The 72,089-nt window shown below is 49.7% G+C and overlaps 1 pseudogene; it reads right to left on the bottom strand.

Annotated features, from left to right (window-relative positions):
• Window positions 1-43,376: 43,376 nt before the first annotated feature.
• LOC140428960 (U1 spliceosomal RNA) lies at window positions 43,377-43,529 on the bottom strand (annotated as a pseudogene).
• Window positions 43,530-72,089: the final 28,560 nt, after the last annotated feature.

The raw sequence follows: 72,089 nt of genomic DNA, 5'->3' as shown, positions 1-72,089 counted from the left end.
TGGTAAAAAGAGCCATTACTAGACTCAGCCATCTTTTAGACACCACACTTGCCTCTTGTCAATCTTGGCCAATAACGCATAGTTATCAACACGCTTAGGATAAATAATTCCCGGGACCCAGATAATTAACAGAACGTTTTTTATGATGGTCTTGCAATTAGGGAGTGTGGGGGCCCAGGACAGGAGAGAGTAGAAAGAATATTGATGTATTGTTACTTTAATGTTTTTTTAAAGAAGAAAACTCCACTCTGCCTATTTGAAATTGTGTTTTCGCAAAGCTTCTTACCTTTTCCCTTTGGTGCTGACAGATCTCATAGGCTTTTGAAAGACAGGGTTTTTTTATCACTACAGGAGGTAGTGTAAAAGCATGTCATATAAAAAGTAATGTATTACTTTGGGAAAAACATCAAAGGTTAAGTGAGTGGGCAGGTAAGGAGGCAGATGGAGTATAATGTGGGGTTACTCACTTTCGTAATAAGGAGAGAAAAACAACATTTTTTAAAATTCCACTTAATGTTGATGTTCTGAGAGACTGAGGTACACTTGTACATGGAACATAGCAGGTTAGCATCCAAGTATAGCAAGCAATTAGAAGGTAAATGGCACATTCGCCTTTATCGCAAGGGGATCGGAGGACAAGAACAAGGGAATTGTACTATAACTGCATAGGGCTTTGGTGAGACCACATCTGAAGTAGTGTGCGGGGTTTTGGTCTCCATATCCAACGATGGACATGTTTACATTGAAGACAGTACAGTGAAGGTTCACTAGATCGGTTCCCATGTCACACAGACGTGAATTACAACTGATTTAGGACTGGGTTTAGGAGGAACTTCTTCACCCCAAGGTTTGTGAATCTATGGAATTCCTTGCCCAGTGAAGCAGTTGAGACTCCTTCATTAAATGTTTTTAAGATAAAGATAGGTAGTTTTTTGAAGAATAAAGGGATTAAGGGTTATGGTGTTCAGGCCGGAAAGTGGAGCTGAGTCCACAAAAGATCAGCCATGGTCTCATTGAATGATGGAGCAGGCTCGAGGGTGTAGCCACGTAAAATGGCTGCTTCCCGATTAATTTGGCCAAAACCCGATCTAAAATGGCTAACCGGAAAGGCTGCTGGGAAAAGCAGGTAACAAGACACAAACGGACAGCTGCAGACAGAATAGCATATTCGGCTCTGGGGAAGTTGGCCCAGATCGATATTCAGGGCTATTAACAGCCCATCAACCCAGACATTTGCAGTACATTCAGGACTCTTAACAGCCCATCCACCCAGACATCTGCAGTTTAATCGGCTATCCCCGGGAACAATTGCAACATATTAGCAATTGAATACCGGGCCAGACCTGTCGCCGCCTGCAGTGGCCGAAACAAAGGCAGGTGAACGACCACCCCCTGATCGGGGAATCGCCTCGCAATTGGACACATCGAACCCAGTGATTGGGAACAAGTCCAATCACTTGGGACTCAGGGTCAAGGGCCGCCCCGGGAGGCGGGAAGCCCCTGGGCCCTATAAAGTGAGGGGCCAAGTTCAGATCGCTCTCTCTCCCTTCTTCGCCTGCTCAAGACCTTCGCAAGAACAGCAACCGGCAACTGTAAGTTTGAATCCAGCGATCGCTATCCGGTAAAGACTCCTAGCCATCGACCTGTAGCAGCCTTTTGAATCCCGCGGGCCAGATCCGATTGGATAAGCCATTCGTTTCCCTGACCTGGTGGGCTCTTCCTAAAGTTAAGTATTGGCCAGTAGTGATAGGTTTATTATATAGATAGTAGGATCATTGTGTAAACATTACTTGTTGTATATAATAAATGACCGTTGATTTCAATCTTACTAAGCGGTGTGCTGACTTATTAATCATAACTTGAACTTGAACCACGTGGCGGTATCAGAAAGATACCTGGCGACTCGTGAGCAAAGGTGACGTAATCAGAGCTAATAAACTAAGGCTAAAAAGAGCAACAAGGGGCCAGAGCCTACTCCTGCTCCTAGTTCTTATGATTTCCCATGGCTGGTGGTCAGAATGGTGGTGGGAGTGGATGAAGGGGGGTGCGGTCAGGCCCACGAGGTATCCTGCCAGTTCCCCCCGGCCAGTGTTGAAGTGTTGGGTACTCTGCTACACAGACGAACCAACACGGTTGCGAATGGTACAACGCAGTTTTATTTCAAATATCTATTTACACTGGTAAACTGTTTACCGAGGTTCGATCATGACCCTTGATTCTGTGAACCTATTCCTAATTCTATCGTGTAGTGGCACTCAGCACATGGTGGATGTCTGAGTGGCTTGTAATGAGCTCTGTGCCCTGAGCCGTCTCCTGCTGGAGTGCCCAGGAAGTGTCGTGTTCCCTGATTTGTACTGTGTATGCTCTTGCCTGTGATTTGCTGTCGTGTTGTGTGTGTTGATTGGTCCGTGATCTGTCCATCAGTATGTATGTGTTATGATGTTTACCTGAATATCATGACAAGTGTGACATTCTGAGACCTGTCCCTTGGATTTTTGTATAAGCTGCCAGCAATATGTTGGAGAACACCGTCATTGGAGCAACACTACTTCGAAAAGGGGAAATTTAGCTCTTGAATATATACTTGGGGTGTCATCAATTACAGGATTATGAATCAAGAGCTGGGAAGTGGATTACACTGATTGGCTTGTTTTTAACGAGGACAGATGAAATGAAAAATGAAATGAAAAGAAAATTGCTTATTGTCACAAGTAGACTTCAGATCAAATTACTGTGAAAAGCCCCTAGTTGCCACATTCTGGCGCCTGTTCAGGGAGGCTGGTACGGGAATTGAACCGTGCTGCTGGCCTGCCTTGGTCTGCTTTCAAAGCCAGCGATTTAGCCCTGTGCTAAACCAGCCCCTGAAACCAGATACAAATGAGTTGAATTGTCTCCTGCATTGCCTGTTTCTACCCTGTTTTTAAAGTTTTTTTGGCAATCAGCCCAAACAACAGGGTGGTTGTAAAACATTAGTGTTGAATCCAACAGTTAAAGGAACATTAAAAAAAGACATAAAAGAGGTGACATGTTTTTACTTACTGAGATATTTTCCTGCCTTCAAAGCCCTGTGACTTCAATAGGCTTGGGGAATACACTTACGGTTCTTCAGTAATTAAAAAAAATATTTGGTCATGGGGCATGGGCATCGCAAGCTGTGCCAGCATTTATTGCCCATCCCTAATTGCCGCTGAGGGGGCATTTGGGAGTCAACCAGTTTTTAAAAATTCGTTCTTGGGATGTGGGTGTCAATTATTTGGGTCCCAGGGATTAATTTTTCTCGGTCCTAGCATTTCCTGTTAACTTTGAATGATGGGCTGACCATGGGCAAACTGGTATATCCAGAGGTTGGTGGATTTTGTTTGTAGGAGTGGACCAATGGTACTCGGTGGCCCCAATTAGGGAGCTTTGTTAGCAGAACGGAAGAAACTACAGGGAGAGTTAAATCTAATGAGGACAGGGAAGGCGGTGGGTGAGCTTCGTTGCTCAAGGGGAGTGTTTTATGAGTGTGGGGAGAAGGCCAGGCAACAGTGACAGGCAGCCACACGGGAGATTGCGCAGGTGAGGGATAGGGCAGGAGGATTGGTGATGACGCTGGAGAAAATTAATGAGACATTTAAGGCCTTCTACCGGGGGCTACACCGGTGTGAGCCCCGAGGAGGGGGGGAGGCAGAAATGAGGCATTTCTTAGAAGGGTTGGTATTTCCAGAGGTGGAGAAAGGGAAGAGACAGGAATTGGGGCACCATTGGGATTGCAGGAGATAATGGAGTGCATTGGGTTGATGGAGTCGGGGAAGGCACCGGGTCCGGATGGGCTTTCCGGAAGAATTTTATAAACGGTTTTCGGCAGAGTTGCCGCCCCATCTCTTTGGGATGTATAATGAATCGTTGGCAGAGGGGGAGTTGCCGGCCACACTGGCGCAGGCATTGATCTCTTTGACCCCGATTAAGGATAAGGACCCAATGGAGTGTGGGTCTTATAAGCCTATCTCCCTGTTAAATACCGATGTGATGCTGCTGGCTAGGGAGCTGGTGAGGCAGCTGGAGGGGTGAGTGCCCGAGGTGGTCTCTGAGGACCAAACAGGTTTTGTTAAGGGATGGTAGTTGTCGAACAATATCAGGAGACTGCTGAATGTATGTAAATGACTCCATCGAGTGTTAAAGTTCCGAAAGTTATTATATCAATGGACACAGAGAAGGATTTTGACCTGGTAGAATGGAGGTACCTGTTTGAAGTCCTGGGGTGGTTTGAGTTTGGGCCAACGTTCATTTTGTGGGTGCATATGCCGCCCCCACGGCAGACATGAGTACAAAACAATGAGTTTGGGATATTTTAGGCTACATAGGGGCACGAGAGAGGGATGCCCGCTATTGTTTGCGTTGGCTATTGAGTCTTTGGCTATTGCGCTCTGGGCATCAAGAGGGTGGAAGGGGAGTGAGGAGAGGTAGGGAGCACAGGGGGTCATTGTACGCAGATGACCTGTTGTTATATGTTTCGAATCTGCTGGAGTGGATGGGGAAAATAATGGACCTACTAGGGAAGTTTGGCGCCGTTTCTGGGTATAAACTGAATGTTGCAAAGAGTATTCCTGGTGAATGCCCAGGGGAAAATTGGTAATTTGGTAGCCTTTCCATTTAAGCTGGCCAAAATAAAGGGCGAGATTCGCCGAGCCCCCGCCGGGTCGGAGAATCGCCGGGGGCTGGCGTGAATCCCGCCCCCGCCGGTTGCCAAATTCTCCGGCACCGGGTATTCGGCGGGGGTGGGAATCGCGCCGCGCCGGTTGACGGGCCCCCCCCGCGATTCCCCGGCCCGGATGGGCCGAAGTCCCGCCGCTAAAATGCCTGTCCCGCCGGCGTAGATTAAACCACCTACCTTACCGGCGGGACAAGGCGACGCGGACGGGCTCCGGGGTCCTGGGGCGGGGCGGGGCGATCTGGCCCCGGGGGATGCCCACACGGTGGCCTGGCTCGCGATCGGGGCTGACTGATCCACAGGCGAGCCTGTGCCGTGGGGGCACTCTTTTCCTTCTGCCTTCGCCACGGTCTCCACCATGGCGGAGGCGGAAGAGACTCCCTCCACTGCGCATGCGCGATAATGCCGTCAGCGGCCGCTAACGCTCCCGCGCATGCGCCGCCCGGAGATGTCATTTCCGCGCCAGCTGGCAGGGCAGAAATTCATCCGGCGCGGGCCTAGCCCCTTAAGGTTGGGGCTCGGCCCCCCAAGATGTGGAGCATTCCGCATCTTTAGGGTGGCGCGATGCCCGACTGATTTGCGCCGTTTTGGGTGCCAGTTGGCGGACATCGCGCCGATACCGGAGAATTTCGCCCAAGGTTTTGGTATCTGTAAATTCATGACAGGGACATAAATGGAACTTGGCCAGTTTGGTAGAGAGGGTAAAAGGGGATTTCGCTCTTAGAGTGATGCCCTGCCATTGTCCTTGGCACGCAGGGTACAGACCATAAAGATGAACATTCTCCCAAGGATTTTATTTGTTCTCCAGTACCTTCCGAAATTCCTTAAAAAGGCGTTCTTTCGAAGGGTAGATGAGCTAATCTCAGAATTTGTATGAGCTGGTAAGATACCCAGGTTTATACCAGCAATGATAGATGCGACATACAGGAGCTGGCATAGGGAAGGGGCCAAGCGGGTAAGGGATCTGTTCATAGGAAGGAGGTTCGCAAGGCTGGAGGAGCTGCAGGAGAAATTCCAGCTGCCAAGGATAAGTGAATTTAGGTACGTACAGACACGCGATTTTGTAAGGAGCTCCCCTCATTTACTCAGCTGCCAAAGTATACTCTACTGGTTGCTAACTCAGGATGAGCTGGGTGAAGGGAAAAATGTGGATATTAATGGATGGTTGTTGGAAACGTAGAGGGCACCAGTGGAGGAGATAATATGGAAATGGGAGGAGGGGCTGGAATTGAGGTTGGGGAGAGGCCTGGAGTGAAATTATGCACAGGGTGATTTCAACATCATCCTGTGCCAGGGTGAGCCGAATACAGTTTCAGATTGTGCACAGCACCTAAATGACTTGGGCTCAAATGAGTGAGTTCTACTCTGAGGTTGAAGACAAAATGTAAGAGGTGCGCAAGGGGGCCTGCGAATGGTGTTCATATGTATTGGTCTTGCGCGAAGTTGGAGGGATTCTGGGCATCACCGTTCGAGATACTATCAGAGATTTTGGGGGTGAGCATGGCACCCTGCCCATTGGTGGTGACGGCTGGTGTTTTGGAGTTGCCAGAGCTACTGGAGGGGAAGGGGGCCAATATTGGCATTCGCCACTCTGGTTTCCCAGCGACAAACCCTACTGGGATGGAGATAGGTGGCGCTGCCGAAGGTGATGGCGTGGTTGGGGGATATGGCGCAGTTCTTACAACTGGGGAAAATTAAATTGGCCCTTAGAGGATCAGAAGAATAATTTTATTTAAGATGGAGGCTCATTCTATCTCTATTCAAGGATTCTGTTTGTCTCCAGCAGGTGTGGGGTGGGGGGGAGGGGGAGGGGGGGGGGTGGGGGAGGGAGGTTGTTGAGGGGGGTATGTTGTATCAGTTAAGGAGAGAAAAAAGGGAAAAATTAGAAACTGTTTGGAATTTGGCTGTATATTTTTGTCAAATATTTGATTTATTGACTGTGTTTGGAATACAATATATTCTGAACAATTTGTTTAACTTGTTAAGTGGATGTGAGCATCAGTGTCTGGAGCCAGAATGTATTGTCAATCCCTAATTGCCCTGGCCCTGAGTGGTTTCCTGGGCCATTTAACAGTCAACCGCATTGCTGTGGAGTCATATGTAGGCCAGAGACGTAAGGATCTGATAAAGGACACTAGTGAAGCAGAAGGGTATTTACAACCATCAACAGTAGCTTCACGATCATCCTTAGGCTTTTAACTCCAGATTTTCATTGAACTCAAACTTCAACATCCACCTTGGTGAGATTTGAACCTGGGGCCCCCAGAGCTTTACCCTGGGTCTTTGGGTTAGCAGTCCAGTGACAATACCACTCTGCCACCACCTCCTCCATGGTCAAGTAAATGGAATATTCAGCTATTCTATTGAAACACCTTTTTTTATATTCAGTCTTGTCCTTGAAAATCTTCCTGAAATTATTAGAAGTATTGTAAGATATTCTTTGAAGAATTGTGCTGATCAAATGCTTCACGGTGAATGCACCGTTTTGCAAATATTCCAGCAATATTGTTTGGTGTAAAGGCTTATTTAATTCTAAATTTATCTGGAAACATAATAAGGCATCATTTTTAAACAACTTCAATAGAATTTCCAGTTCTCAATTTACCGTACATTTAGGTTGTTCTCTGTTAATATAACATCAGCTCGTCTTCTTTGATGCTCATGTTGATGCATAATAAATGAAAATGTTACCTTTGATTTCCAGTGGTATTATTTCATGTGATGTTGAACTCTCTACCCTGAATTTTCCACTTCTTTCAGATAGCAACCCACTAGGGAGGGTTGAAAAATAGAGTGAGAAAATAGGGTGGATTCATGACTTTAACCAGGTTAAGAGTGAATGCACTTGCTGTACTTTAAACCTGCCCCTTTTTCACTGATAGATATTCTCTTTTTTATGATTTGTCTCACCCACTCAATTTTCCCCAGCAGCCAGACTTCACTTTCTGTGCCTTTCTCATTTCCCAATTTATCCACCCACCACTGCCACTCACCCCTGTCTTATCGTGACCATCGTCAAATGCACTGGGCCTGTCGGGCGAATACCCAGATCCTCGTTCACTCATAGCTCTGTTTTTTGGCTCCTTGTGTGAGAAGAGAGCACAAAACATGAAGGAGAGGGAGGGGACTGGAGGTGAACCACCAGAAAAAGTTCAGCTAACAGACGTAGAGGAGGAGGCACTGAAGCTAAAATAGCAGATCTGCGTCCCGATGGGTCCGGGATGGGAAGAAAGACAGGGAACTCAGATGGTTGGTGACAGAATTACAAATATCTGACACATATGCTGACTATATTTTAGCAATGACTGAACAATGAGAGGGCTGAGTATGGCGATTTTAAAATGTGTTACTTCATGATATTTAACTGATAACCGTTTATTTTGCTTTTACGGGCATTATGTTCATTTTCTTTTCTTCAGTACTACCATTTAAAATGTATTGATTAGAAACATTCCCAAATCTAGCCCTTTATTGCATCATAAATGCCAACTTGGTCTTCCACCTGTTTCATGGGTTGGAATTGTACACTTACCACATGCCAATCCTTGGCCTCCCAACCCTAACACCAGCAGTCAGTGAATAGTGGATGCAACGATCACTGCTGAGGCCTCAGCTGTTTACAATCTATGTTAATCACTTTGATGAAGAGACAGACTGCGGGATACTCCGTCAGCGGGATCCTCCCCCTCGCCGGCAGCGCACCCACGCCCACAGGTTTCCCATCGGCGTGGGGTGGCCACAATGGGGAACCCCATTGGCTGGCTGCGGGAACGGAGAATCCCGCTGCTGGCGGGGGCGTGCCCACCTCTGGAAAACGGGGCTGATGATATGGAGAATCCAACCCAGAGAGTAATTGAATTAAGTTTGCTGATGATACAAAACTAGGTGGGCAGGTAATCTGTAGAGAGGCCATGGAAAGGCTCAAAGAGATATAGACAGGTTAAGTGAGTGGGCAAGAAGATGGCAGATGGCGTGTAATATAGGGAAATGTGAATATTCACTTTGGTCATAAGATTAGAAAAGCAGAGTAGTTTTAGAAGGTGAGAAACTTGTAAACAATTCTCTCAAAGAGAATTAAGTGTGCTGGTACCAAGGAATGCAGAAAGTTAGCATGCAAGTACAGCAACCAATTAAGAAGGCAAATGGGATGTTGCTCTTTATTGCAGTTGACTTGGAGTACAGGAATAAAGTGCTGCTACAGTTACACAGTTGTTTGGTGAGACCAGAGATGAAGTACTATGTACAGTTGGTCTCCATATCTAAGAAAGGATGTACTTGCATTGAAGGTGGTACACAACATTGACTAAATTGGTCGCTGGGATGAGAGGTTTGGCTTATGAAGTGAGGATAAGTCAATTGTCCCATATTCACTGGAGTTTAGAAGAATGAGAATGGTTTCATTGAAACATCCAAGTTCTGAAGAGGTTTTCTAGGGTAGACGATGAGAGATTGGGCCGAATTCTCCGAAGTCCCCAGTTGCGTGCTCGATGGTGGGTGTAAGGGGAGAATATGGTGGGAGGACCAGGAATTAGTTTCATGCTGGTGTGAATTTACAGTGGGACCTTCTGCTGGTGCCCGCCATGGCGGGCGAAAACCTGCTAGAGGCTAGCGGGAACCGAGCATCCAATAATGGAATGCAGATGAGCCGAGGGAAATGTGGGGTGAAATTCTCCCCCAACGGCGCGATGTCCGCCGACTGGCGCCAAAAACGGCGCCAATCAGACGGGCATCGCGCCGGCCCAAAGGTGCGGAATGCTCCGCATCTTGGGGGCCGAGCCCCAACATTGAAGGGCCAGGCCGAGGCCGGAGGGATTTCCGCCCCGCCAGCTGGCGGAAATGGCATTTGTTGCCCCGCCAGCTGGCGCGGAAATGCGGCGCATGCGCGGGAGCGTCAGCGGCTGCTGACAGTTTCCCGGCGCATGCGGGGGAGCGTCAGCAGTCGCCGACAGTTTCCCGCGCATGCGCAGTGGGGAGAGTCACTTCCTCCTCCGCCATGGTGGAGGCCGTGGCGGAGGCGGAAGGGAAAGAGTGCCCCCACGGCACAGGCCCGCCCGCGGATGGGTGGGCCCCGATCGCGGGCCAGGCCACCGTGGGGGCACCCCCCGGGGTCAGATCGCCCCGCGCCCCCCCCCGGACCCCGGAGCCCGCCCACGCCGCCTGGTCCCGCCGGTAAATACCAGGTTTAATTTACGCCGGCGGGACAGGCAATTTCTGGGCGGGACTTCGGCCCACCCGGGCCGGAGAATTGAGCGGGTGGTCCCGCCAACCGGCACGGCCCGATTCCCGCCCCCGCCCAATCTCCGGTACCGGAGACTTCGGCGGGGGCGGGGGCGGGATTCACGGCGGCCAACGGCCATTCTCTGACCCGGCGGGGGGTCGGAGAATGACGCCCATGCTCACTCAAAGGGTTGTGAATCTTTGGAATTCTCTACCTCAGAGGGTTGTGGTTGCTCCATCATTTAATGCAGTTAAAAAACAGAAGAACATCAGAACTAGGAGCAGGAGAAGGCCATCTGGCCCTTCGAGCCTGCTCCGCCATTAAACGAGATCATGGCTGATCTTTTGTGGACTCAGCTCCATTTTCCCACCCGAATACCATAACCTTTTATTCCTTTATTCTTCAAAAAACTACCTATCTTTGTCTTGAAAACATTTAATTTTTTTGTTTAAATTTAGATTAACCAATTATTTTTTCCAATTAAGGGGCAATTTACCGTGGCCAATCCACCTACTCTGCACATTTTTGGATTGTGAGAGCGAAACCCACTCAGACACTGGGAGAATGTGCAAACTCCACACGGACAGTGACCCAGAGACGAGATCGAACCTGGGACCTCAGCGCCGTGAGGCAGCTGTGCTAACCACTAGGCCACCGTGCTGCCCCTTGAAAACATTTAATGAAGGAGTCTCAACTGCTTCACTGGGCAGGGAATTCATAGATTCACAACCCTTTGGGTGAAGAAGTTCCTCCTAAGCTCAGTCCTAAATCTATTTCCCCTTATTTTGAGGCTATGCCCCCTCATTCTGCTTTCACCCGCCAGTGGAAACAACCTCTCCGCATCTATTCTATCTATTCCCTTCATAATTTTATATCTTTCTATAAGATTCCCCAATGATGGCAGAGAGATCATTAATGAAGGTGATGTAGGCAATCCCCATTCGTAATGGCAATTTAAGGGCCTCAATTAGGTCAAGGGTGGGAAGTTTGCCCAACACATATCTTTTCCTTTCGTAAAATAGCAAGTGAGGACATCCATAGCAGGGTGTCCTCACTTGGGGGGAGGGAGGGAGGGTATGCCATGTCTATGGTGGGGGAGGGGGGGGTGACATTGTCAATAGGTGAGGATGTGGCGGTAAACATTTCTCATTGTGGGCTACACGGAGAGAAATCACCTCCCTTCACTCTTGGGTGATTTTGAAATGCTCAGCTGGAAATTGACAGCACTTAACTCTCTTTGAAGTGGTTGATGTCCAATAATACAGTCGCATCATTCTCTCCAGCCCACCAGACTTCACCAGACCAGCAGGATATCAGAAACATGGTGGGAAAAGGCCAGCAGTCTCAAGACTGTTCCTCGACTCAACAACCCTCCGCCCAAGTCCATCACCTTCGAGGAGCTCACTCCCCACTTGGACACCTATCAGTCACATGGAGTCTGCAAACATCCTCATCCAATAAACAAAGTGTTATCCCTTTGACCCCCTTGTTTGTGAACTTTTCATTCAGATTTGTCAGGGTCCAGCTTCCCTCCCTTCAGTCTTCCCTCTGCTTCCATTGTTCATCTTCTTCTTATACCTCCTTGTCCCTCTGCCTGCCATGATGAGTCCTTGCCAGTCCATAAGACCATAAGACCATAAGATATAGGAGCAGAATTAGGCCACTCGGCCCATCGAGTCTGCTCCGCCATTCAATCATGGCTGATATTTTCTCATCCCCATTCTCCTGCCTTCTCCCCATAACCCCTGATCCTCATATTAATCAAGAACCTATCTAACTCTGTCTTAAAGATACTCATTGATTTGGCCTCCACAGCCTTTTGCGGTAAAGAGTTCCACAGATACCCCCTTCCCCACCCTTCTTGTTCATCTCTCCTTTCACAATTAAAAAAGATTCAGCCCATGTATGTAGGTACACACACATAGTTCACCCCAACTTCAACAGGTCACACCCCCTCACCCCCAGATCTCACCTCGCACTTCACCCCCGTCGAACTTCGAACCTTTGTGCTGTGGCTGCATGAGTCCAGAAGCGCAGTCCTGTCCCGATAAACACTGAGCCGACTTGGAGACACAGGAAGGTCCATGGGTCCTTGCTGCCAGCTCGGTTTAGAGATGGAGGCAGGAACTGGTCTGCCCCGGCACAGCGGTGAGCAGCGCATCAGGAGCAGTGCAGCACTATGGCAGAAAGCTATTGCACTCACCACGAAGCCTCTGGCGAACTGAGGACCGCCTTGTGCACACCACCTAATTAGCAATCACATAGGCTGCATCCACCCATGCCAGCTGCATTGGGCGGGTGCCCCAAGCTCCTATGCCATCATATACCCAGCTGCATGCATCGGACCGCCAAACACTGATGATTGTTCCTCCACCCCCAGTATTAGAGCGCCCACAACCAAGTAAATTGCTGCTGGCATGACACAAGTTTGAAAAGCCTGATGGAGTGCCAACAGGTAGCTGCTTCAATGAGCATTTATGTGATGCAAATAGTGGGCGGGATTCTCCGTTATAGCGGCAGAGTGTTGACGCCGTCGTAAACGCTGGAGCGTTTTACGGCGGCGTCAGCGGGCCGCTAGGAGCAGTGATCGTGCGGCGCACAAGGGGCCAACACGGGTGCCGTGAGAAGCGCGGGTGAAGCGGCCCCAGAGCGGCGTCGGATACGTGGGCCTCGTCACATAAGTTGCACGAGCGGCGCTCACTGCCGGCGCTCACAAGATGGTCGCCAGCCGCTGTGCTGCCCCAAGGTTTAGGGACCATGACCTCGACACGTGGAGGAGAGGAGGGCAGTCCTGTACCCCGGACCGGGCCGCCACAACCCGCGTAGCACCGTCTGGCGTATGTGGAGGGAGGTGGGCCATGCCGTCAGCGCTGTGGGGCACAGCCCACGGACCAGCGAACAGTGCCGCAAAAAGCTGCACGACATAACGAGGGCAGCCGGGGTGAGTACACAGCAACATGCCCCTGGCACCACCACTCCTACCCCCCCACCCCCAGGAGGATGGCACAACCCCCTCCCTGACCCACATGGGCTGCATCCACCCATGCCAGCTGCATTGAACGGGTGCCCCAAGCTCCTATGCCATCATATACCCAGCTGCATGCATCGGACCGCCAAACACTGATGATTGTTCCCCCTCCCCCCCAGTATTAGAGCGCCCACAACCAAAGGGAGCGGGAAAAAAATGGAGGGGGTCCTCCCCCTCACCCCAGCCCCCCACTCCAACCCTCACCCCAGCCCCCCCCCCCCCCACTTCACCCCTGTCATGATATGCAAACATGCAACCAATGAACACTCAGAATAAGTCACAACCAATGGGCAGTCAGGACACTCAGAGGTGGCATCACCACAAGGGGACATGACATAAACTCTATAAAAGGGATGAGGCCCTCACACCCTGCCTCTTTCCACAGATAGTCATCTAGAGAATTAGAGAGGGTTGATCAGCAGCATCACACCCTATTCACAGTACAAATCGGCAGAAAGTGAAAAACAAGCCTCCCACGAGGTGGAGAGTGTTCAAGCCATCTCCCGGATGCAGCGCCTCCACGTTGACGAAAGCGGCCATTTCGTGCACTCTTCCCAGGGCCCGACGCATGCGCAATGCGATCGGGAACATGAAGCGGCCGTAAACCGCACTGCGCAGGTGCAGATGTCTGAGAACCGCACCGGGCATGCGCAACGACGCACTGAGTGTCATGATGCCGACGTCATGACGTGTGCGAACTGTGGCACCGCCCATTTTAAAAAAAAATGCCATGCAAGAGGCAAATGCTGTTTAAACTGTGGGAAACCAAACCACTATGCAGCCCTGTGCAGATCTGCACCGCCAGTCAGGAGCCAGCGCTCCCAATTCCGACAGCGGCGCATCAGAAGTGTGCAACACCGAATGCAAGACTCTGATCCAGGCAGTGCGACGGATTCAGATGCTGAATACCTGGACAACACTTACCGAGTGGGCATTATTACAAAGTGCGAATACGCCACACCGGACACATTGCAAGTCCAATCAATCCTGGCCGTGGATTCCGAGGACGAACGGCATGCAGTGATGAAGGTCAACCACTGCCCCATCCAGTTCAAACTGGACACGGGTGCCTCTGCCAACCTGATTTCGCAGGTGGTCTTCAAGAGAATCAAGAAGCCCCCCACAATCCTTCCAGCTGCCTGCAAACTCCTGGACTACAATGGAAACGCAATCAAGGCACTGGGGTCCTGCCATCTGCGGGTTTCCAGCCGACTGACACAAGTAAGCTTACGCTTCGAGGTTGTTAAACCAGACCGGGCGTCCCTGCTAGGTGCGCACGCCTGCAGCAACTGAACCTCATTCAAAGGGTCTACACCACCACGCCGTCCCATTCGGATGTTCAGGCCAGCATCAACGACATCCTAACCCAGTACCCAGATGTATTTAGCGGGATGGGCACGCTGCCGTACGAGTACAAGATTCTACTGCAGCCTGATGCCAAGCCAGTGGTCCACGCACCACGACGAGTCCCTGCTCCACTGAGAGGGCGCCTGAAGGCAGAGCTCACGAGTCTACAACAAAAAGGCATCATCTCCAAGGTCACTGAACCAACTGACTGGGTCAGCTCGATGGTGTGCGTAAAGAAGCCTTCGGGGGACCTACGCATCTGCATTGACCCCAAGGATCTAAACAAAAACATTATGCGGGAACATTACCCCATCCCGAAGAGGGAAGAAATCCCGAGTGAGATGGCACACGCGCGCTTCTTCACAAAAGTGGATGCATCCAAGGATTTTGGCAAATCTAACTTGAAGAATCCAGCAGAAGGCTCTGCACCTTCAACACGCCTTTTGGCAGATTCTGCTACAGCCGAATGTCATTTGGCATCATCTCGGCATCAGAGATTTTCCATCGCATCATGGACGCCTCCAACTGCGCCGCAGGTACCGGATGCTCGCCGATAACCCCTGATGTAGCCCCTGGCTCTGAGATTGCATCTCCACTACAGATGGGACTGTCTTTTCCAGAAACCCAAAACCCGTCTGGCAGCAGCTAGCCCCTGGGATCGGCTTGCTCTCTTACCGTCCGCTCCTTCGGGTATTCCTACCTCCACCTGCTGTACCGGAGCAGCTGTGTGGTGCGCACCAGAGAGAGTCCCAGGAGCCTCTTCACTGAAGTGCCCAACCAAAGTGAGTGTCTCTGGGATGGTTGAGGGTGTTGGAGACAGCTATGACGGGAAATCACTGTCATCCTCCAATTCAAACTCCGGTGTGCCCTGGGCCTGGGCGGAAAGTTGCTGTCCAAGCTGGTATCCCCGTCACTGCTCGGCTAACAGGGTGGGGGCTCTGGTTGTGGCACTGGCTGGGGGTGGGGGTTGGCAAATGGGCCCGCCCCATCATCAGCAGGTCCTGCAAGACACAAGACAAGACGCATGATTAGACCACGGGCTGGGTGTGTTGGTGGGAGTGGGCATGTAGGTGTGGATGGTGGTGTGGGGTGGTGTGGGGGTGAAGGTGGTGTGGGGGTGGTGTTGGTGGGGGGGGGGGGGGGGGTTTGAAACGTGTCTGGGGGAACCGCAACTCAGCAAGGACTGACTTCTTTGCCCGCGCCTGAACTCAACCTCAGCAACCTCCCTTCCCTCCAGTCCACCGATCACATCCAGGGCCCCCTGCTCTGCCACTGTGAGCAGCCGCAGGTCCAGTGGTCCTGCCGGTTGTGTGTGGGGTTCTCCTGGGGGGGGGGCAAACAGAAAACAACAGTGTTAGACAGTCCGACGCATGCAGCCCAGGGGGGGGGGGGGGGGTAGCAGGTGACCTCAGTGGCCAGGGTATGTGTGCCAGCATGTCGTGCAGGGTGGCAGGTCGGCCACCTTCCAGAGCGGGGCAGGGAGATCGGTTTACAGGTCTGTGGGACTAGGTTGGTGCCAGGGGCACAGTGCTGCCTACTCACCCTGGTCGCCCTGAGGAGGTTGTGCAGTTTTTTGCAGCACTGATGGCTGGTCCGGACACTGTTGGCCTCTACCCTGTTCCCAGGCACAGCGAGCAGCGACGGCTGGCAGCCTCCTTCCCGTGCCATGGTACATGGTCATCCGCCTCTCCTCCACCACGCCCAAGAGGGTCTCCAGCTCGGCATCGGTAAACCTGGGGCTGATCTCCTTGCTGCCATCTTGCTGGCTGGGATGGTGTGTGTGGGCAGTGAAGTGCGTATATGTGGCTGCAGCTTGTCAGCTTCCTGAGTGTCAATCTCGGAACTGGCGAATACGGCACCGTTTTCCATTAGAATCGATTGCGTCCCGGTGCTAGCCCCTTAACAGTAACAGAATTGGTCCTGGTGCGGCGCCAGTTTTGCTGTTGTGAAAGGCCACAAATTGTGCATTGGCATCAACAACGGAGAACCCCGCCCCAGATGTGGGCCTGGGGAATTCCACAGGAGTAGGCATTTGCAGGAGTGAAGAACCGGTTGCCATCCTTCCAGTTGCTCACCCACTATGATCCATCCTGGCCGATTGCCCTTACTTGGAACCCATGGGGCTGGTTTAGCACAGTGGGCTAAACAGCTGACTTGTAATGCAGAACAAGACCAGCAGCGTGGGTTCAATTCCCGTACCGGCCTCCCCAAACAGGCGCCGGAATGCGACGACGAGGAGATTGACACAGTCACTTAATTGAAGCCTACTTGTGACAATAAGCGATTATTATTATTATGCCTGACAGCATCGGGGCTGTGCTGGCCCATAGGTCCGATGGCACCGAGCATTCCAGAGCATTTGTATCTTGAACTCTGGCAGATACGGAGCGCTACTATGCCCAGATAGAAAAAGACTTGGTGGTGGTATTTGCGATAAAAAAATTTCATCAGTCTGTTTAGGGGCGACGTTCTTCATAATCACCGGCCACAATCCACTGCTGGGCCTCTTTCAGGAGGACAAGGGGATTCTGCCCATAGCCTCCACCAAAATTCAGCATGGGGGACTTTTGCTGGCAGCGTAGAAATATACTTTTCAGCATCGCCAAGGGGTCCTGATAATCCACGCTGCCACCCTCGGTCATCTCGTGCTGCCCATGAGTCCCCCGTCTCCACCAGTGGCGGACAAAGTTGTGGCAACTTTAAACCTTATGGGCACTCTGCCGCTGACAGTCATATAGATATGGACATGGACGTGGAATGATCCCAAATTGACGAAGCTCCACCACATGTTACTGTATGCTAGATTCCAGGGGAACCCCCGCCCCCAGCAGCCATACATCCCTTTGTCCAAAAGCAGCAGGAACTGTTAAAGACGGCAATCTCCTGTGGGGATCACCCGTGGTCATCCCACTGCCAGGCCATGAGTTTATCCTGCAGGACCTACACAGTGGTCACATGGGAGCTTCAAAAATTAAGATGCAGACACAAAGTTATGTCTGGTGGCCATCGAACAAGTTGTGCAAAGTTGCCCGGCGTGTCAGGGACATTGGAAGATTCCACCTTCTGCCTCCCTTCATCCCTGGGAATGGCCAGGGCGCCCCCTGGTTAAGGCTAGAAGTACATTTCGCTGGGGCTTGTATGGGGTCCATGTTTTTAATATTTGTAGATGCCCATTCTAAGTGGCTCGGCATAGATAAGATGGCCTCCATCACACCGAGGGCCACCATTGAGAAGCTAAGGTGCTCATTCAGCACTCTCGGGATTCCTGAGGTGCTGGTACACCGTTCACAAACCAAGAGTTCTCCATATTTGTGCGTGTGAACGGAATCCGACTCATCCGAACCGCCCGGTATCACTCATCATCCAATGGCCTTGCCAAACGGGCAGTCCAAACATGTAAGAGAGGAATGCGGACGCAGGCCGCCGGTTCACTGGACAGGCAACTGGCGAGATTCCTTTTCAACTAAAGAACCACGCCACATCTCACAACAAGGGTGGCGATGGGCTGGCGACTCAGGACCTGATTAAGCCTGACTTTCCCAAACCTGGGCAGGAAAGTAGAGCTGCAGCAAGACTCATGGCGAAAGTATCATAACCACAGGACGCCAGGGTGGAACTTCCAACTGGGAGCCGCTGTTTACATCCACAACCTCGGAGATGGTGCACTCTGGCTCCTGGGTCGTATTGGAGCAAACCAGGCCCATATCCTACAATTTTAAAATTCAAATCAAGACCTTGCGCAAACACGTTGACCATCTGAAGAGGCGAGAGCCCGCACTAGAGCCAGGCCAGGGGCGTCAGTACTTCCACCTCCCCGGGAACCATTCTTTAGCCTTAGCCTGCGGTCCAACTGTGGTCCAACACCTGGACCATGAAGACAGATGACTCAGGCTCAGAGATAGACACCAAAGTACCTGCACAGAGAGACAATGCTGTGTCTAGTGCCGAAATCCTGGCGATAACCCTCCGCAGACCGTCTAGAAAAAGGCAGTCTACCAACCGTAACATGCCATCTGACCCAGACCCACTGCTTGCATAAGCACAGCTATGTGCAAAGCGAAGCAGAAGACCTCCTCAAGTGGTTGCAGAGGAGGAATTTGCACTTGGAAAGGGACGGGAATGGTGTAATTACCCCAATGAGACCCACGGGGAAACTGTAATTGATCTCCCAGTGCGGCTCGTGGAATACAAGCTTCCCAGCCAGTGGGCAGAGGCCCACCCAGTTGGGGCTCGTAAGATCGAGCATTAAAGCCGGCCTGAACAGGGACTGGCATGTTGGTTGTCCCAAAGGGGATTCTGAGGAGTAAATAGTTTGCTGCCATGGGCAGACGTTATGTTACTTTAATTGAAATCAATGTTCTTTCTACTGCTGGCTTCCTGGTCATTAAAGGTTGTAGCCCCCCAAACATCTGAAGCCTGCTTTTTGCATGTACTGCTGACGCTAGAGAATTTATAAATTAACCATTCTGTTGGTCAGCTAACATCCTTGAGATCATTTTGTCAACCATGGTGTTATGGGCGAGGCGTTTTCAGAACCCCAAAATGTATCATGGAGTTCAACCAACCCCCCCTTTAATGTATTTGTTGCTTTTCCTAGCACACGGCTTGTTCCCTAGATGTGGGATTACAATTATGGACACATGGGTTTTTAAACACAAAACAATGTTTATTCCACAAACTCAACTTAACATCTTAAATAAACATTGGATCTCTTAACACCCCTTACTTCAAAGATAACTCAGAAAATATTGCAACAGTAAATAATTCCTCAAAATGTTCCTTCAAACTTCCAAGAGACTTAACACCTTTAAACAGAATCACATCAGGTTAAAGGCTTTAAAGAGGTTAAATAACCCAAATGATCCAGAGATAGTCTTTCATGGCAGAGATCCAGCTCACTGCAAACACAGACACTCCCCAAGCTCTTTTTCTCCAAACTGCAGCTCTCTGGAAACACCCAGACACACACAAGCTGCTTTTCAAAACTGCAGCTCTCTGGAAACACCCAGGCACACACAAGCTCTTTTTCAAACAGCAAAACTAAACTGCAAAATGACTGACCTGACCTCAGCTCCGCCCACTCTCTGACATCACTGTTTTCTTAAAGGTACATTGCTTAAACATTCATGTCTTAAAGGTACTCTCACATGACAATGGTGTGATTTCTCTCAGATATTATTAGATGATTATGTGATTATAAACAACATGCAGGTTTATGGGGAATCTGCAGGAGAATGGCACTTTGTCATAAGGCTCATTCGGAGAGCTGGTGTAGGCACGATAGATCGAATGACCTGCTTCTACATCACAACAAATCTGTAAGTTATATCCTGTTGCTAAAAGGACTTTCTGCTGCTGAATGCACTGCCACAATATTCACATTTTCACACATACACCTGACTTCACCATTAGCAAATTCTCCTCCATTATCCATTAAGAAATTAAGCTGGTACTCTTAGCCCCGTTCCCATCCATCTTTCCATTAACTTATCGATAGTTCTTTTTTGTCTTTACAATAAATTACCATTGGCAGACAAAATCTAGTCACTACAGTGACAAAATGTAGAAGAAAAATATTTTTTCTTTATCCCATACTTTAGGGTCCAATGCTATGGTTTCATTAAAGTCTCTCATCAGTGGAAGACTTCTTACTGATCACGATGTCTTTCTCCGGTACTTTCATAAAATATCACATTTTTTATTAATATCCTTAACAAGTTTTTGTTTTCCTCATCCTGCACTCCTGCATCCTTTAACAGAATCTTCAACCAATGGCCAGAGCAGGCTGGGTGACCGCTTTGCAGAACACCTTGTGTCTGTCTGCAAGCAAGACCCAGACCTTCCTGTCACTTGCCATTTCAACTCACCATCCTGCTCTCAAGCCCACATGTCCGTCCTTGGCCTGCTAAATGTTCCAGTGAAGCCCAGTGCCAACTGTAGGAACAGCACCTCATCTTCTGATTAGGCATGGTACAGCCTTCTGAACTTCAAATGGAGTTCATTGAATCATAGACACCCTCCAGTGCAGAAGGAGTCCATTTGGCCCAAAGAGTCTGCATAGACCATCTGAAAGAGCACCCCACTCAGGCCCAACCCCCTACCCTATCCCCGTAATCCCACCTAGAGGCAATTTAGCATGGCCAATCCATTTAACCTGCACAGCTTTGTACTGTGGGAGGAAACCGGAGCACCTGGAGGAAACCCACGCAGACACGGGAAGAACATACAAACGCCACACTGATAGTCACCCAAGGTCTGAATCAAACCCAGATCTCTGCCATTGTGAGGCAGCAGTGCTAACCGCTGTGCCATCATGCCGCCCCTTCAACAACTCCCCACCGCGAACTCTCTCCTCCACCTTCACCTCATTTTCATTTCTATCAATTCAGTTTCATTTCTTCCATCCATCCATTTTTCCCTCACCAATGTTCCCCCTCCCTCCACCCCACCCCACATGGACCATCTGTTTCCTGTTCATAGTTATCCTTTGACACATTGCTCACTTTTGTTCTGCCGTTACCACATTCTAATCTCTTAATCTGCCGCTATCAGCACCCTTCTTCGCCTTGATCAGCCCCATTTACATTCCCTTTGTCTTTCTGTCTGTGACATCATTGTCAATCTCGACATATCGCTGGCCCTGTCTGTCATAATATCCACGCCTGTATATAATGAGATGCAGACAGGCAGTGATTGACACACAGGATGACCAGTAAGCACACAGCACAGTGCAGCCAATCACCAGACAGGACGCCACCACTCTCAAGCCAGAGGGCACTAGGTTTCCCGCTCTCTCTGGACCCAGCCACTGAGATAGTCAGAGTCCACGAACTAGCACAGTGCAAACACCATGCGGTAGCTAGTAAGTCTGGTCAGGCTAGTACAAGATCTCCAGTCAGTTCAGTATAGTGTCGACCCACAATTAAATATGTATGTTTGTTCTATCGTTCAATAAAACCATGTTGGATCTTCTACAATGTTAGAGGTCTGTTTCTCGCATCGCTGCATCAAGTGCAGTCCACACCGAACTGACCTGCCTAACACATCATGGTACTACGGAGTGATACTGAAAATTGACGGACCTACCTCGAGTGAATCAGCATTGACCAGTACGCAGCCATCCGGTGACATGGAAAACATCCAGCCTCCTCCGTAGCTCCGCATCTCCCTCACTTTCGGCGCCAATTGGAAGCTCTTCAAGCAAAAGCTCCTCTGGTACATTGAGGCCGCCGACCTTGAAGCAGCATCGGATGCCAGGAAGATCGCGCTATTTCTTTCCACCGAGGGGGACCATGCCTTCCACATCTACAACTCCCTCACGTTCGCTGACGCCGAAGACAACACAGTCCTGCTATAGTTTGACAGCCACTGCGACATTGAGGTGAATGAGAGCTTTAAACGGTACGTTTTCCAGCAGAGGCTTCAGGGTAAGGATGAACCTTTTCAGTCCTTCGTCACCCATCTCCGCATCCTAGTGCAGTCATGTAACTATGGCTCGATGGCTGATTCCATGATCCGGGATCAGATCATTTTCGGGGTCCACTCCGACTCCCTCCGGCAGCAGCTCCTGAAAGTCAAACAGTTGACCCTCTCTGTCACTATCAAGAAGTGCATTGTCCATGAGCATGCTAAGAATCGTTACTCCCACATCAGAACGGCAGAAACTGCAAAGCTGGCCTCTCACGAGGCGGAATGGGTGCAGGCCATTGCACAAATGCAGGGCCTGAGCATCGAGGAGAGTGGCCGTTTTGCGCGCTTTTCCCAGGTCCCTGTGCATGCGCGCCACGACCGTGTGGATGACGAGCCCGACAACCTGACTGCGCAGGTGCGTACGTTGATCGACCGTACTGCGCATGCGCGATGGTGCACGGAACGCGCTGATGTCGGCGTCATGACGTGTCCAAATTGTGGCTCCGTCCATTTAAAGCGGCAATGTCCGGCAAAAGGACGCCGGTGTCTACAGTGTGGCAAGCTTGGCCGCTACGCAGCCCTTTGCAGATCTGCTCCACCGCTCAGCAGCCAACGATCCCAGCTGCGGCGCAGAAGTGTCCACTCAATACAACAAGGCATGCCAGATTCCGATCACGACAGCCCAACGGACCCTGATGCTGAGTGCCTCAAGTCCCCATACCGGGTGGGCATCATAACTAAACATGCGCTGCCTCCCACCACAACGGCGAAACGCTTCTCGATCCTCAGTGTGGATCCCGAAGACCAGTGGTGTGCTGTCCTCACAGTTAACAAGGCTCGCATCTGGTTCAAACTGGACACCGGCACATTGGTGAACCTCATCTCAAAATCCGACCTCGACACCATCCGCGCCAGACCAAGCATTCTTCCACAAGCCTGCCAGCTCCTTGACTACAATGGCAACGCCATAGCTGCCAGTGGCTCATGTCAACTGGGGGTATCCAATAAGGCGATCAAGGCGACTCTGTGGTTTAAAATCGTCGGGCCTGACAGAGCATCTCTACTCGGTGCTCATGCCTGCAACTCTTGAATCTTGTTCAATGCGTCCACACCATGTCATCATCACCGGCGACGGCCTCGCACGATGGAAACTTGCAAGCCGACATAGATGACATCATTACGCAGTACCACAGCATGTTCGACAGAATGGGCACGCTCCCATACCGATACAAAATCCTGCTCAAGCCGAACTCCACCCCTGTCATTCATGCACCTCGCCGGGTATCGGCGCCCCTCAAGGATCATCTGAAGAAGCAATTACAGGACCTCCAGGACCAGGGCAGCATATCAAAGGTTACAGAGCCCACAGACTGGGTCAGTTCCATGGTCTGCGTCAAGAAGCCGTCAGGGGACCTTCACATTTGCATTGACTCTCAGGATCTAACCCGCAACACCATGAAGGAGCATTACCCGATTCCAAAACGAGAAGAGTTGACCAGTGAGATGGCTCATGCCAAATTCTTTACTAAGCTGGACGCCTCCAAGGGTTTTTGGCAAATACAGCTGGACACGTCCAGTCGCAAGTTGTGCACGTTCAACACCCCGCTTGGTCGCTACCGCTACAACTGGATGCCTTTTGGCATCATATCTGCCTCCGAAGTATTTCATCGCATCATGGAACAGATGATGGAGGGCATCGAGGGGGTGCGAGTGAACGTTGACAATGTCATTATCTGGTCCACAACGCCCCAGGAACACATCGCTCGCCTCAAAAAGGTATTCCAAAGAATCCATGAACATGGTCTTCAGCTCAACAGGGCCAAGTGCTCATTTGGTCAATCGGAGATCAAATTCCGAGGTGACCACAGCTTGCAGCAGGGCGTACGGCCAGACGCTGACAAGGTCTCGGCGATCAACGCCATGAAGATCCCGGAGGACAAAAAGGCGGTCCTCCGCTTTCTCGGAATGGTCAACTTCCTCGGGAAATTCATTCCCAATATGGCATCCCACACCTCGGCCCTCCACCACCTTGTCAAAAAGTCGATGGAATTCCAGTGGCTGCCCACGCATGAAGAGGAATGGCGCGAGCTCAAAGCAAAACTCACGACAACCCGGTCCTAGCGTTCTTCGAACCAACCAAGGAAACCAAGATATCAACTGATGCAAGCCAGGACGGCATTGGGGTGATGCTCCTTCAGCGGGATGACTCCGCGTCCTGGGCTCCAGTGGCGTATGCCTCCTGGGCCATGACGCCCACTGAGCAATGGTATGCTCAGATTGAGAAGGAGTGTCTGGGCCTCCTAAAAGGGATAGTTAAGTTCCACGACTATGTTTATGGCCTGCCGAAATTCACGGTAGAGACGGACCACAGGCCTCTAGTCCACATAATCCAGAAGGATTTTAATGACATGACACCTCGGTTACAGCGTATTCTTCTAAAGCTACGCCGCTACGACTTTGAACTGGTCTACACACCAGGTAAGGGGCTGATCGTTGCAGATGCCCTATCCAGGTCCATCACCACACCATGTGAACAAAGTGACTTCATCTGCCACATAGAAGCCCAAGTGCAGTTGTGTGCCACCAACCTTCCGGCCTCTGACGAACGGGTGGTCCAAACTTGTGAGGAGACAGCCAAGGATCCTCTGCTGCAGCACGTGATTCAGCACCTTACCACTGGCTGGCAGAAGGGACAATGTCCCCAGTTCTATAATGTAAAAGACGACCTGACGGTGGTGGAGGGAATCCTTCTGAAACTCGACAGGATCGTAATTCCTCAGAGCATGTGGGCTATGGTGCTGGGCCAACTCCGTGAGGGTCACCTTGGGGTCGAGAAATACTGACGCAGAGCTCGGGACGCGGTCTATTGGCCGGGCATCAGCCAGGACATTGCCGACATAGTCCTCAACTGCCCTACCTGTCAGAAGTTTCAGCCAGCTCAGCCCAAAGAAACGTTGCAGCAGCACGAGATCGTGACTTCTCCGTGGTCCAAAGTAGGTGTAGACCTTTCCACGCCAAGGGGCATGACTACGTACTCCTGGTTGACTACTTCTCCAGTTACCCAGAAGTAGTGAAACTGTCCGACCTCACGCCGAAGGCGGTAATCAAATCCTGCAAAGAAACGTTTGCCAGTCATGGGATACCGCTCACGGTAATGAGCGACAACAGTCCTTGCTTTTACAGCCAGGAATGGTCTGACTTCGCACAGTCCTACAACTTCCGTCACATTACCTCCAGTCCCCACTACCTGCAGTCAAACGGAAGGCCGAAAAAGGGATCCACATTGTAAAGCAGCTGCTGTGCAAAGCTGCAGATTCAGGCTCCGATTTTAACCTGGCGATGCTGGCATACAGGGTGACCCCACTGTCCACTGGATTGTCTCCAGCCCAGATGCTCATGAATCGCACTCTGAGGACCACAGTTCCAGCCATCCACGTTCCCGGCCTTGACCACCTCACGGTCCTACAGAAAGTGCAGCAGTCACGGGCCCAACAGAAAGCCACGTACGATGCCCATGCCACGGATCTGCCCGAGCTGACGCCAACTGATCATGTTCGCGTACAGTTGCCTGAGGGCGGCTGGTCAGCCACAGCTGTTGTGCTCAAACAAGTGGCCCCAAGATCATTCGTTGTCCGCATGGCTGATGGCTCCCTGCTACGGCGCAACAGACGGGCATTGCGAAGAGTTCCACACCCACAACCTGACCGGCGTGCCCCGCTGCCTACGATGCCTCCTCCGGACGTACCCTGCCACGAGGCCACCGATCTACCAGCAATCCTGCCGGTCCACGTGCCCACCGCGATGCCAGCTATCCTGCCTCTCCAAGCGCAGGCGGCTCCTAATCCGCCTCTGCGGCGGTCAACTAGAATTCGGCGGCCACCACAAAGACTAAATCTATAGACTGAGCTTTTGTACAATTTTGTGACTTCACCACTTGGACCTCTGTAAATATCGTTTCGTTTGCCATGTATCTGCACTATCGCAACCTTCCTATGTATATACGTTCGTTTAGACATCTTTCTGCATATAGTCAGGCACATATATATATATATTTATAAGCATCCACATCTTAGTATTTATTTTCAAACAAAAAAAAAGGGGGGGAGATGTCATAATATCCACTCATGTATATAATGAAGTGCAGACAGGCAGTGATTGACACACAGGATGACCGTAAGCACACAGCACAGTGCAGCCAATCACCAGACAGGACACTACCACTATAAAGCCAGAGGGCACTAGGTTTCCCGCTCTCTCTGGACCCAGCCACTGAGACAGTCAGAGTCCATGAGCTAGCCAGTGCAAACACGATGCGGTAGCTAGTAAGTCTGGTCAGGCTAGTACAAGGTCTCCAGTCAGTTCAGCATAGTGTCGACCCACCGTTAAATATGTATGTTTGTTCTATCGTTCAATAAAACCGTGTTGGATCTTCTACAGTGTTAGTCGTCTGTTTCTCGCATTGTTGCATCAAGTGCAGTCCACACCGAACTGACCTGCCTAACACATCACTGTCACCAGCCATACAGTTCCATGCCCTCCCACAACAGTATAAATCTGACCCTATGTGCCGTTCTCCCCAGCTTTGACAAAGAGTCACCCAAACTCAAAATGTTAGCTCCCCTCTCTCGCCACAGATACTGTCAGACGTGCTGTGATTGTCCATTCTTTTCTGTTTTTGTTGAAAATTGCCAATATTGTTTTGTAACAATTTGCTTCTTCGCCTTTAATTCCCTAACCCAGGCTTCCATCCACGCCGCTTTAACATTCTGACTAGAGATGATAGGCCTTAAACGGATGCAATAATGTCCCAATTCTGTAAATTGCAAATTTACAGATCTCCCACAGACAATTGCTTTATCATGCTCAATTTCCAACTTCATTTGGGCCTTTTTCATTGAAGCCCCATTTAACAGACAAGGGTATTTCACTCTATATAACATCAGTGCTGATAAAGTGGTTCACCCCAACTATTTTACACAGAATTAACACTCTTTTTAGTGTTTTTAACATGTTACCATCACCGAACCTGAAACAAGGAGAGCGACTGTATTCTTTGACTTTACTTTGGCCTTCTTTACTTGAAGAATCCATGTAATAGTTTAGCAAGTCACTCCACCGATAATACAATTTGTAGAACCATGGGCGGGATTCTCCACAATCGGCGCGATGTCCGCCGACCGGCACCAAAAACGGCGCGAATCAGTCCTGCATCGCGACGCCCCAAAGGTGCGGAATTCTCCGCATCTTGAGGGGCCGAGCCCTCACCTTGGGGGGCTAGGCCCGCGCCGGACTGATTTCCGCCCCTCCAGCTGGGGGGAAAGGCCTTTGGTGCCCCGCCAGCTGGCGTGGAAATGACTTTGCCATGCGGCGCATGCGAGGGAGCGTCAGCGTCCGCTCACGGCATCCCCGTGCATGCGCAGTGGAGGGGGTCTCTTCCACCTCCGCTATAGTGGAGACCATGGCGAAGGCGGAAGGAAACGAGTGCCCCCATGGCACAGGCCCGCCCGCGGATCGGTGGGCCCTGATCGCGCCACCAGGCCTGATTGCCCCGCGCACCCCCCAGGACCCCAGAGCCCGCCCGCGCCGCCTTGTCCCGCCGGTAAGAGAGGTGGTTTGATTCTCGCCGGCGGGACAGGCATTCCAGCATCGGGACTTCGGCCCATCACGGGCCGGAGAATCGCTGGGGGATGGGGGGGGCACCAACCGGCGCGGCGCGATTCCCACCCCCGCCGAATATCCGGTGCCGGAGAATTTGGCAACCGGCGGGGGCGGGATTCACGCCAGCCCCCGGCGATTCTTCGACCTGGTGGGGGGTCGGAGAATCCCGCCCCATATATCAGAACAAACCTCTGACTCAGATACTCATTATGAAATGGAAACTTCTGGTGAGTAATCTGACTCCTTCTGATTAGTCAGTAGAACAAAGAACAAAGAAACGTACTGCACAGGAACAGGCCCTTCGGTCCTCCAAGCCTATGCCGACCATGCTGTCTGTCTGAACTAAAATCTTCTGCACTTCCGGGGTCCGAGTCTATTCCCATCCTATTCATGTATTTGTCAAGATGAGCCTTAAATGTCCCTATCGTCCCTGCTTCCACCACCTCCTCCGGTAGCGAGTTCCAGGCGCCCACTACCCTCTGTGTAAAAAACTGCCTCGTACATCTCCTCTAAACCTTGCCCCTCTCACCTTAAACCTATGCCCCCTAGTAATTGACCCTTCTACCCTGGGAAAAGCCTCTCACTATCCACTCTGTCTATGCCCCTCATAATTTTGTAGACCTCTATCAGGTCGCCCCTCAACCTCCGTCGTTCCAGTGAGAACAAACCGAGTTTATTCAACCTCTCCTCATAGCTAATGCCCTCCATACCAGGCAACATTCTGGTAAATCTCTTCTACACTCTCTCTAAAGCCTCCACATCCTTCTGGTAGTGTGGCGACCAGAATTGAACACTATACTCCAAGTGTGGCCTAACTAAGGTTCTATACAGCTGCAACATGACTTGCCAATTTTTATACTCAATGCCCCGGCCAATGAAGGCAAGCATGCCGTATGCCTTCTTGACTACCTTCTCCACCTGTGTTGCCCCTTTCAGTGACCTGTGGACCTGTACACCAAGATCTCTCTGACTGTCAATACTCTTGAGGGTTCTACCATTCACTGTATATTCCCTACCTGCATTAGACCTTCCAAAATCATTACCTCACATTTGTCCGGATTAAACTCCATCTGCCATCTCTCCCCCAAGTCTCCAAACGATCTAGATCCTGCTGTATCCTCTGACAGTCCTCATCGCTATCCACAATTCCACCAACCTTTGTGTCGTCTGCAAACTTACCAATCAGTAATGTCTTCCTTGCCTTCCGTACCTTCCGTGGTCATGTGTTGTCTGAAAAACTCTGGGCGGGATTTTCCGCACAGCGTATGTTTTGTGGAGGTGGTCCGCCATTGGATCTGGTCCGCCATCTGCTGGTCCCGTTGTTGTCAATGGGGTTTCCTGTCAAATGCACTCCTCACCGCTAACAAACCTGCAGCGGGGGTGCTCGGTTGGTGGGACCTCAAGATCCCGCCAGCGTGAACAGCTGGAAACTTCTGGAGCCTGTTTTTCATTTTTGGGCAATTCATCATATGAACATAATTAGAGTTACTTGCTGACAACCCCGTGGTCTGGAATTCATCCTCCTTCCAGAATGACCCAATACCCAGCGCCTGTTACAGTTTCCCCAAGGGCTTCTGTTCTTCTACCTTTTATTTGCAACTCTTCTTTTGTACAGACATTTGGACCCTATATTCACCCAGTCCCGAAATGCTGTGAGCATCGCATCCTCCACCTTTGGTGTCACAGCCAACGAACTTGGCCCCCCATTTAAGGTAGAGATGAGGAGGAATTTTTTCTCTCAGCGAATGCTTGGAATTCTCCCCCTCAGTAATGGAGGCTGTGTCATTGAATACATTCAAGGCTGAGTTAGACAGATTTGTGATTGGCAAGGGAGTATCGGATATAGGGGACAGGGAGGAAAGTGTAGTTAAAGCCACAAAAGGTCAACCACAATCTTATTGACTGGCAAAGCAGGTATGATGGGCCGAATGGCCTATTCCTGCCCTTTTTGAATGTTCTTATGAGGATGGAACTTTGGAGGAGGAAATGACGATGGTTGTTGGAAGGGGGTCATTTAGAATGTTGGATTGATGGAGCCCAGGGAGGTCATTAGCAAGGAAGTGAAAATGGGGAAGGGAACAGGTGCGAAATGAACACATTGAAATGGAAAGTAAAACTAGAGAAGGATGTAGGATCAATGAATGAAGCAGAACGAAATTGGCGGAGGTGTGCCTCAATATGGATATGCACATTTGAAAGAGGGGTGGGCAGGGCTGGAGAAGGGAATGAGTTGTACAATAATCTTAGCCTAATAAAGTGTGAAAACAGCAAGAATATTGGATTTTCATGTACATTAACGTACCAGATACTTTCTCAATCTCATGAGAAATATTTGACTAAAACATTAATTTTACATTTGTTCCATTTAAATAGCAATTATGCATACTTTAATTTGATTACTGAATTTAATGTGACATGCTTTGCATGAATATTTATGAATAAACAGTTATGCTACACATAGATATCAAAGAATTTAGTAGTAAATTATCCATTTCATTTCTGTTAGGACTAAAATGCTAATTATACATGCCGAATATCATTACATTGATATACATTAAACACATCTTCAATAACAGGTATTAAGGCATCTTCATATATTATAGTTAATGACAAGAGAAGGGTTTGTGACAGTAAAGATAAATGCTTAACTCTTTTGTTGGTGTGAGTACAGCAGCCCTGATGCTGAATACATATAGCCCAGAATGCCCATCAATCTCCAGTTTCTCTCTGATCTCTCCTCTTGCCATATCCAAGTTCATCTGATCCATGAAACCCACCTCCTGCACCCTTGACCCCTTTCCCAGTAAGCTGCTGATCACCCAACTTCCTGATATGTTATCTGATGCTGCTAAAAGTTCTCTCTCTTCAAAGACTGTCCCTCTCTCTTCTATATTTGCATCAGCACACCCTCTACTCAGTAAACCAACCATGATGCCACCACCTTTGTAAAGAACCATTCCATCTCCCTAGTCCTTGAACATGTTGTCACCTCCTAAATCCATGTCTATCTTTGCCATCTTTCCTGGAAACATATGTCCAATCAGATTTATACCCCTGGTGTAGAGCAGAAACGGCCTTATCAACATCATGAATGACATCCTATATGACTGTGGAACGGGCAGACTATCCCTCCTCATCCTTCACAACCAGTCTGCAGCCTTTGACATGAACCTGGGCAGCACGGTAGCCTTGTGGATAGCACAATTGCTTCAAGCTCCAGGGTCCCAGGTTCGATTCCGGCTTGGATCACTGTCTGTGCGGAGTCTGCACATCCTCCCCGTGTGTGCGTGGGTTTCCTCCGGGTGCTCCGGTTTCCTCCCACAGTCCAAAGATGTGCAAGTTAGGTGGATTGGCCGTGATAAATTGCCCTTAGTGTCCAAAATTGCCCTTAATGTTGGGTGGGGTTACTGGGTTATGGGGATAGGGTGGAGGTGTTGACCTTGGGTAGGGTGCTCTTTCCAAGAGCCGGTGCAGACTTGATGGGCCGAATAGCCTCCTTCTGCACTGTAAATTCTATGATAATCTATGACATGGTGGACTACACCATCCTCTCCTAATGTTTCTCCACCATCACCCAACTGGGTGGGACTGTTCTCACAAGGTTCCCACAAGGTTCCATCTTATCTATCTAATTGGAGCCAGCAATGTTTTTTCTTTATTCTTTCATTGGATATTGATATTGCTGACAAGGCCAGAATTTAATGCCCATTCCTAATTGCATTTAAAATGAGCGGCTTGTTAGTTTGACTCAGAGGGGCAGTTAAGAGTCAACCATATAGCTGTGGGTCTGGAAACACACATAGGCCGGACCACGTAAGGCGGGCAGGTTTCCTTCCCGTAAGCGCTTAGTGTGGAGTCTGCATGTTCTCCCTGTGTCTGCATGGGTTTCCTCCGGGTGCTCCGGTTTCCTCTGGGTGCCCGAAAGACGTGCTGTTAGGTAATTTGGACATTCTGAATTCCCCCTCTGTGTATCCGAACAGGCGCCGGAATGTGGCGACCAGGGGCTTTTCCCAGTAGCTTCATTGCAGTGTTAATGTAAGCCTACTTATGACAATAAAGATTATTATTATTATAGTCAATAAGATGGGTATTTGGAACAATCAATGATAGCTCGTGGTCATCATTATTGGGACTAACGTTCATTTCCAGATTTACTAACTGAAATTAAACTCCACAAGCTGCCCTGTTGGGATTTGAACCTGTGCCCCTGATACGCCTTCAATTCACCAAGAGGCCGAGAGAGCGAGTGAACATACGGCTTTATTAGTCGTGAACTTGCCTAGCCAGAGTCGGCTGTGCAGATGAGTTATATATGGCCCCGGTGAGGGCGGAGCCAGAGGCGGAGCCCACCGGGGTTACAGTACAGTACCTGGAAGCAGCTCGTATCACCACTTCCAGGTCAAAGGTTACATTAGGTGAATACAATGATTACAGTGTCATGCATTATGGTGAATACATTCACCACAGCCCCAAAGGATAGCTTGGGTCTCGGGATTACTAATGCAGTGACATGACCATTACATCACTGTTAATAGATGGGGCACCAATCATGGAAGCCAATGGTCAGGGTTTTCTGGACCCACCAGCAGTGGACATCGTCGAGGGCAGACTGGAAAATTTGGAGTGTAGTCAAAAGTCAATTGCAGAATCCCGCCCAATGATTCAAACAATAATCATTCCTTTGATTGGAAAGTCTATGTCCCCTGCATTGTAACTGTTTGATGGATGAAGGGTCGTGACTGAAGCCAGTCAAGGTCATCTGCAAACATGTAAATAGCAGCAGCTGTATCAATTTTAAAAATGGTATTGAAACTTTGATCTTGGACTGTAACTGACCAATAGTCTGGATTAAGACTACCCACTTTCCCTGGAGCTCCGTAATTTCTCTTTTTTCTGCACTTTCTATTACTTGGAAGAAACGGGTTTCATAAATAATTTCTCGTGTTCGACTTTGATTAAAATTGTTGGATTTGCAGCTTGAAATGTCCAGGTTTCCACCCTCGGAGCATTTTGCTGATCTTGACATTTATGCTGAGTTTTCATGAAACAAGACAAGCATCTCAAAACGTCTGCGGGGTCAATTTTTCCACTTCTTCTCTTGGTTTTGGGGCTTTCTCATTGGTGGGGCAATTGCCTGTAGGCCTATCCAATTCACAGAGTCATGTGAAGCCTTGGAGTTTCCATGAATGATAGACCAATCAAATGTTCTAAGCTCGACCTGCCTCACACAATGCATCACTTGATCCAAAGCTAGGTCTTCTTTTGCCTGAGGAAATTTGGGGATTTTTTCATCCTAGACACCAATGACTAGATGATCATGGATTAACTCATCCTTCAGTGCTCTCCTGGGGAATGGTCATGAACAATGTGCAAGTGAGACTCACGAGTGTTCAGAAAGGAAATCCTGTTGGACTTGAGAGAGGCAGGAGTGGGGATATGTCAGTGTGAGAGGGAAAGGTGTTAAGCTTAGTGCAGAAGCACTCAATAAGGGGGAAGCACAAGCTGGAGGTCCAAGAGGAATAGAGGGCTGTGGAGCAGGTCCTTCTCAGGAATCCTCACCGCTCACTTTAATTTCCTTCTCTTTTCAGTGCATGACTCTGGAGAATCATGGAGTCTGTCAAGTTGGCGTTTCTACTCATAGCGATAGAACAGCAGCAGAGACCGAGATGTGTCCAGGACCAGTGCCCTGCTGAGGAGGGAGAGCCTGGGGTCTTAGCTGTACTGGGAGCAGCACCAGAGAGGAAACAACCCCGTTTGAGACTGGATCGGCCAAAGGTCTCCCAACACCAGTCTTCCTATCTGCAGATGTCGGAGCTGCAGTGTCGGAGAAGATTGCACTTGTGCCAATGGATGGTGGGCCAACTTTGCCATGTCCTGTGGAACCACATGTGATGGGGGGACACCCACCGCTCGTGGCACTTACAGTCACCATTGCTCAGAGCTTCAATGCAAGTGGCTTGTTTCAGGGTAGCACCGATGATCTGTGTGGCACCTCCCAGTCAACTGCATTAGGGAGGTGACAAATGTCCTCTAAAAGAGGGCCCACATGTATAGTAAATTGGACCGGGACCAGGAGAGCCAAGGCACCAGGGTCATGGGCTTCGCCCATTTAGCAGGCATGCCCCATGTGCTGGGTTTGATAGACTGCACTCACATGGCGCCACGGTCCCCATGGCATCATGCAGCACCATTTATGAACCACAAGGGATTTCATTCAATCAACGTGCTGATTGTCTGTGTCCACCCAATGCAAATCATGCAAGTGCGTGCCCGTTTCCCGGGGAGTGTCCATGATAATTACCTCTTGGGACATTCACAGATCCCTGACATCTTTGAGGGAGTGCAGCATCAGGAGGGATAGTTCCTCAGTGACAAGAGGTATCCAATAAGAGGTGGCTGATGATACTGGTGCGGAGGCCACAAACTGAGACAGAAGCCAGTTACAGTGAGGCTCATGCTTCCACATGCGTGCTGGTGGAGCAGGCGATCAGATAGTTGAAGATGCAATTCCGTTGCCTGGACGGGTCGGGGGAGTGCCCTTCAGTACAGCCCCCAGAGGGTGATCCACATTATTGTGGTCTGCTGTGCAGTCCACAACTTGGCGCTGCAGAGGGAAGATCACCTGGCAACCCGAAGAAGATGGAGGAGTGCCATGTCTCCTCAGATGAGGAGGAGTGCGGTGAGGGGAAACCTGCAGAGGGGGAAGAGGAGAAAAGATTTTGGACAATGGCCAGGGACTGCTTGGGCTGTCAGGCTAAGGACACCCTCATAGCCTCTACATTTAGGGACAAGCAGGACTAGGGATAAGGATATTTCCAACTTTGAGGACTGCTATCGCAGCATTAGTGTGGTGCCAATGGTAGGTTTCCGTGATGGTGCCCGATACCATGGGCAGGACAGGAAAGTCATTTACCGGTCTCTGCAGGAGAATGATGGTGATTTGCTTTGACGACAGAGCAATGCACCTCTCTTCCTCAGCGATATGTCTAACTCCTTCCTTACAGAGAGCTGAACACTCCCTGCCAAGGAAAGGACTTATCATGGAGTTCAGAGATGCGGATGAGGTTTTATCTGCTACAGCCATCTTAGAGGTCAGGGGTCCTGGTGTGTTCCTCCAACTCACCTCCAGGGTGGCTCAGTCTCTCTGCACTCTACCTCTCTATGACAATCTTGAATTCTTTACCCATCAGTCTGGCCTCAATAAAACTCGAGATGGATTTGTAGGTATAGTATTATTTATTTTTAACCAACTTGCAAGGCTGACTCGATCCACAGAGATTCAGAACACACAAACGGTCTCCTGGAGCTCCAGAACCGAGTGCTATCGGAGACAAAGAAATCTTTACAAATCTCATTCAAATGGCATCAAGTTTCACATACAAGATTCCCATAGGTCATCCTATACACCTCCTGACCTAGCCATATATACTGATTGGCTCACTTTGCATTCCTTAACCCTAGGCCTCTTGTTACCCAGCATCCTTTACCCCATCCTCCACCAGGCACCCCTCCTCCCTTCCTTGCCATGCTTTCTGAATCCCTTTGTTCCTTGTGAACTCACTACTATCAGACTGGCTCACATCTACATTACTGTAACTAATAATTGAGCTAACTACTTTATATCACATTCGTTTGTTCAATTCCTCATTCCCTCCTTTTATAATTTCATGATAACCTACTGGTCCAATCCATAGCTACGGCCCTCATCTAAGAAGATTCGTCGCTGCATTTCCAATTCCTGTTGCAGCCCCCCGTCATCCGCTGCACCCTCGTGGATCCTAACAGCCAAGATTCTAGGGGCGTCTATCTGTTCCAGTGCACCCTGCATTCTACCCATCACGCATTTAAGGATGGCCAGGCCCACAAAGATGCAGCCGGGTGCCACTGCTAAATACATGGCCATATTTATCAACCAGTCCTCCCAACCTCCGAATCCCCAGTTACCCCAAGCAGCCTATCATACTGTGAGTGGGAATTATCCCGAGGAAGGGGAAGGCATATAGCCGGTGGTGCTGAACCCGGATCGTAAGGAAGAGTGACTTGCTCGGGCGGTGGCTCGGAACGCTGACAATGAACCACCGTTTGGGGAGTGCCCCAAAGCGGTGAAACAGAAAATAACCTAGACACCGCTGCGGGGTTTGTGTAGCAGATAACCCGTCCCTGGCCACACAAGCGGTGGTAGATCTGGTAGAAGAGATTCATCCTGCCCAGGTTTCCCTCATTCTGGGTCCTAAATGAATTAAGTAGATCTCCTGATAACCTACGTTCTAGTTCCCCTTCTCACACGCTCCGTCCTCTCTCTAGTCCCCCTCTCTCTCTCACAACCTCTTCCTACCCTCTCCGCACGGTCTGACTTTACCTTTATGGCACCAATCTTAACACATCCAAAATCAAATTTACATGTACTCCAAAAACAAGGTAATGTCCATGTAATGTTCCCTTCCCATCGCCGGGACCGGTGCAATTGCTTCATGAGTCTTGCATTGTCCGTTAACCTGATGAACTTCCATGAGTCGATACCATGTCCTCGTATATGGGGGCAGCGAACAACGTCACCTCTGCATAAGTGAAATGTCCTTGTAGTTTGGTTGGGGTTACAGATGTAGATGATATTTCCCTTTTCCATTTCCGTCGCCGATGTCACTCCAAGCGAGGCAAGGCCGAAGATTACACAGGCGGTGCTTAGCCACCCCATAATGCTCCACACCTGTAAAACAGCGCTGGGGAAGGGAGGCAGGTTAGTGACCGACCTTTATACAGTGGTGGAGGTGGACCCAAGCACTCCGCCCCTCCACTTTAACTGCAGTGGGTGTGGTAAGGAGAACTTGGAAGGGCCCCTCCCATCGTGACTCCGACCCTTTCCGAGTCCAATTTTTGACCATGACATAGCTACCAGGCTGCGCTGAAAGCGAGCTATGTAATGGGGACAGTGACAGGTGAGCCGCGCGGACCTGGCCATGAAGCTCCTTGAGGACCTTAGTGAGGGCTAGAACATCGGTAGTCATTTCTTCAGTCATATGGTGAAACTGAACCAGTCTGGGAACATGCAGGTTCCAGCGAGTTCTAAGGGGCCTGCCATAAAGGATCTCGGCAGGAGAGAGCCGGGCCGGTCCCGCAGGTCTAACCCGCAGCTGGAAGAGGGCAACGGGGAGCAACCTAAGCCATGTCAGTCCCGTGTCTGCTCTTAATTTAGCCAATTTAGTTTTGAGGGTCTGATTGTGTCACTCAACCAACCCGGTCGCCTGCGGTCTGTACGCACAGTGCAACTGCTGGCGTATGCCCAACTGGGAGCAGAACTCCTTGTTAATCTGTCCAATAAAATGAGGCCCATTATCAGAACTTAACTGAGCTGGTACGCCGTACCGGGGAATGATTTCCCACATCAGAACTTTAACCACAGTAGCAGTTTTATTATCGGTAGTCGGATACGCCTCAACCCATCTGCTAAACACAGCCACAATGACCAAAACATATTTATAACATTGACACCTGTCCAACTCAACCACAAGGGATACCTTTTCCGGTGTTATATTGCTGTCAAATCAAACCCCGATTACTGATACTCTGGGCCAACCCCTGCATTTTAAGATGCCACCAAGCAACAAATCCAGCAACAAATCACTAGTCCCTCGAGCCCCACAATGAGTTGCAAAGTGTACACATTCGATGACCCATAAAGCCAGTACATCAGACATACAAGTCTGATGTGCTGGCGTGGTCCATAAAGAAGAAACAGAATCATATGTACAACCTAACCGTTTCCACATTTGTTTATCACTCTCAGGAGTGTCCTCCTGTAACCTTATGACGTCTTGGATGGTTGGCATTGGCTTGTCAGAGGCAGACCTATTTATTGCAGAACATTTAGTCTGACTCAATATTTTAGGCACCATTACTTGCTGAATTTGCGCGGCTATCCGCGCTGCACAATCTGCTCGTTCATTACCAACGTCAACTGGGGTCTTACCGTTTGTATGGGCAGCGCATTTAATGACGGAGATCTGCGCGGGCGTAAGGAGGGCCGGCAGTAGGTCATTAACTAAACCCTGGTGGGATATTTCCATGCCGGCCGAGGTATGGAATCCCCTATTCTTCCAGAGCTGCCCGAAGTCATGAACTACCGTGAGTCAGTATAAATATTTACCCGGCGATCTGAAGTGCGTACTCTGTTGGGTCTGAATGATCCACTGCCCTCCTTACCATAGGCCCCAGATCCTTGGCATGGTACTGGTCGTGGACCTGACGTGTAATATGAGGGCCTACAGAAGCTGACTGTGGCCATAAATACGGTGGTATTGTAACAAAATTGGCTGTACTTTCTTTTCACGTGACTGTGGCTGTAATCTTGACTGGCCATTCGGTCCCAATTAACGGCCGGTATTTGTCCTCCAACTCCCTGTTCTGTCCGGTTCTGTCATAGGCCAGGGTAACGTGGTGCAGTGAATGTTCAATGTCTAACGTCCACCACTGGGGTGTGATAGAAATATAGCACTGTTGTCTCATCCTCCATTATTGAACCGTTACCCCTTCGTCTCCGCACTCTAGCTGTAGCTGGAAGATACACAGTAAATCGCGGGCCAACAAGTTACAGTCCAACCCAGTAGTCACCACAAACTGATGATCTGTAGACTTATTCTCATAAGTGACTGTCACAGGTTCAGAAATAGGATACTCACACACCTGTCCTTGGAACCCCGACAAATGCTGGGTGTGGTCGGATAGTGGTAGTCGCAGTTCTGATTGCACCGAAGACATGGCTGCTCCAGTGTCAATTACAAATGGGTAATGTTGATCTCCTATCTGCAGAGAGATAATAGGTTCCCTGTCCGATTGGAGAGTCCTTATGACTAAATTAGCTAGTCAATCTTGTGTTGGGAAAGGGTTTGCCTGGGAGAAGTCGGTGTACCTCGTCTGTCCTCCCCTTGGTGGGTACCCCCTCCTTTGGGTCGGGTAGTCTCATTCTGCTGCCCGTCTTTTAAAGGGGCATTCCTGATGCCAGTGATCTGTACGGCCACAATTAAAACATGTATTGTTCCCTCTATATCTGCCCCGTCCTCTTTTCCAAGTAGACCAATGGCCCCTCATAGGGGGCGGCAGTTGTAAAGCTGTTGGTGCATACGGTGGGCCATAAAGAGGGGCTGAGGGTCCATTTGGGTGGGTTTGATATCCTCCCCCGTGTTGATCCACCCACCCAAGGTCACAATGTTGGGGTTCCAGCTGGTACGCCACTGTATCTGCCGCTGGTTGGGGTCTCAGATCATCCTTTTTCATTACATACTCAGTCTTAATCTTTGAAACTGAGCCTCCTTCCTGGCCTACACCCTCCTTCCAATAAAATCTGACTGCCCGGGCCATCTGGGAAGGGTCGTACTCTGTCCAATTCGTGTTATTCCATTTCACGGCAGTGGCCACGGAAGGTGGTAGGCAATGCATTAACATAGCACAATATTGAGGGGAAGTCTGACCATTTTGGTACAGCAAGTCGACTGACTGCCCACGGTAGATTTCATTAAAACGTTCCAGAAATGCCTCTGGCTCCTCAGACTTTTTAGGTTTGAGGTCTAAGATAGCAGAGATGTTTATGGGCTTTTGAAATGTGGCATTCAACGCATTCAGGATTTGTGCCCGTCTATCATCGTCCAAGGCATGGGCTTGCTGAAGTGCGACGTGGCTAGCATAATTCAAGTGATTGAGGTGACTGCGGTACTCTGCTGGGGTTAAAACCTGCTGGACTAGGGCCCAGAGGTCCCTATAATCAGCTTGATAAACTGAGATGGTAGTTCTCAGATAGCCCACGAAAGCAGCAGGAGATTTCTTCCTGTCTGGGATTACAGCCAGCATATCCATCATCTCACTGGGTCTCCATGGGAAATAAACATCTATTGTGGGCTGGGCTGTTGCTGTTGCAGCATCAGGGTTGGGTATTTTCCTAATCGGCAACTGTCTCAGAGTCTCACTAGGGGGTGCTCTAGCGGATTCCTCTGGCTCTTCAAAGACTTCAACGTCCTTCCCTTCCGATAGGGGGAGCTCCGTCTCCTCAGAACTATTCCCTTCCTCTTTCTTTGTTCTCATACTTTTCTGTCCTACCATATCGGTCTTACGGGATCTAGGTGGTATGCGTAATTGTTTCTGGATAGGATCAGGCCCCTCTCTCATTGTCTGAGATCGGGTCCTAGAGCTAACTGGGCTTGTGGAACAGAGCTCCCCTTCTCTAACAGACGGTGAAGGTGCAGAAATAGGACCCAAACTATCAACCGAAGGGACTGGAGAGGCTGGCATGCAGTGACTGGATATAAATTATGGTACCCTGGTGGTTCTGGAATTAGTGCAGACAATGCTACTGGTGCAGTCGGGACTCTACCCGACATGGTCCAATTCTCTAGGTCATCATCTACCTCTGTCAATGCAAGGCCAGCCATTGAACTACGTAGCCCATTTTTTAACTCGAGTCTGCCCTGCTAGGTGTCTCCCTCTCTTTACTTTCGCGTTTTTTGAATGCACACTCCTTTTTCAAGATCTCCAGAGTTTTGTTGTTCCCCCCTTCACTAATTGGAATCCCCATTTTAAGGGCATTTTCTTGCAAACTTGATAACATGATCTTATCCCTCTCCTCTTGACAATATTGTCTCCATAATCCAATTAACTCTTTGGCTTTCACACTTTGGCTCTTTTTCCAGATTTCACCCTGAATTTTCTTAATGACGTTCAGATCTTTAGTGCCCCCTAGTGGCCATTCATCACCCAATTTCTTGCTTAAAGTTGCTGACATTTTTCTAAAATCTGTCGCTTTATCTGGATAAATATCACATACTATTTGCAATGAACTGCTTGGATCACTCGTGTTATCCAAGCAATTCCCCATAATCTCGAACTAGTCCTCAAGACTGTGTTGTTCGCCACTACAGTCCAAGGATACAATTTTAGCTTAATCAACTATAATTTCCAAAACACACGTGGAACTGAACCGTCTTTCCGACGTCCCGTCAATTCCAAAACACACGTGGAACTGAACCGTCTTTCCGAGGTCCCATCAATTCCAAAACACACGTGGAACTGAACCGTCTTTCCGACGTCCCATCAATTCCAAAACACACGTGGAACTGAACCATCTTTCTGACGTCCCATCAATTCCAAAACACACGTGGAACTGAACCGTCTTTCCGACGTCCCATCAATTCCAAAACACACGTGGAACTGAACCGTCTTTCCGACGTCCCATCAATTCCAAAACACACGTGGAACTGAACCGTCTTTCCGACGTCCCATCAATTCCAAAACACACATGGAACTGAATCGTCTTTCCAACGTCCCATCAATTCCAAAACACACGTGGAACTGAACTGTCTTTCCGACGTCCCATCAATTCCAAAACACACGTGGAACTGAACCGTCTTTCCGACGTCCCATCAATTCCACAATCAACTCAAAACTGAACTATCAATCTTATGATATACCATCAGTTTTTTTTTTTAACCCTCAGTCGCACCTACATCGACTGAATTTTTAATTTTCTAATCCCCGGACTGACCTTTGATTTTGTTGAGACGATCTTTCTGTACCAACCGCGAGTGACCTAACCAATCAGACCATGAGAAGAGGGGAAAATCAATGTGGTCATTTTCCAGCTACACACATTGTGGGCCCATTTCCACTTTCCTTGTCCAACATCAGTCTTATTCTGATTTCGCAGCTGGCCGGTGACCGTCTGGAGAAATCCCGGGTTTCGGCACCAAATGACAATATTGAATTCTTTACCCGTCAGTCTGGCCTCAATAAAACTCGAGATGGATTTGTAGGTATAGTATTATTTATTTTTAACCAACTTGCAAGGCTGACTCGCTCCACAGAGATTCAGAACATACAAGCGGTCTCCTGGAGCTCCAGAACCGAGTGCTATCGGAGACAAAGAAATCTTGACAAACCTCATTCAAATGGCATCAAGTTTCACATACAAGATTCCCATAGGTCATCCTATACACCTCCTGACCTGGCCATATATCCTGATTGACTCACTTTACATTCCTTAACCCTGGGCCTCTTGTTACCCAGCATCCTTTTCCCCATCCTCCACCTGGCACCCCTCCCCCCTTCCTTGCCATGCTTTCTGAATCCCTTTGTCCTTTGTGAACTCACTACTATCAGACTGGCTCACATCTACATTACTGTAACTAATAATTGAGCTAACTACTTTATATCACATTCGTTTCTTCAATTCCTCATCTACACACTCAGCCTATTGCATTCCCATCTCCTAATTACTGGAGAAGAATGGCTGCAATGAGAGGCCTGACTGTTGATGTTAATATCCCCATCCTCAATGATGGAGCAGCCCAGCACATATGTGCAAAAGACAAGGCTGAGGCATTTGCAACAATCTTCAGCCAGAAGTGCCGAGTGGATGATACATCTCTGTCTCCTCCTGAGGTTCCCAGCATCCCAGATGTCATTTTTAGCCAATACGATTCACTCCACGTGATATCAAGAAATGGCTGAAGGCACTGGATACTGCAAAGGCTACGGGCCCCGACAATATCCCGGCAATAGTACTGACGACTTGTGCTCCAAAACCTGCCGCACCCCTAGTCAAGCTGTTCCAGTTACAGCTGCAATACTGGCATCTACCCGGCAATGTGGAAAATTGCTCAGGTGTGTCCTTGTCATGTGAGAGTCCCTTTAAGAAAAGTGTGTTTTATCAAATGGCTGCAGTGATGTCACTGTGTGGGAGGATCTGGAATGTGATTCTGCTTTTTACATTCGTTTTGAGCTGGAAGCTTTTTTTGGCTCTGTGTTTTAGTTTTGCTTTCAGTTGGAGAGCTGCATTCAAACAAAGCAGATGTATACCGGCCTCTCTCTGTATGTTAAACAAGGTGTTTAGATCACTTGATAATTTAAAAGTGGTAACTGTTCTCTGTAGAGAATTCAAACCTACTGTCTTTGTTAAAAAGTGTTTTGGCTTATGGATGTTGTTAGGAAAGGTACTAAGGGTTATCTATAAAGTACTGTATCTTTTTGGGGTTTATCAGTGTTGGTAGTTGGTAATATGTTTACTGTGGGTTTATTAAATGTTAACTGGATTCATAGAATAAACATTGTTTTGTTTTTAAAATACTTTAGATCTCTGTTGCCTGTAAAATGGGCCCTAGTGCTGCCCATAACCAAAATCTATTAAAAGTTGTGGGTCAGGTGAACTCCATGATATACTTTGGTGTACTTTAAGCCCTGGCCCATAACAGTCCTGTACTCAAGAAACAGGACAAATCCAAACGAGCCAATTACTGCTCTATCAGTCTACTCTCTATCATCAGAAAAGTGATGGAAGGAATCAACAACAGTGCTATCAAGCAGCATTTACTCAGTAATAATCTGCTCACGGAGACTCAGTTTGGGTTCCGCCAGGGTCACTCAGTTCCCAATCTTATTACAGTCTTGGTTAAAACATGGACAAATGAGCTGAATGCCATGAGGTGAGGTGAGAGTGATTGCCCTTGACATCAAGGCTGCATTTGATCGAGTATGGCATCACGGAGCCCGAGCAAAACTAGAGTCAATGGGAATAACGGGGAATACTCTCTGCTGGTTGGAGTCATACCAGGCACAAAGGAAGATGGTTGTGCTGGTTGAATGCCAATCATCTCAACTCCAGGACATCACGACAGGAGTTGCTCAGGGTGGTGTCCTAGGCCCAACCATCTCCAGCTGCTTCATCAATGACCTCCCTTCCATCATAAGTTAGAAGTGGGGATGTTTGCGGATGATTGCACAATGTTCAGCACCATTTGTGACTCCTCAGACAATGAAGCAATCCATGTCCAAATACGGCAAGACCTGGCCAATAACCAGGCTTGAGCTGACAAGTGGCAAGTTACATTCGTGCCATACAAGTGCCAGGCAATGACCATCTCCTACAAGAGAGGATCTAACCACCGTCCCTTGACATTCAATGTCATTACCATCGCTGAATTCCCCACAATCAACATCCTGGAGCCTCTGGCCATGAAGGTCACGGCATCCCTCAACTTCTATGCGACGAGTTCATTTCAGAGTTCTACATATATTGCAGTCGAACATCCCACATTTGGGGACATCGCAAGCATCAGCACAGCCAAATTGCAATGGGCTAGCCTCATCCTGGACAAACCAGCTTCATGATCATTGTTTCACCCCTGCCAGGTAATGGGTGACCTGTGTGGCATTTCGCAGTCACCAACCCATGAATGTATCTGTGAAGTTACGGATGCACTCTATGTGAAGGTATTGGACTTCATCCATTTCGACTTTGACCAGGACCAGCAAGCCATGAAAGCTGTGGGCTTCGTCACCATAGCTGGTGTGCCAGTGGTGCTGGGCTCAATTGACCTCACTCATGAGTTCTATGCATCCCGTAGCATCAGGGAGTCCCGTTCAGAAACAGGAAGTGATTTCACTCCCTTAATGTCCAACTGGTGTGTGACCACAAAATGAGGCTCATACATGTGTGCGCATGGTTTCCAGGGACTGTGCATGACAGCTACATTCTTCGGCAATTGCAAATCCCTGGACTATTCGAGGGTCTGCCAAGGCTGCAGCGATATCTTGTTGGGGATAAAGGATACCCTCTGAAATCTTGGCTGATGGGCCAGTGCGGAGGCCTGAGACCAAAGTAGAGTCCACTACAACGAGGCTTACAGTGCTAACCTGCCTGTGATTGAGCTGTGCATCGCGCTCCTTAAGATGTGCTTCGATCCACTTGACAGATCCAGTGGTCCCTGCATTACAGTCCCCAGAGGGTGTCCCGCACCGTGGTGGTCTGCTGTGGACTGCATAACAGTAGCAGAGCAACCACTTTACTGATGAAGACCTGGAGGAGCGGAACGCCTCCTCGGATGAGGAGGAAGAGGCCAGAGAGGAGACGGAGATTGATGCTGGGAGGTTGGGTGCTGGGAACCTGCGACGTGGCAGCTTGTGGGTTCCAGGTAACATTCCGGGGTTGATGGAACTGCCAAGAAGAGACAGGGGGCAGGGAGCACTTATCCTTACTGATCATAGTAGGTGTAGCGCACAAAGACTCCGTGAGACGAATGGAGTGAAGTCGATGAGGCTTTATTAAGCGTGTCTGTTCCCCCGCAGCGCGATAGTAGAATGGCCTGCGGGGGAGGACTCCGGCTTCTTATACTCCGCCTTCAGGGCGGAGCTAGAGGTCAACGGCCAACCAGGACCCGGGATCTGTCAGCCAATGACATTAGGGCTTCCAGTCCCACATGACCCCTAATACATACTACCACATTCACCCCTTGTCAAAAATGAACCCGGCGGGGTGATGCTTCGCATGGTGGTAAGGGTTTACAGGGCTGGTCCTGGGAGAAAAACATTCATATGGCAATACAGTATGTACAATTTTGTCCTGTTTCAACTATTTACAGAAGGTATCGGGAGAAAAGCAAAATGTTCTTGTGAAAAGTCCATATATTGATTTAGATCGACGCCACGAGTCGGTCGGGCGGTCTGGTCGTCCGTGTCGATCGCCTCGGCCCCGGTGGTGGTGGTGCTTGTACCGGTGTTGTCGTCTCCGGGAGCCTTACGGTTTCAGCTTGGGCTTTATTCTTGGTCGGGCCTGAGGGGAGAGGAACCGATCCTCCTGGGAAGGGGGCGGTCGCGGGGTGCGGCGGTGGCAGGAAGGGGGGGGTTGGGTGAATGGTGTCGGGGGGGTGTGTGTGTTGCCGGCGGGCGCCAGATCCCGCAGGGAGACCGTGTCCTGTCGGCCGTCGGGGTACTCCACGTAAGCGTACTGCGGGTTCGCGTGGAGGAAGTGAACCCTTTCGACCAACGGGTCCGCCTTGTGTGCCCGCACATGCTTTCGGAGCAAGATGGGTCCTGGGGCCGCCAGCCAGGTCGGCAGCGACGTTCCAGAGGAGGACCTCCTAGGGAAGACAAGGAGACGCTCATGAGGCGTTTGATTAGTGCTCGTACATAATAGCGACTGGATGGAGTGGAAAGCGTCCGGGAGGACCTCCTGCCACCGTGAAACTGGGAGGTCCCTGGACCGTAGGGCCAGTAGGACGGTCTTCCAGACCGTGCCGTTCTCCCTCTCTACTTGCCCGTTTTCCCGGGGGTTGTAGCTGGTCGTCCTGCTTGAGGCTATGCCCTTGCTGAGCAGGAACTGGCGCAGCTCGTCACTCATGAAAGAGGACCCCCTGTCGCTGTGGACGTATGCGGGGCAACCGAACAGTGTGAAGATGGTGTTCAGGGCTTTAATGACTGTGGCCGCGGTCATGTCAGAGCAGGGAATGGCGAATGGGAAGCGGGAGTATTCGTCCACCACATTAAGGAAGTATGTGTTGCGGTCGGTGGAGGGGAGGGGCCCTTTGAAATTCAGACTAAGGCGTTCAAAGGGGCGGGAAGCCTTAATCAGGTGCGCACCATCCGGCCTGAAAAAATGCGGTTTGCATTCCGCGCAGATGTGGCAGTCCCTTGTGACTGTACGGACCTCCTCTAAAGAGTATGTGAGGTTGCGGGACTTGATAAAGTGCAAAAACCGAATGACCCCCGGGTGGCAGAGGTCCTCGTGGAGGGTTTGGAGGCGGTTAATTTGTGCGTTGGCACATGTGCCGCGGGATAGGGCATCGGACGGCTCGTTCAGCTTTCCGGGACGATACAAGATCTCGTAGTTGAAGGTGGAGAGCTCGATCCTCCACCTTAAGATCTTGTCATTTTTGATTTTGCCCCGCAGTGCATTATCGAACATGAAGGCTACCGACCGTTGGTCGTTGAGGAGAGTGAATCTCCTGCCGGCCAGGTAATGCCTCCAATGTCGCACAGCTTCCACTATGGCTTGGGCTTCCTTTTCCACTGAGGAGTGGCGGATTTCTGAAGCGTGGAGGGTTCGGGAGAAAAAGGCCACGGGTCTGCCCGCTTGGGAAAGGGTGGCCGCTAGAGCTACATCGGAGGCGTCGCTCTCGACCTGGAAGGGGAGGGACTCGTCGATGGCGCGCATCGTGGCCTTTGCGATATCCGCTTTGATGCGGCTGAAGACCTGGCAAGCCTCTGTCGACAGAGGGAAGGCCATGGTCTGTATTAGGGGGCGGGCCTTGTCTGCGTACTGGGGGACCCACTGGGCGTAGTATGAAAAAAACCCCAGGCAGCGTTTCAGGGCTTTTGAGCAGTGTGGGAGGGGAAATTCCATGAGGGCGCGCATACTTTCGGGGTCGGAGCCTATTATCCCATTGCGCACTACGTAGCCCAGAATGGCTAGCCGGTTGGTGCTAAAAACGCACTTGTCCTCGTTGTACGTGAGGTTCAAGGCTTTGGCGGTCTGGAGGAATTTTTGGAGGTTGGCGTCGTGGTCCTGCTGATCGTGGCCGCAGATGGTTACATTGTCGAGATACGGGAACGTGGCCCGCAACCCATGTTGATCAACCATTCGGTCCATCTCCCGTTGGAAGACCGAGACCCCGTTTGTGACGCCAAATGGGACCCTTAGGAAATGGTATAATCGCCCGTCTGCCTCAAAGGCTGTGTACTTGCGGTCACTTGGGCGGATGGGGAGCTGATGGTAGGCGGACTTGAGGTCCACGGTGGAGAAGACTTTATATTGGGCAATCCGATTGACCATGTCGGATATGCGGGGGAGAGGGTACGCGCCTAGTTGTGTGTACCTGTTGATGGTCTGGCTATAGTCTATGACCATCCTTTGTTTCTCCCCTGTCTTCACTACTACCACCTGTGCTCTCCAGGGACTATTGCTGGCCTGGATTATGCCTTCCTTTAGTAGCCGCTGGACTTCGGAGCGAATGAAGGTCCGGTCCTGGGCGCTGTACCGTCTGCTCCTAGTGGCGACGGGTTTGCAATCCGGGGTGAGGTTCGCAAACAAGGACGGGGGTTGCACCTTGAGGGTTGCGAGGCCGCAGATAGTGAGTGGGGGTATTGGGCCGCCGAATTTGAACGTAAGGCTCTGTAGATTGCACTGGAAATCTAATCCCAGTAATGTGGGGGCGCAGAGTTGGGGAAGGACGTGTAGTTTGTAGTTTTTGAACTCCCTCCCCTGCACCGTTAGGGTAACTATGCAGAAACCTTGGATCTGTACGGAGTGGGATCCTGCAGCTAGGGAAATCTTTTGTGCGCTGGGATAGGTGGTCAAGGAACAGCGTCTTACCGTGTCGGGGTGGATAAAGCTGTCCGTGCTCCCGGAGTCGACTAGGCATGGTGTCTCGTGCCCGTTTATTAGCACCGTTGTCGTCGTCATCTGGAGTGTCCGGGGCCGAGCTTGATCGAGCGTAATTGAAGAGAGACGTGGTTGTAGTAGTGGAGCGTCTTCCTCGAACCCCGTGGAGCCGTTGACACTGGGGTCCGTTGTTGCCGTCCAAGATGGCGTCGGGGATGAACAAAATGGCTGCCCCCATACATCGCACATGGCTGGGGGGTCACAAGATGGCGGCGGGGGTGGACAAAATGGCCGCCCCCACGCGTTGTACAGGTCTGGGGTGGTCCAAGATGGCGGCGCCCTTCCTCCCCTCGTGGTGGCCGGGACCCAAAATGGCGGCGTCTGCGGGACGCACATGGGGCGCTGGGGGGGGTTGGGGAGCGTTAGGACCACGCGGGGCTCCCTCATCTCTGGGGACAGCGGTGGTCGGGACCCAAATTGGTAGCGCCGGCGGGTCATACGTGGGGACGGGGGGGGGGGGGGCGCGGTGGTTGGGGAGCGTAAGCAGCGTGCAGGGCTCCCTGTTCTCCCGGGATCGCGGTGGTCGGGACCCAGAGCGGCTGCGCCTGCGGGTCGTACATGGGGCGCTGGGGGGGTTGGGGAGCGTAAGCGGCTTGCAGGGCTCCCTGTTCTCCCGGGACAGCGGCGACCTCGAGGGACCGGCACACAACCGCGAAATGGCCCTTTTTCCCGCAGCTCTTGCAGATTGCTGCGCGGGCCGGGCAGCGCTGCCGGGGGTGTTTCGCCTGGCCGCAGAAATAGCAGCGGGCGCCCCCGGTGCGACTTGGCGTTTGGACCGCGCAAGCCTGTGGGGTGTCCGGGGGGGGGTGGGTTTGTCGCGACGGGTACGTACGGAGCCCAATGGGCTGCCGCGCAGTCGGGGCCGTAGGCGGCCACGTCTAGGGAGGCTGCTAGGGCCCGTGCCTCTGAGAGTCCTAGCGACTCTTTTTCTAGAAGTCTTTGGCGGATTTGGGAGGAATTAATACCTGCCACAAAAGCATCGCGCATTAACATGTCCATGTGTTCATTTGCGTTCACCAAAGGGCAGCTGCAGGCTCGTCCCAAAATCAGCAGCGCGGCGTAGAATTCGTCCATCGATTCTCCGGGACTTTGCCGTCTCGTCGCGAGCTAGTAGCGAGCATAGATTTGGTTAACTGGGCGGACATAGAGACTTTTCAGTGCTGCGAACGCCGTCTGGAAATCCTCCGCGTCTTCGATGAGGGAGAAAATCTTCGTGCTTAACCTCGAGTGCAGGACCTGTAGTTTTTGGTCTTCTGTGACCCGGCCGGTGGCCGTTCTGAGGTAGGCCTCAAAACAAGTCTGCCAGTGCTTGAAGGCTGCTGCTGCGTTCACTGCGTGGGGGCTGATCCTCAGGCATTCCGGGATGATCCTGAGCTCCATAGTCCTTTTTAGGCACGCTTAATAAATTATAGCGCACAAAGACTCCGTGAGACGAATAGAGTGAAGTCGATGAGGCTTTATTAAGCGTGTCTGTTCCCCCGCAGCTCGATAGTAGAATGGCCTGCGGGGGAGGACTCCGGCTTCTTATACTCCGCCTTCAGGGCGGAGCTAGAGGTCAACGGCCAACCAGGACCCGGGATCTGTCAGCCAATGACATTAGGGCTTCCAGTCCCACATGACCCCTAATACATACTACCACAGTAGGTCATTCATCTTCTTCCGACACTGCACTCCCGTCCCCTTGATCAGGCTGTTTGCATTGACTAGTGCTGTCACTGTCTCCCAGGCAGAAATCGTGCCCTTGCTGGAAGGTATCCTACCAGTCTGAAGGTAGATAGTTGCCCTTCCCATTTCCACGGCATCCACTATTCTTGTGAGGGCCCCCTCGGTGAATCGTGGAGTTGGCTTCTTGGCTGCCACCCTCCTTGCTTAACTGTGAACAAATGCTGTGGAGCCGTTTAAAAACAGTGCCCCTTTGATTGAAGTATTCAACTGACCCCCAGGGCAGGGGAGTCAGACACTTTGCGCCTCTTGCACGGTGTTTTGCACGTGGGGGAAATTCCTTTTCTGGGTGCCTAAAGATTAATCGCACTGACTAGGCTGACAAAAATTACACTTCACCATCTTTTGTGAAAATTTTGCCCGTTAACGCTGTTTACTCCCCCAGATATTGCTCGGTCTACGGAGTAATTCTTGCATTTTCTGTTTTTAATTCAGATTGCCAGCATCCTTGGGTATTTTACTTTCCTTAATGACAAGTGCAAGCTGTTTGGCCCATTTTTGGACATTAGCACGATCAAATACAGGTGGCAGAAGTTGGAAATTGGGGGTGAAACTGAGGAAAAAACACGGATAAAACCATTACCTTTACCTAACAGAAAATGCATTCATTTCTCCTTTTGTTAAGGGCTGGACATTCATTATATAGTCATTCTAAAGAATTGAAAGGTTCTTGTCTCTCATCAATGATGTTTGCTTTATGCTTAATTCATGATAGTTTTGATTGAATGCCATTTTCGAGCCTTTCATTTTGCTGCACTGCCAATCGAGGCGTTCTCCGTCTGTGCCATTCATAATTTGCTGTAACCTTTTGAAAATTGTTAGCTTGAGGTGGTTGTCATAGGTAGTGGCATTTTGATGATAGTGATAAACCATTGCACTCGACTAAGCATTTCAAGCTGCAGTCTGTAGGAAAATACAACAAAATGTTTTGGAATAACTGGGCTATTGGTTTAACCCACTTGCTAAAACAATAAATATAAGGGTAATGGTGCCAAGGTTAATAAGCTTCAGTTGATAACGCTCTTTGACCATGTTTATTGTTCACCTTTTGTATGTGATGAATTTCATTTATTACAATCTCATCTATTCACAGTTATCATAATTGCTTTCTGACTTTCTGGGAGGAAAAGTGTCGCTAACCTTGTACAAGCTTCCTTGGTTGGAATATAGTGATTTTCTGTCAAAAATAATGCAAAGCAAACAAAAGGATATGTCTTGCTTTATTAAAACCACTTCACCAGTTCTGGTGATTTCGTGCGCCCTGTTTCTCAATTTCATCCATGTATCTTGTTTAAATAGAGTGATAAATTGAGGAAATGTATATATATATTGTATTATGAGTCTGTTGCAGTACTGTGATTCAAAGAACTTAGGTTAAGGTATCCAGATGAAATGTCTGATTAAGCTGTGATTAAGGGGTTAATAGGCTGTGATGCCACTCATGGGAGGGGCTGGCTGGGTCTGTTATTAGTTTTGTTTTCAGCCTTGCAATCTGTCTGGTTTTTTTTTAGTTTCATTTTTAGAGTTCTGCTCTGGATTCTGTGCGAAGGAAGTGCTTTTCTTGGACTGACTTCTGAAAGCTTCTCTCCTAAGGACTGTGTGAATAAATCTGTAAGCCACTGTATTAATAAGTGGCATTTGACCGATTTGTGTGGTTTTTGCTCAAATGGAATTTTACAAGTAGATGGGAAATTGAGTTGAAAGACCTTTTTAAAATTATTTCTTGAGCGCTGTTTAACTGAAAGGGCAGCACGGTGGCACAGTGGCCAGCACTGCTGCCTCACGGCGCCGAGGTCCCAGGTTCGATCCCAGCTCTGGGTCACTGTCCGTGTGGAGTTTGCACATTCTCCCAATGTTTGCATGGGTTTCGCCCCCACAACCCAAAAAGATGTGCGGGGTAGGTGGATTGACCACGCTAAATTGTCCCATCATTGGAAAAAATGAATTGGGTACTCTAAATTTATATTAAAAAAAGAGCTGTTTAACTGTTAATTGAAAAGCAGTTTTTCCATGGATGTTAATGGGATAAATTCTGTTTTAATAATAAAGTTTGTTTTAATATAAAATGTCCTTAGTTGTCAGTGGAATCACTCCTGGAGCAAAGTATCCTTTCCTCACAGTTTACAAACCAAAATCTTGTTGGGGTCTCACGTAAATTGGGGTGTGATGTGGGTGCGCTCACAATGGAACAGTATGGCTCGTTTCGATTCTAAATGGCAGTAGCATTTTTCATGAAATACAATCTCGAAAGGCGCATCACAATCGCATCAAGAGCGATTCATTTTCATTCTGTAATATGTAATTTAAATATTTTATTACCGTGGTGGATTGAAAGCAGTCACATATTTAATGTTTTGTCAGCTAAAATGGCAAAGCTAATTGGCCAGGTTGCATTCATCCTCAACAGGCCAAATGAAATCTTCAGCCCAAATGCTGCCTCTCTGCTACTTGGGAATGGATTAAAATTACATTTGTCAATGGTAAATTAAAAGTGAGGCAGGAGCAGTAAGCATATCTAATGTTAACTAATGTTAATTCTTCAACAGAATACATCAGATCAAAGCAAGAGCATAGCACTATTGAATCTTGGGTGAGATTCAGCCATTGCGTTGTCCAGGCACATCGGGTGAGTAGCAGGAGAGGGAAAAAAAACAAGTCAAGATTCACGCCGGCCGCGAACCGTTTTGCGATTCACCTGACACACTCCCGCTGGCGAGTTACGATCTCACCCAAAAATGGCGATAATTTTGTTTTGTCTAACTTGCATTCATTTCAGTCTCATTAACGAGATTGAAGCCAAATGCAGCAGCCTCCCAGGAGTTAACTGACTCCCCAGCGGAAAGTCATGCGTTTAGTACTACTTTTCAAAAGAGTGAAGCTGGCAAAATGGTTACCGAGGGGAAATGAAGAGGTCAGTAGCCATTTCCATTTATCAGCATGCAGTTCAAAGGCATCGGAGCTGCTGCCCCAGTCTTTGGAGGGAGGGTGTTGAAAGCAGACCAAGGCAGGCCAGCAGCATGGTTCGATTCTCGTAACAGCCTCCCCGAACAGGCGCCGGAATGTGGCGACTAGGGGCTTTTCACAGCAACTTCATTTGAAGCCTACTTGTGACAATAAGCAATTATCATTTCATTTTCATTTCATGTGGGGGTTATTCCAGGGGCTGGAACGAGCCAGGTTAGGTGTCACCCCTGGGGAGTGGGGTGAGGGGTTTTGACTCTGTGAGGCCTTCAAGCTACCTTTAAATATTGTAGAGACTCATACCGGGGCAACCATAGCTACAGCCTGTCTGTCATATCAAACTCTCCAGGACAGAGCCCTGTTATGGCTTCTTTCATGAAAGTTAATTTTACTCCCTTTGACTGTGAGCAGCCTCTAGCTTCGCAGCTGAAGGCTATTTCAAATGACGAATTAGTCTGGTTAATTGTGAGAGCACTTCACAGCTACAGGTTGTGTTTGCTGCTTGCTCTTGCTGATGGTTGCAGTTGCCTGGAGGCTGCTGTTGTTGTTTCCTTCGTTTTCTCTAGCCGGAAAGAAGGGCAATTTGTTCTAAGATACATGGGTCCTGGAAAACTGGGCTCAGGGGGACATATGAGTCCAGAAGGCAAGTCACTTTGAAGCAAGAAGATGCTGCGGGACCTGATGCGCAACCTTGTTCGAAATGGGCCACCTACTAATGTTGTTGAAGAAGTGCTTTTGCAGATTGCTGATGCTTTTGTTGCTGGTGTGATGAGTGCTGCATGTAACTGGCACTTCACTGCAGGTTAAACACGCTGGAAATCAAGGAAGTTCAACTGCACTTTGAGCGCCAGTGGGAAATGTGGATGTCAGGGTTTGGTTCCGTTGAGATTGGGCCGTGTGGGAGGGCCTGCACAGCTGCAGCTCCTGGACGGAGAATGTCACTGATACGTGGAACAAGTAACACATCGATAGACAGATCATTCTATGACAAAGTACTAGACATGATACCCATTCTCAGGCTTATCCTCCATTTCTGTTGAGGAGCCTACGAGGGCTGGTACCGTGTGTTTGTTTGTTTTTTGTGAAAATGAGTTGATATAACTTTGTATTGGTACCAATGTAGGATGGTGAGGTTTCCTTCTTGTTTACTGGTTAGTGTGATATGTGGAATGTTACGTAATTGATTTTCAAATTTTTGTTACTGTAGGCCGTTTAATGAACAAAATATTCTCAACTCTCAAGTGCCTTCTTGAAGGCACAGGCACCATGTCTCAGAGCATGATTCGTGCACTGCATGTTCATAAACCTTTGATGCCTGAACAGTGTGCCTGAACTCTGGAGGGGTCAGCACCATAGAGGCGGCTGCTGACAATCAATGGGTATGTGTCTGGATGAGCTGAGCACAGCCCCCCTAATGCTGCAGGCAGATGCCTGGGGTCTAGGACTTTCTGATCTGGCTGGGAGTGAGTGTGCAGAGCAAGGTTTGCCAGCACAACTGGCTTGCTGGATGGCACTCTGAGAGAAGGCAGGACAGTCATCGTTAGGGCGGGGGAGGCCTGGGGGATTTGAGGGTGTGGGGTGGAAGCCCTAACTGATTGTCAGTCTCTCTCCTTCTCCAATTCCTTTCAGGTACAAAAAATGTTTGCTGTTGTGGATCCCATGGAGGCTGCTCTTGCTGTGATTGTGGCAGTTGAGGCGGCAGATGCCATAGAAGGTAGAGCGAACAACGGAGTCTGAGGATGGCACCCCCATGTGCAGAGGGCCACCGCCGTACACTCTGAAGGCCCGGCTGCCCATCAAGCTGGGGAGGGGGCCAGAAGGGGAGACCAGTGACGGTCCAAGGTGTATAGGTACCATTGGTCCTTAACACAGGTCATCTGGATGAAAGGGCAATGGACCCTCCCCTCTCTGATGCAGACCAACCTCGGTGTTGGGGGAGATGGTGGCGTAGTGGTCCTGTCACTGGACTAGTAAACCAGAGATCCAGAGTAATGCTCTGGGGACCCATGTAGAGATCTACCATGCAGATTTAGTGGCACTTGCGAACACTAAAACTCAGTAGAAATTTGAGTGAACACTTCTCAGGTGCAATTAAGAATCGTTTTATTTGTCTCTATTGATTACAATTGAGAATTATTTAAATCTCATTCTCTAATAAGTCCAGCTAGCAAAAGGACTCAAAGAGAAGCAATTTTGTAGACAATTCAACTTTCAAATAATACAGAAATGATTTTCTTGCTTACGGCAAACAGCTTGCAATAACTTCACAAGTCAGAGTTAGGAAGTGAAATATGAAAGACAGAGAGACAGCGAATAGTTAAGTCAAAGTATAGATTGATTCCGGAATGGAATATGGCTGTACGAACTAGCATGGTAATACTAAATCATATCAGTCTTTAGCGATCTAGCTACACCCCTATGTAACCCTAATTGGTTTGGGTTAGAATCAAATAAGTTTGATTTGACGGTTTGCTGTCTGTCTTTAATGTGCAACATTAACTTGAAATGTTTCATAAATGAATTCTTGTATGTGTTCTGGAATGCGATTCTGTGCCGTTATCGCAAGCTGCTTGAACTGGATTCTTGCTGAGGACAATAGCACCTTTAGGTTACTGTGCCGTTGCCATGGAGCCTGTCCTGTCCTTTATTAGCTTAGTGTAAAGTGTTTGTTTTATCATGGTTTTTGTGTTTCTGTTAAATTGTGTATTTTAATGTTATACTGTCTTGAAATTAATTATGCTGTGTCATGCTGAATATGTGTTTTGAAATGACCTGAGGTTATGAGTGAGTTTTAAAATGGGTATTTAATAGACTAGGGGCTTAATGCTAAATAGATATCTTTCACCTATCACTTTTACCTATTTTACCTATCGGGTGTATTAGAAAATAGCTGGCTTCTACAGTCGGCCCTTTTGATAAATCGAAAGAATAAGTGAGATATTATCACAATAAGGTAAAAGACACCATTAATGCGATAGGATAGGTAAAAGCGCAAAGAATAACTCATTCATATTGTCATTGCAGTTTTAAACAATAGAGTGGGCAAGCATTGCATTACAGGCATTTCAGCAAAAATTATTATAATTCTTTAAGAATCAATATTACAAAATAACAATTAATAAATTTGATTCCACTGATTCAGTATTAATATAAATTAACAATATGTCAATAATACAGTCAAATAATTGATTGATCAGTCACATTTCAACAATAATAATGCATTTCTATTTCATCTAATGGTGGTGCAGCTGGGTTAGTGTGAATCATTCTGATATTTGGTCCCCTGCATTTAGCAAATGGTTATTTGATGCACTTGACACATTGGTACGTTATGTAAATGATGAATCCAGCTACACAGGAGAATAAGATTATTCTTACTGTGGACATTCCAGTGTGTCCCAACCTGCCGCAAAATTTATCCCAGAGAGGGATAACTGGGGGTGGATCAAGTTTCTTGATTTCTTTTTGGCTATGTGATGCCAGGTCTTTAACTTCTTTTGAGTTATCTGGAATGAAGGTGCAACACTCCGCACCAATCAGGGCGCAGGTGCCACCTTTTTCGGCGAGCACATAGTCAAGTGTCATTCGATTTTGTAATGCCACGGTTTGAATTGCTCGCATTTCATCAGAAATTTTACCTAGGGCAGTGGCGGTTTAATCAGCTATGTTTTGTATGATGGTCGTTATTTTATTCAATGCATTGCCCATCCTTATTTCCCAATAGAAAGGCATAATTCTAGCATAAATTGCATCTCTTAAGGTAATGGAACGTTTATTTCTTTGAGTGGCTGGTTCTAAAACATAAGGGAGATGAGGAAAATGACGGATAGCAGGTACTAAGTATCCTAAATAGCAAGATCCTGACCAGTATTTTGGGAGCCAGGAATATGCTCTATTATTACAAATAAAATAAGTCCCATTATAAGCAGAGTATAAGTAAATATCTTCTAAGTACCAATGATCTGAGAATGTTTTATTATTTGTGAGGTTGTGTATGCCTGTTATTGTTGAGGACCGTTTAGTTCTTTGTAATATACCTTGAGTACATTTACAGGCTGTGTTAACATCTAAATAGTTTGTACAAACACTATTGCCCATTTTCATCCCTTTAGAGTGATTACTAATGAGGCATATTGATCCTTTTTGTTTAATATTAGTTGGGAGGCTAATATATTGAGGATTTTTGTTGGGGTTATATTTAAGTTGATGCCATCCTGAAAAGGTGTTTAGTGGATAGCCTGAAGATTTCCATAAGTTAATAAGTTTCTGTAAATAAATCTTGTACCTTCCTTTTTCACATGAATATGCTCCAGAACAGACCACTACAGAGCGAGGGACACTTTGGTAGATCTACCATTCTGCTGTTTCTGAGGCATTAAAGGGAATAATAGAAAGGGAATATCCTCTCCTGAGTTAGTAGGGGTTGCAATGCACACCCAACAATTGGAAATGTTGAAATTTTTAGCATATACTTTAGATGTGTCAAGGAATGTGTTCTTATTCAGTTCTGGTACAACATTTACAAGGCCAATCAAATAACTGAAAATTAAAATTGTGATAAACATTTTACAGATCTTAATATTTGTACGCGCGCTTCACGTGCAATGCGTGAATCCAATTTTTCTTTCCTTTTAACTTTACAGCGGATTGGGTGGTGAGAAGGATTACGAAAGGACCTTTCCACTTCGATCCTAAGGGTTCCTTTTGCAGCTTTTTGACGTACACTTCTTCACCGGGCACCAGGTCATGCCCACCTTCTGGAGGATCTCCTCACACAGCTAACACCTGTTGAGAAGCAGAACTAACAGCATTTGTTAGATTTTGACAATAAGTCAGCAAAGCATCACTCATTAAATGACAGTCTGCTTTCCGCAAATCAATAGTTCCTGGCAGAGACATTGGTCTGTCTGTGATTATTTCAAATGGGCTCAGGTCTGTTGTTCTGTTTGGCGTAGCTCTAATACTGCATAATGCTATTGGCAAAGCTTGGACCCAGTTCATGCCTTCCTGGTTGTACTTAGACAGTCTTTATTTCAAAATTCGATTCACACGTTCCACTTGTCCTGATGATTGTGGATGTAAGGACAGTGTAAATTCCAGTCAATGTTTAGTAGTCTACAGACTTCCTTACAAACAGCACCTGTGAAGTGGGATCCATTGTCTGAGTCTATGCTAGCTGGTACTCCCAATCTGGGAATAAAGTCTTTGCATAGCACTTTGGCTGTATGGGCAGCTGTCCCTCTTCTAGCTGGAGCAGCTTCCACCCATCTGGAGAATTTATCCACTGTTACAAGGACGTCATTGTATTGTTGGCATTTAGGAAGGGTGATGTAATCTACCTGTATGTCCTGGAATGGGCCTGCGGGAGCAGGAGCTCTTAATTGAGGCATTGATGTTATAGGTCCCAAGTTATTCTTTTGATAGGTTACACAACAATTTGACACTAATTGTGCATGTTGTTTGAATCCTTTCCCACACCAGCTTTTATGGAATCGATCCATCATTTGTTGAGGTGATAGATGTCCCCATGAATGAATTTGTTGAGCTAAGAAGGGCATTAGTGATTGTGGTGCGACTGGTTTACAAGTTTGAACTTCTCTCCAAATTTCATCATCATACGGTTGAATACCTGATTCTAACCATGTCCATTTTTCTTCCATTGTGCAATCATTCTGGATTTCACGTAAATCATGTAATAAGGTGGTTACTTCAAATTTGTAAATGTGCCTGGATTCCTGATGCCATTGAGAGGCACAAAGGGAGGCAGCTTCCCTTGCTGCTTGGTCCGCAAGAACATTACCTCTTGCTTCCATAGTGTCCAATTGAGTATGGGCTTTACATTTTAGAACTGCTACTTCTTTTGGTAAGGCCATAACTTCTAGAAGATCTCGTACTTCCTTTCCATATCTGATAGGTGTACTTGCTGTTGTGAAAAATCCTCTTTTTCTCCACAGATGGCCAAAATCATGTGCTACCCCAAAACCAAAACTGGAGTCAGTATAGATGTTAGCAGTTTTATCTCTTGCCATATGTCATGCTTCTGTTAGTGCCTTTAATTCGGCCTGCTGAGCTGATGGACCTGGGGGCAAACTTCCTTCAGCTAATATTTCATATGGGCTTGTGACTGCCCACCCAGCTTTTTTGATACCCTTGTCAAAAAAGAGGAACCATCAGTGAATAGGACTAAATCTGGGTTCTGTAGTGGCTCCTCTTCTACCAAGCGTACCACTTCCATTTCCTCTATAAATTTTCACACAGTCATGCCCTTCTCCCTCCCCTCCCTTTTGTTCCTCGGGAAGCGGGAGCAAAGATGATGGGTTTACAGGACTGGCTTTGTGAAAATACAGGTTGAGATCTTCAAAAACTGCTGTCCATCTAGTCCATCTAGCTGATGTAACTTGTGACACGCTGTTCATGGATAGAAGAGAATGGACTGAGTATGTGTGGTAATCACCACTGTTGTATATATTAGGAGATGTGTGGTAAGACCCTATACTACAGGTACGGGGGTAGTTCCCTGCCTGCTGAGTCCGCCCAGTAGGCAGAGTATAAATATGTGTGCTCCCCATACAGCAGCCATTTCGCCAGCTGCTGTAGGAGGCCACACATCTTAGTGTAGTAAAGCCTCAGTTGTATTCAACTCTCGTCTTTGTGCAATTGATCGTGCATCAATCTATTACACTAAAGTTTTCAGAAGATGGACCTCCGCATCAAGCCGGATCGCCTGCAGCTGGATCAGCAATCAAGCAACGCCAAAAAGGACTTTGAACATTGGCTAGCTTGTTTCGAAGCTTATATCAGGTCTGCACCAGACACAATTCCGGAAGCTCAGAAGATCCAGATCCTCTACTCGCGGCTGAGCTCCAGCGTTTTTTCGCTTAGCCAGGACGCGCCGACCTATGATGAAGCCATGGCGCTACTGAAAGAGAACTATACCCAGCGGACGAACACGCTCTTCGCCAGACACATACTTTCTACTCGCAGTCAGCTCCCTGGTGAGTCCGTAGAAGATTTCTGGCGTGCTTTAATTCCCCTGGTCAGAGACTGTAACTGTCAGGCCGTCACGGCCACGGAACATTCGAACCTCCTCATGCGGGACGCTTTTGTCACGGGGATAGGGACAGACCACATCCGCCAGCGACTTTTAGAGGGGGCCACTCTCTACCTCGTGGAAACCAAAAAGCTGGTGCTATCGATGATAATCGCCTCGCGCAATATCCAGGCCTACACCCCCGGCCGCGCGGTCCATTCCTCCTACGCATTGTGGACTCCTCAGACGGCCGCCCCACCAGGGACCCCACTCAGCCAATCCTTACGCCTGTGCCACGCGCCAGCCAGCCAACCCCGGGGGCCCCAGATATTACTTCTGTGGACAGCAAAAACACCCCCGCCAACGCTGCCCGGCCCACAGCGCCCTTTGCAAGGCCTGCGGCAAGAAAGGGCACTTCGGTGTGGTGTGCCAGGCCCGCTCAGTCGCCGCGTTCGCCCCGACCACCCCCCCCCACGTACGGACAGTGGGCACCGCCATCTTCCCCTCCTCGGACCACGCGCGGCCAGTGGGCGCCGCCATCTTACCCTCATCGGACCACATGCGGCCCGTGGCCACCGCCACCTTGTCCACCTCAGGAGCTTCAGGTGCCGCCATCTTGTCTCCCCCGCGGCACATGGGCGCCACCATCATATCAGGACCTGTATCTCCCGGGCACTCCATCGTCCGACACCAGCGACGACCAGCCGCGACTTGCCTTGGTCACGATTGACCAGTCTCGCCCGCACAATCTAGCTACCGCCTCGACAAGCGTGAAGATCGATAAGCACGAGATCTCCTGTCTGCTCGACTCCGGGAGCACCAAAAGCTTCATCCATCCCAATACGGCAAGGCGCTGCACCCCGCCAATCAGAGAATCTCCCTGGCCTCCGGGTCCCACTCCGTGGCGATCCGGGGGTTCTGCACGGTCACACTCATGGTCCAGGGCTTAGAATTCAGAGGCTTCCGTCTCTACGTCCTCCCCAACCTCTGCGCTGCACTACTACTAGGCCTGGACTTCCAGTGTAACCTCCAGAGCCTAACATTGAAATTCGGCGGGCCCCTACCACCCCTTACTCTGTGCGGCCTCGCGACCCTAAAGGTCGACCCACCTTCCCTATTCGCAAACCTAACCCCGGATTGCAAACCCGTCGCCACCAGGAGCACCCAGGACAGGACCTTCATCAGGTCCGAGGTCCAGCGGCTGCTTCTGGAGGGCATCACCGAGGCCAGCAACAGCCCCTGGAGAGCTCAAGTGGTAGTCGTTAAAACTGGAGAGAAGCACAGAATGGTCGTGGACTACAGCCAGACCATCAATCGGTACACGCAGCTCGACGTGTACCCCCTCCCACGCATGTCTGATATGGTCAATCAGATTGCAAGGTACTGGGTCTTCTCAACGGTAGACCTAAAATCCGCCTACCACCAGCTCCCCATCCGTAAGGCGGACAACCTATACACTGCCTTCGAGGCAGATGGCCGCCCCTACCATTTTTTAGGGTTCCCTTCGGCGTCACCAACCTTGGTCTTCCAAAGGGAGATGGAACGAATGGTCGACCGGTAAGGGCTGCGGGCCACTTTCCCGTACCTAGACAATGTCACCATCTGCGGCCACGATCAGCAGGACCATGATGCCAACCTTGCCAAATTTCTCCACACCACCACTCTCCTAAACCTCACCTATAACAAGGAGAAGTGCGTATTCAGCACGAACTGCTTAGTCATCCTCGGCTATGTGGTCCAGAATGGAGTTCTGGGGCCCGACCCCGACTGCATGCGCTCCCTCATGGAACTCCCCCATCCCCACTGCCCCAAGGCCCTCAATCGCTGCCTGGGGTTCTTTTCTTACGACGCCCAGTGGGTCCCAAACTATGAAGACAAGGCCCGCCCACTCATCCAGTTCACTCTTTTCCCCCTGACGGCCGAGGCTCAACAGGCCTTCAACCGTATTAGGGCTGACATCGCCAAGGCCGCGATGCACGCAGTCGACGAGACGTTACCCTTTGTAGCGCACAATGACTTACGAGAGACGAATAGAGATGAAGTCGATGAGGCTTTATTAAGCGTGACTTGTTCCCCGCAGTTCAGCAACAGACTGGAGCTGCGGGGAGAACTCCTGGTTCTTATACTCCGCCTTCAGGGCGGAGCTAGAGATCAACAGCCAACCAGGACCCGGGATCTGTCAGCCAATGGCATCACGGCTTCACAGTCCCACATGACCCCTAATGCATACTACCACATTCACCCCTTGTTAAAAATGAACCCGGCGGGGTGGTGCTTCGCATGGTGGTAGGGGTTTACAAGGCTGGTCCTGGGAGGAAAAAAAACTTTTTTGCATGTCATTACAGTGCCCTACACTTTGCCCTACACTGGGCTATGTACAGGGTTTGTGAACTATTTACAATATTCGTAAGAAGAAAAAGAACATTCTCGTTGAAGTCCACAACATTCTTGTGTTACACCGATGCCACGAGTCGAGCGGGCGGTCTGGTCTTCCTTGTCGATCTCCTCAGCCCCGGTGGTGGTGCAGGTGCTTGTTCCAGCGTTGTTGTCTCCGGGAGCTTTACGGTTTCTGCTTCTGCTTCACTCCTGGTCGGACATGGGAGGAGGACCGATGCTCCCGGGAAGGGGGCGGTCGCGGGGTGCGCCGGTGGCAGGGAGGGGGTGATTGGTGTCGGGGGGGTGTGCGTGTTGCCGGCGGGCGCCAGGTCTCGCGGGGAGACCGTGTCCTGTCGGCCGTCGGGGTACGCCGCGTAGGCGTACTGCGGGTTCGCGTGGAGGAGGTGAACCGTCTCGACCAACGGGTCCGACTTGTGCGCCCGCACATGTTTCCGGAGCAAGATGGGTCCTGGGCCCTGCAGTCAGGTCGGCAGCGACGTTCCAGAGGAGGACTTCCTGGGGAAGACAAGGAGGCGCTCATGAGGCGTTTGATTAGTGGTGGTACACAGCAGCGACCGGATGGAGTGGAGAGCGTCCGGGAGGACCTCATGCCACCGTGAAACTGGGAGATCCCTGGACCGTAGGGCCAGTAGGACGGTCTTCCAGACCGTGCCGTTCTCCCTCTCTACTTGCCCGTTCCCCCGGGGGTTGTAGCTGGTCGTCCTGCTCGAGGCTATACCCTTGCTGAGCAGGAACTGGCGCAGCTCGTCACTCATGAAGGAGGACCCCTTGTCGCTATGGATATATGCGGGGCAACCGAACAGTGTGAATATGGTGCTAAGGGCTTTAATAACTGTGGCCGCTGTCATGTCGGGGCAGGGGATGGCGATAGGGAAACGAGAGTACTCGTCCACCACGTTCAGGAAGTATGTGTTGCGGTCGGTGGAGGGGAGGGGCCCTTTGAAATCCAGACTGAGGCGTTCAAAGGGACGGGAAGCCTTGATCAGGTGCGCACTATCCGGCCTGAAAAAGTGCGGTTTGCACTCTGCGCAGTTGTGGCAGTTCCTGTTGACTGTACGGACCTCCTCCACGGAGTAGGGGAGGTTGTGGGACTTTATAAAATGGTAGAACCGAGTGACCCCCGGGTGGCAGAGGTCCTCGTGGAGGGTTTGGAGACGGTTTATTTGTGCGTTGGCACATGTGCCGCGGGATAGGGCATCGGACGGCTCGTTCAGCTTTCCGGGACGGTACAAGATCTCGTAGTTGAAGGTGGAGAGCTCGATCCTCCACCTTAAGATCTTGTCATTTTTAATTTTGCCCCGCTGTGCATTATCGAACATGAAAGCTACCGACCGTTGGTCAGTGAGGAGAGTGAATCTCCTGCCGGCCAGGTAATGCCTCCAATGTCGCACAGCTTCCACTATGGCTTGGGCTTCCTTTTCCACTGAGGAGTGGCGGATTTCTGAGGCGTGGAGGGTTCAGGAGAAAAAGGCCACGGGTCTGCCCGCTTGGTTAAGGGTGGCCGCTAGAGCTACATCGGAGGCGTCGCTCTCGACCTGGAAGGGGAGGGACTCGTCGATGGCGCGCATCGTGGCCTTTGCGATATCCGCTTTGATGCGGCTGAAGGCCTGGCGAGCCTCTGTCGACAGGGGGAAGGTAGTGGTCTGTATTAGGGGGCGGGCCTTGTCTGCGTACTGGGGGACCCACTGGGCGTAATATGAAAAGAACCCCAGGCAGCGTTTCAGGGCTTTGGAGCAGTGGGGGAGGGGAAATTCCATGAGGGGGCGCATACGTTCGGGGTCGGGGCCTATTATCCCATTGCGCACTACATATCCCAAGATGGCTAGTCGGTTTGTGCTAAACACGCACTTGTCCTCGTTGTATGTGAGGTTCAAGGCTTTAGCGGTCTGGAGGAATTTTTGGAGGTTGGCGTCGTGGTCCTGCTGATCGTGGCCGCAGATGGTTACATTGTCGAGATACGGGAACGTGGCCTGCAACCCGTGTTGATCAACCATTCGGTCCATCTCCCGTTGGAAGACCGAGACCCCGTTTGTGACACCAAATGGGACCCTTAGGAAGTGGTATAGTCGCCCGTCGAAGGCTGTGTACTTGCGGTCACTTGGGCGGATGGGGAGCTGATGGTAGGCGGACTTGAGGTCCACGGTGGAGAAGACCTTATATTGGGCAATCCGATTGACCATATCGGATATGCGGGGGAGAGGGTACGCATCTAGCTGTGTGTACCTGTTGATGGTCTGGCTATAGTCTATGACCAACTTTGCTTCTCCCCTGTCTTTACTACTACCACTTGTGCTCTCCAGGGACTATTGCTGGCCTGGATTATGCCTTCCTTCAGCAGCCGCTGGACTTCGGACCGAATAAATGTCCGGTCCTGGGCGCTGTACCGTCTGCTCCTAGTGGCGACGGGTTTGCAATCCGGAGTGAGGTTTGCAAACAAGGATGGGGGTTCAACTTTGAGGGTTGCGAGGCCGCAGATAGTGAGTGGGGGTATTGGGCCGCCGAATTGGAATGTTAGGCTCTGCAGGTTGCACTGGAAGTCTAATCCCAGTAATGTGGGTGCGCAGAGTTGGGGAAGGACGTAGAGCCGGTAGTTTTTAAACTCCCTCCCTTGCACCGTTAGGGTCACTATGCAGAACACTTTGATCTGTACGGAGTAGGATCCTGCAGCTAGGGAAATCTTTTGCGTACTGGGACGGATGGTCAAAAAACAGCGTCTTACCGTGTCGGGGTGGATGAAGCTTTCTGTGCTCCCGGAGTCGATCAGGCATGGTGTCTCGTGTCCGTTGATCAGCACCGTTGTTGTCGCCGTCTGGAGCGTCCAGGGCCGTGCCTGGTCCAGCGTCACCGAGGCCAGACGTGGTCGCAGTGTCTCAGCGGCTTCTTTGAACCCCGTGGAGCCGTCGATGCTGGGGTCCATTGTTTTCGTCCAAGATGGCGGCGTGGGTGAACAGAATGGCCGCCCCCATGCATCGCACATGGCTGGGGGGTCCCAAGATGGTGGCGGGGTGGACAAAATGGCCGCCCCCATGCATCACACATGGCTGGAGGGTCACATGATGCGGCGCCCATCCTCCCCTCGTGGTGGCCGGGACCCAAAATGGCAGCGCCTGCGGGTCGCACATGGGGCGCTGGGGGGGGGGGGGGGTTGGGGAGCGTTTGGGATGCGCTAGACTCTTTCTTCTCCGGGGACAGCGGTGACCCCCCGGGACCGGCAAACAGCCGCGAAATGGCCCTTTTTGCCGCAGCTCTTGCAAATCGCTGCGCGGGCCGGGCAGCGCTGCCGGGGGTGTTTCGCCTGGCCGCAGAAATAGCAGCGGGTCCCCCCGGGATGACCTGGCGTCTGAACCGCGCAAGCCTGTGAGGGGGGGGGTTTGTCGCGACGGGGGTCCACGGAGCCCAAGGGGCTGCCGCGCGGTCGGGGCCGTAGGCGCGGGCGTTTTGCGAGGCCACATCTAGGGAAGCTGCAAGGGCCCGTGCCTCTGAGAGTCCTAGCGACTCTTTTTCTAACAGTCTTTGGCGGATTTGGGGAGAGTTCATACCTGCCACAAACGCATCGCGAATTAACATGTCCGTGTGTTCAGCCATGTTTACCGGCGGGCAGCTGCAGGCCCGTCCCAAAATTAGCAGCGCGGCGTAGAATTCGTCTAGCGATTCTCCGGGACTTTGCCGTCTCGTTGCGAGTTGGTAGCGTGCGTAGACCTGGTTCACTGGGCGAATTTAGATGCTCTTTAGTGCTGCGAACGCCGTCTGGAAATCCTCTGCGTCTTCTATGAGAGGGTAAATTTCCGGGCTTACCCTCGAGTGCACGACCTTCAGTTTCTGGTCTTCTGTGATCCGGCCGGGGGCCGTTCGGAGGTAGCCTTCGAAACAAGTCTGCCAGTGTTTAAAAATTGCTGCTGAGTTCACTGCGTGGGGGCTGATCCTCAGGCATTCCGGGACGATCCTGAGCTCCATAATCCTTTAAGCACGCTTAATAAATTGTAGCGCACAATGACTTACGAGAGACGAATAGAGATGAAGTCGATGAGGCTTTATTAAGCGTGACTTGTTCCCCGCAGTTCAGCAACAGACTGGAGCTACGGGGAGAACTCCTGGTTCTTATACTCCGCCTTCAGGGCAGAGCTAGAGATCAACAGCCAACCAGGCAGGACCCGGGATCTGTCAGCCAATGGCATCACGGCTTCACAGTCCCACATGGCCCCTAATGCATACTACCACACCCTTTCAAGTGATGAGCGAGCATCAGACGTCGCTCTAGCCGCCACCCTCAACCAGGCAGGCAGGCCAGTGGCATTCTTTTCACGAACCCTTCATGCCTTCGAAATTCAACATTCCTCCGTCGAAAAATAGGCCCAGGCTATCGTTGAAGCTGTGCGGCATTGGAGGCATTACCTGGCCGGCAGGAGATTCACTCTCCTCACTGACCAACGGTCGGTAGCTTTCATGTTTAACAACACACAGCGGGGCAAGATAAAAAATGATAAAATCTTGCGGTGGAGGATCGAGCTCTCCACCTACAACTACGAGATTTTGTATCACCCCAGTAAACTCAATGAGCCCCCCGATGCCCTATCCCGAGGTACATGTGCCAGCGCACAGGTGGACCGTCTCCGGACTCTGCACGACAACCTTTGTCACCCGGGAGTCACACGGTTGTACCACTTCATCAAGGCCCGCAATCTTCCCTACTCAATCGAGGAAGTACGGACAATCACCAGAGACTGCCAGATCTCTGCGGAGTGCAAGCCGCACTTGTACCAGCCATACGGCGTGCACCTGGTGAAGGCCTCCCGCCCCTTTGAACGCCTCAGCGTGGATTTCAAAGGGCCCCTCCCCTCCACCGACTGTAACACGTATTTCCTCAGTGTGGTCGATGAGTAGTGCAGATTCCCCTTCGCCATCCCATGCCCCGACATGATCTCTGCCACCGTCATCAAAGCCCTCAACACCATCTTCATGCTGTTCGGCTTCCCCGCCTACATCCACAGCGACAGGGGATCCTCATTCATGAGTGATGAGCTGCGTCAGTTCCTGCTCAGCAGGGGTATCGCCTCCAGCAGGACGACCAGCTATAACCCCCAGGGAAACGGGCAGGTGGAGAGGGAGAATGGGACAGTCTAAGGGCCGTCCAGCTGGCCCTACGGTCCAGAAGTCTCCCGGCCTCCTGCTGGCTGGAGGTCCTCCCCGATGCACTGCACTCCATTCGGTCGCTCCTATACACTGCGACTAATGACACACCCCATGAACGTCTCTTCGCCTTCCGCAGGAAGTCCACATCCGGGATGTCGCTCCCGACTTGGCTCGCAGCTCCAGGACCTGTACTCCTCCGCAAGCACGTACAACTCCATAAGGCGGACCCGTTGGTTGAAAGGGTGCAGTTACTCCACGCTAACCCCCAGTATGCCTACGTAGCGTACCCCGACGGCCGCCAGGATACTGTCTCCCTCAGGGACCTGGCACCAGCAGGTTTCCGACACACACACCCCTCCGGCCCGGCGCCACCCCCCCTCCCCCGACGCACCCAGCAGCAACCCCCCCCAGGACCATCAGTCCTCCCCCTGCCCACCCCCCAGGGTGAGGAGGATTTTGGCACGCTCCCGGAGTCACCGAGGACCAGACTGTCACCGGAATCGCCGCCACCACTGCGTTGCTCCCAACGTCAGATCAAGGCCCCGGTCCGGCTAAACCTGTAACTGGTTCGGGACTATTAAAGCACCATGTACTGGACTCCAACATGTTTTTTGCCTCTGTATATTAAAACTTGTTCTGTATAGAGTTCTCCGCCACCCCCGCCGGACTCAATTTTAACAGGGGGTGAATGTGGTAATTGCTTCACAGCTCCAGGGTCCCAGGTTCGATTCTGGCTTGGGTCACTGTCTGTGCGGAGTCTCCACATCCTCCCCGGGTGTGCGTGGGTTTCCTCCGGGTGCTCCGGTTGCCTCCCACAGTCCAAAGATGTGCAGGTTAGGTGGATTGGCCATATTTGCCCTTAGTGTGCAAAATTGCCCTTAGTGTTGGGTTGGGTTGTGGGGATAGGGTGGAGGTGTTGACCTTGGGTGGGGTGCTCTTTCCAGGAGCCGGTGCAGACTCGATGGGCCGAATGGCCTCCTGCACTGTAAATTCTATGATCTATGATCTATGACCACTGTTGTATATATTAGGAGATGTGTGGTAAGGCCCTGTACTACAGGTATGGGGGTAGTCCCTGCCTGCTGGCTCCGCCCATTGTCAAGTTTAAGGGAATAGTATCCAACTGGTCTTAACAGTTCACCATGTTCCTGAGCTAATACTGCAGTCATGTAACCATCTTTTTCATGAACGAACATGGTAAAAGGTTTTCCGTTGTTTGGAATACCTGAGGCTGGAGCTGAACGCAGGACCTGTTTCAAATTTAGAAATGATTGCTTCTGCTTAAATTGAGATTAACTGGATCCTTTGATTTTCTCTTTCCTTTTAAAAGATCATTCAGTGGCTGGGATAACTGAGAGTAAGAATCAATCCAATTTCTGTTAAAATTACAGAGTCCCAAAAAGGATCTTACTTCCTGAACAGTTGAGGGTTCTTTAGCTGCTTTGATGGCAGCCGTTCTGTCCTGAGTAAGTTCCCTTTTCCCTTTGGATATTTTCTGACCCAACTTCTTCCTGGGAAATTTGTGCGTTTGGCAAAGCTAGCTTTGTGACCATTAGTACTGAGGTGGTTCAGGACCACTCATAGATCTTTCTCATGATCATCTTTATTGATGGAGGCTATCAGAACATCATCTACATACTGGATAATGGTGGGAGGCAGATCAGGCAGTTGCCTGAGATGATTCTGTAGAGCCATGTGGTAAACAGTTGGGCTATTGTGAAAACCTTGAGGTAGTCTAGTCCATGTGTACTGTTGTTGATTAACTGTAAAAGCAAACCATGGTTGTACTTGCTTAGCAGTGGTACTGACCAGAAACCATTTGCCATGTCAATGACTGAAAACCATTGAAGGTCAGGAGTTAAAGAGTTAAAGATTGTAGATGGATCTGCTACTGAAGGAGCTTTTCTGACAATGAATTGATTTGCTCTTCTGTAGTAAGGCGCCATGTGCCATTAGCCTTTTTTACAGACCACACAGGGCTGTTTGATGAGCTGTGAATGTGCACTAAAATACCCCTTTCTTCAAGTTGTTTTATTATAGGTAGAATGCCTTGAATTGAAGTTTTATTAACAGGGTATTGTTTGGTACAAGGTGGAGCGGATCCCATATAAGTGACTGGTTCCATTTTCAAAAGGCCACAATCATTTTTGTCAATTGCCCAAATTGGATGATTTTGTATTCCATTTTTTTTGATGTGTCTAATGGACCAGGTGATTTTTCCATTATTGAAATTGAGTGAAGAATTTAGTTGTGATAAGATTTAGTTGTGATAAGTTGTGCTTGCGTTACCGAACCTACCCATATTGATGCCATCAGTTGACGTGGTCCAAATTCTAAAAGCAGTGGCTTAGTTTGTCGAAGAGTAATAGAATCTCCTCCTACGGCAAAAGTGTTAATTTTTACTGCAGTTAGGGGGAAGAAAGCAGCATTCTGTTCAGTAACACAGGTAAGTTCAGCTCCAGTGTCAAATAAGAAATCGATATGAATACCTCCCACTCTTAGTGAAATATATAGTCCATCATTTTTCTGTTCCAAAAGTGCATGTAGAGAAATATGGAATGAATCATCAAGAGTGGGGTTCAGTAGTTTTTTAAATGATCAAACATAGAACGTCTTTGAGCTGCAGTACAGCCGTTTAACATTTCGTTCAAAACATTGTCGTCATCGTGTGCGTCCCTACGTGGGTACGGCTCGTCCCTACGTGGGTACGGCTCGTCCCTATGTGGGTACGGCTCGTCCCTACGTGGGTACGACTCGTCCCTACGTGGGTACGGCTCGTCCCTACGTGGGTACGGCTCGTCCCTACGTGGGTACGGCTCGTCCCTATGTGGGTACGGCTCGTCCCTATGTGGGTACGGCTCGTCCCTACGTGGGTACGGCTCGTCCCTATGTGGGTACGACTCGTCCCTACGTGGGTACGGCTCGTCCCTACGTGGGTACGGCTCGTCCCTACGTGGGTACGGCTCGTCCCTATGTGGGTACGGCTCGTCCCTATGTGGGTACGGCTCGTCCCTATGTGGGTACGGCTCGTCCCTACGTGGGTACGGCTCGTCCCTATGTGGGTACGACTCGTCCCTACGTGGGTACGGCTCGTCCCTATGTGGGTACGGCTCGTCCCTATGTGGGTACGGCTCGTCCCTATGTGGGTACGGCTCGTCCCTACGTGGGTACGGCTCGTCCCTATGTGGGTACGACTCGTCCCTACGTGGGTACGGCTCATCCCTATGTGAGAACGGCTGGGAGGGTCTAGAATCCCTGTGGGCAAGTCTGGGTGTGTCTTGTTGGAATGTAACCCTAGGTGCTTCTTGTCTGTGCGCGTTACGTGATTGTCCACGAGGTGGATACATATTGTAGTGATTACTGCCTACTTCACTGTCATCTCTTGACTCGATCCGTTGCTTATGATAGCATGTTGCCATCCAATGTCCTACTTTACCGCAGAAAAGACATTGTGGTATTTTCTTACCTGATTTTAATGGAGCTAGGGTGCATGTTAGCCCTGACGCTTCTGGTGAAATTGTAGTTACTGCTGATATTCCTGCAGGCGCTGCAACAGCTGCCGCTGGAGCAGGAGGTAACACAGGTTGAATTTGAGCAACGGGTAACATATGTTGCATTTGAGCGGGTATCATAGGCTGCATTTGAGCGGGTAACATAGGCTCCATTTGACCAGGTAACATAGGCTGCATTTGAGCAGGTAACATAGGCTGCATTTGAGCAGGTAACATAGGCTGCATTTGAGCGGGTATCATAGGCTGCATTTGAGCGGGTAACATAGGCTGCATTTGAGCGGGTATCATAGGCTGCATTTGAGCGGGTAACATAGGCTGCATTTGAGTGGGTAACATAGGCTGCATTTGAGTGGGTATCATAGGCTGCATTTGAGCGGGTAACATAGGCTGCATTTGAGTGAGTATCATAGGCTGCATTTGAGCAGATAACATAGGCTGCATTTGAGCAGGTAACATAGGCTGCATTTGAGCAGGTACTACAGGCTGAATTTGAGCGGTTAACATTGGCTGCATTTGAGCAGCTGCAGTGTTATAGTTTGTCTGGTGGAAAATCTCAGCAAGTCTGGCAGCATCTGTAGGGAGAGAAAAGAGCTAACGTTTCGAGTCCGATGACTCTTTGTCAAAGCTAACAGACAGAGAAATTGAGAAATATTTATACTGTGGAGTGAGAATGAAAGATGAGTCATAGCCACAGAAACCCAGGGAAACCGGGTACTAATGGCCACCGAAACAATAGTGCCTTTAGGTTACTGTGCCGTTGCCATGGAGCCTGCCCTGTCCTTGGGCACTGTCTTGAGAAATGTATTTATTAGCTTAGTGAAAAGTGTTTGTTTTATCATGGTTTTTGTGTTTCTGTTAAATTGTGTATTTTAATGTTGTACTGTCTTGAAATGAATTATGCTGTGTCATGCTGAATATGTGTTTTGAAATGACCTGAGGTTATGAGTGAGTTTTAAAATGGGTATTTAATAGACTAGGGGCTTAATGCTAAATAGCTATCTTTCACCTATCGCTTTTACCTATTTTACCTATCAGGTGTGCTAGAAAATAGCTGGCTTCTACAAGCCAGGTTCAAACCCTGCCACTGCAGATGGTGAAATTTGAATTCAATAAATCTGGAAATAAACGTCTAATTGAAATCATTGCCGATTGTCGTAAAAACCCATCTGGTTCACTAATGTCCTTGAGGGAAGGAAATCTGCCGTACTTACCTGGTCTGGCCTACATGTGACTCCAGATCCACAGCAATGTGGTTGACTCTCAAAGGCAATTAAGGATTGGCAATAAATGCTGGCACAGCCTGCGATGCCCACATCCCATGAACAAATTAAAAAAGAGAGGTTGGCAGTGAAAGGGAAAGGGTGGTAAAGAACAAAAGAGTAGAGCATTCACCCCACTAAACGCCTGTCATTGATTACAAGTACTTCCGACCTGTTACTTCCAGCACCTTGAGGTGTCAGCACTGATGAAGACAACAGAATGTAAACAGAAGTTTTGTGCTTCACAGAAATTCTTTAACTTATGCAATGATGCATCCTGACCCAACTTAACTCAATTTGTCAAGTCTTTAATAAATAAATCATGGAACGATTTTAAACAGGTTCGAAAGGCTAAATGATTTGCTCCTATTCCGATGAATATGTTATTAAGTCATTGAACTGTCCACACTGTTTCTTCTTGTGTGGATAAATTAATTTGGGGAGTTAATTGATCTGTTTTCATAGGATGAACTGTTGAAGAAATAAGAAAATATTTATTTTAATGTTTCAAACACTATTGCACTTCAGAT

This window comes from Scyliorhinus torazame, chromosome 8, assembly GCF_047496885.1.
Source record: "Scyliorhinus torazame isolate Kashiwa2021f chromosome 8, sScyTor2.1, whole genome shotgun sequence".
Lineage (NCBI taxonomy): Eukaryota > Metazoa > Chordata > Chondrichthyes > Carcharhiniformes > Scyliorhinidae > Scyliorhinus > Scyliorhinus torazame.
This window is presented reverse-complemented; position numbering and strand designations above follow the sequence as displayed.